Consider the following 72089-nt stretch of genomic DNA (forward strand, 5'->3'; position numbering starts at 1 on the left):
TTAAAGCTGAGATAAAAAACAAATAAAATTTTGACAAAATTTTTTTTAGAAATAAAATTTGGACAAAATTTTCTATAGAAATAAAATTTTGACAAAATTTTCTATTTTTTGCAAAATTTTCTATAGAAATAAAATATTGACAAAATTTTCTATAGAAATAAAATTTTAACAATATTTTCTATAGAAATAAAATTTTTACAAATTTTTCTCTAGAAATAAAATTTTGACAAAACTTTGTATAGAAATAAACTTTGACAAAACTTTCTATAAAAATAAAATTTTGACAAAATTTTCTATAGAAATAACATTTTGACAAAATTTACTACAGAAATAAAATTTTAACAATATTTTCTATAGAAATAAAATTTTTACAAAATTTTCTCTAGAAATAAAATTTTCACAAAAATGTTAACAAATCTTTCTATAGAAAAAAATTACAAAATTTTCTATAGAAATAATTTTTTTTTATTTAGTAAGTTTTTCTCGAAATTTTGGCTCGAATGCTAGGGCCTTAGGTGGAACTCTATCAATTTGATGATAAACAAAATGAAACACAGCTATGGCCATCTCTTTACTATATTCTCACCATTTTCGTTATTAAATTTCGAATTTTTTAGATGTCATAATACACCTTTCAACTGACATCTCCTCACCAATCTAAAGTAAAACACTCGTGCACTACTTAGGGAAAAATTAAAATCTTTTAACTATGGAGTTCTTTCGGAATAAAATTTTCCTAAGGGAGCACTATAAAGGTTTATAACATTGTAGCATATTTAAAAATTAAATATCCTTTATTGAAACCATTTGTACAGATGGTGGTGATAGTATTACCTTTTGGGGACCCCAAAACCCATACTCAGCACACAGCCCATCACACAGTTTAAAAGGATAAACGACGTATAATTACTGGCATGTGTGGCAGGATGACATTACAAATGAATTTCATGTTTCCATCTTCCGATTATAATTGAATAGAAGGCACACATCGTCTAAGATAACGCCCTCGGTAACCCCATTAGAGAAGGGGTTATGCTACTAAGACCGTGTCGAAAGGCTTCATTGATTTTCAAAAGATGGCCATAATATTGAATACTCAATTTTCTAAAGTCATTTGGAGTGGTCTTTGGGAGTCATAACACATTGTGCAGCAACAACTTAAATGGCTCCATAAGATTTGAATGGCAAAGGTGCGTGTTGTTAGACATGTCCCATATGGAGTATAAACATTTATAGGTTAAAACCCCAATACCATCCCATCATATGCATATTCGATATTATGTTACTTCTAGGGTGGACTTTTTTTTACCAAAAACAAAAAATGAGGAATATTTAATTTCTTTTCAGATGATGCTGTAAGATAATTAAGGGCATCTCGAACTGATGAAAACCCCTGCCAAATATGAACATTCAGTTGATTCAGTTATTTAATGGGTGAGAGGAAACTAAGAAGCTAGAATCGGACGAATCCAATTACAGATTCGATGGTGGTCCGTAAGTAAGTAAGTATTGCATGATCAATTTACTACCCTGGATTATGTTCTCGACAATACCTACTTAAAACTTTCAACCAGCAAACATACCCCAGCAAAAACATTTGGAAGTTCTTCTCAAGGTACAACTTTAAAAGAACATCCAAAGTGCCCTACCAAAGATGTTCTTTAGTTTAACTGCACAGGAACTTCATTTGAGTCAATTATTTTATAGCTCACTTTTTTCATATTTTTAATAGGATTTTTTTTTGGTTTCAAATAGATTAAAAACAGATTAAGAATTAATAAAATGGAACAAATTATTTAAATTTAGCCGAAAAATAAATTAATTGTAAATCCTTTCTAGAAAAATTGCGAATTTTTGAAAATATTCGATGACAAAAATTATTTATTTGTCCAAATATCACAAAATTTCTTAATTCACATCCAAAACACTGAATTTGCCTCATACCATAAGAAGTGATGCAAATCCAGTGCAGCGGCTGTTGAAATGATGGACATCCGTCCTTTGACAAGCCCATGTTAAATTCATGGCTTCTGCGTAAATTTGGCACCACTTCCGGATCCAAAAAGAACATTTTCACTATTTTTATACCCTTCACCACTACTGTGTTACAGGGTATAATAAGTTTGTGCATTTGTATGTAACGCCAAGAAGGAGTAATCATAGACCAACCTTTTAGTATACGGATCGGCTTAGAATTAATTTCTGAGTCGATTTAGCGATGTCCGTCTGTCTGTCTGTTGATGTATTTTTGTGTGCAAAGTACAGCTCGCAGTTTTAGTCCGATTGTCCTAAAATTTGGTATAGTGTCCTGTTTCGGCTCAAAGACGATCCCTATTGATTTTGGAAAAAAATCGGTTCATATTTAGATATAGCTGCAATATATATTTTTCACCGATCTGGTAATAATTGGCGTGTATATCAACCGATCTTCCTCAAATTCCGTACATCCAAATATTTTATGAGTCTCGAAAAACTTGCAGCCAAATCGGTTCAGATTTAGATATAGCTCCCATATATAGCTTTTGCCCGATTTACACTCAATTGCCCACAGAGGCCAATTTTTTGCTCCGATTTAGTTGAAATTTAGCATAGGGAGTAGAATTAGCATTGTAACTATGCGTGCCAAATTTGGTTGAAATCGGTTCAGATTTGGATATATCTCCCATATATAGCTTTCGCACGATTTACACTCATATGACCACAGAGGCCAATTTTTAACTCCGATTTAGTTGAAATTTTGCACAGGGAGTAGAATTAGCATTGTAGCTATGCGTGCCAAATTTGGTTGACATCGGTTCAGATTTAGATATAGCTCCCATATATATGTTTTTCTGATTTCGACAAAAATGGTCAAAATACCAACATTTTCCTTGTAAAATCGCCACTGCTTAGTCGAAAAGTTGTAAAAATGACTCTAATTTTCCTAAACTTCTAATACATATATATCGAGCGATAAATCATAAATAAACTTTTGCGATTTAAATGTTTCCCATATTTTTTTACTAACATTGTGTTCCACCCTAGTGCATTAGCCGACATAAATTTTGAGTCTATAGATTTTGTAGAAGTCTATCAAATTCTATCCAGATCGAGTGATATTTAAATGTATGTATTTGGGACAAACCTTTATATGTAGCCCCCAACACGTTTGACGAATATGATAAGGTATCGAACATTTAGATCTACTAAGTGGTGCAGGGTATAATGTAGTCGGCCCCGCCCGACTTTAGACTTTCCTTACTTGTTTTTGGTGACACTTTTTTTGCTGGCACGTTTTTTACGAGCATAGAAGAGTAATATCGATGATTTAACTCTTGCAAAAGTCTTATGTCGTCTTTCCGTCCAACCTAATTTTTATCGTCGAATAGTCGAAGAACGTTTTAATTAGATCTTCAAGTTTGAAGAATTTACATTTCATGATTAATGTTTGTGTTTCGCACCATAAAAATATTACAATATAATACTGGTAGCATTGTTCAGCGCCATGGTTTAGCGTGTGCACCCTCAGAACAATAATCGCCTCTGTAACATATACTACCAAACATATTCTGCACAGCACAAACAAACAATTGTTTGTGCTGTGTAAATATCTTATCCTACATTTTCACTCTAAGCATTTCTTTGTTTTAAGCCCAAATAGTTGATTCCAGTTTTTAAACATATGTAACATATGCTTGCAGCAAAATGTTATGAATACATTGTATATTTGCATTTATATAGCACGAACATAGTTAATTTTCGGTCATTGTGTTTTCTAACAAGATAGCTTTTACTAACCGAACACACACACACAAAAATTTCACGAAAATTTTTCCAATTAAAATCTTAATTGAGTTTTAAAAATATTCAATTAAAAATTTAATTGATTCAACAATTTTTTTAATTGAAACAAAAATCAATCACAAAAATAGTAGTATCAATTTTGATATGAAAATCTTAGATCCGCTTGATATGAAAATCTTAGATCCATTAAAAATTTTAAATCAAAAATTTTCATATTTAGTGAAATAAAATTATCAGAATAACCTTTTGTTCGACATATTTCAAAAGTTTTTTTTTTCATTTCGGGTTCGATTGGGATGCCTAAATCGAAACAGATTTCTAAGAGTTTGTCCAAGAGTGATTCCAGAGGACCTATCTATGGGGTGCTCCTGCTAAATTCTCCCAGGACGTGTCCTTTGGGATGAGTTCAAGACGCGTTCTAAAATGTATATTTACCCCGTCAATGACAAACCCATGTTAAAGTGACCAGTCCTTTCCATACGTTTTGACCCGAACTGGGACTGGTCCATACACACCAGGGACTAGCCCTGTACCGGTTCTGTGGTTAATCCATTTCCCGTAGGGAAATTATATGGTTTTGCCTGCTTTTTAAATTGATATACATGTTGTATTATTGCTCCAAAAGAAAAAAATACTTTACTCAGGGACGAAATTTTAGACAAACGAAATTCCCTTTTGTTCTAAAATATTTTCTTAAAGAGCAAATATTATTTTTTTTTATTTACTTTAAAAGAAATTTTTTTTAGCATTTTTAGCAATTTTTTAGTTTGTCTAAAATTTAATTTTCCAGAAAATAAAACTCTTCTTTCAGTATTCAAATTAAATTTCTTTTTATACCCTCCACCATAGGATGGGGGTATATTAACTTTGTCATTCCGTTTGTAACACATCGAAATATTGCTCTAAGACCCCATAAAGTATATATATTCTGGGTCGTGGTGAAATTCTGAGTCGATCTAAGCATGTCCGTCCGTCCGTCCGTCCGTCTGTCCGTCTGTCCGGCTGTCCGTCCGTCTGTGGAAATCACGCTAACTTCCGAACGAAACAAGCTATCGACTTGAAACTTGGCACAAGTAGTTGTTATTGATGTAGGTCGGATGGTATTGAAAATCGGCCATATCGGACCACGTTTACGTATAGCCCCCATATAAACCGATCCCCAAATTTGGCTTGGGGAGCCTCCCGGAGCAGCAAAATTCATCCGATCCGGTTGAAATTTGGTACCTGATGTTAGTATACGGCCTCTAACAACCATGCAAAAATTGGTCCATATCGGTCCATAATTATATATAGCTCCCATATAAACCGATCCCCAGATTTGACCTCCGGAGCCTCTTGGGGGGGAAAAATTCATCCGATCCGGTTGAAATGTGGTACCTGATGTTAGTATACGGTCTATAACAAACATGCAAAAATTGGTCCATATCGGTCCATAATTATATATAGCCCCCATATAAACCGATCCCCAGATTTGACCTCCGGAGCCTCTTGGAGGGGCAAAATTCATCCGATCCAATTGAAATTTAGTACGTGGTGTTAGTATATAGTCTCTAACAACCATGCAAAAATTGGTCCATATCGGTTCATAATTATATATAGCTCCCATATAAACCGATCCCCAGATTTGACCTCAGGAGCCTCTTGGAGGAGCGAAATTCATCCGATCCAGTTGAAATTTGGTACATGGTGTTAGTATATGGTATCTAACAACCATGCAAAAATTGGTCCATATCGGTCCATAATTATATATAGCAAAATTCATCCGATGCGGTTGAAATTTGGTACATTTTGTCAATATATGGCCTCTAACAGCCATGTAAAAATTGGTCAATATCGGTCTTTAGTTATATATAGCCGATGGCTTATTACACAAAAATTGGTCCATATCGCCAAAAATAATCTACTAAAACTTTATTTCCATAGAAAATTTTGTCAAATTTTATTACTATAGAAAGTTGTGTCAAAATTTCATTTCTATAGAAAGTTTTGTCAAACGTTTATTTCTATAGAAATGTTTGTCAAAATTTTATTTCCATAGAAAGTTTTGTCAAAATTTTATTTTTATAGAAAATTTTGTAAAAAATTTATTTCTGTAGAAAATTTTGTCAACATTTTATTTCTATACAAAATTTTGTCAACATTTTACTTCCATAGAAAATTTTGTCAACATTTTATTTCTATAGAAAATTTTGTCAAGTTTTTATTTCTATAGAAAATTTTGTCAAAATTTTATTTCTATAGAAAATTTTGTCAAGTTTTCATTTCTATAGAAAATTTTGTCAAACTATATTATATACGTATTTAATCGGCCTTTTTTTGTTTAATATATACCCCGTATGGGCTAACTTACAATTTAGAAGACAGTGTTAAAAAGTTTTACGATACCTTGCTATCGGCAAGTGTTATCGCAACCCAAGTAATTCGATTGTGGATGACAGCCTTTAGTAGAAGTTCCTACGCAATCCATGGTGGAGGGTACATAAGATTTGGCCTGGCCGAACTTACGGCCGTATATACTTGTTCAAGTTCAATTAGTATAAAATTCAGGAAAAATATTCAGTTAGGCTTTCGCTTTTCCAAATCCTAATTGCCGGGCCTCACGCTTGACACCTGCCATCAGATTTTGTACAGCCACCTCGTCCACCTTCTTCGCCGCAGAAAGCCAGTTTGCCTTGAACTGCTGCTCGTCCTTAGCAGTTTTTTTGGTCTTCTTTAGGTTCCGCTTGACAATAGCCCAGTACTTCTCAATTGGGCGGAGCTCTGGCATGTTGGGAGGGTTCTTGTCCTTGGGAACCACCTGCACGTTGTTGGCGGCGTACCACTCCATGGCCTTTTTACCGGAATGGCAAGATGCCAAATCCGGCCAAAACAGTACGGAACAACCGTGTTTCTTCAGGAAAGGCAGCAGGCGTTTATTCAAACACTCTTTCACGTAAATTTCTTGGTTGACAGTCCCGGAAGCTATGAAAATGCTGCTTTTCAAGCCACAGGTACAGATGGCTTGCCAAACCAGATATTTCTTTGCGAACTTTGACAGTTTTATGTGCTTGAAAATATCTGCTACCTTTCCCCTTCCTTTTGCCGTATAAAACTCCTGTCCCGGAAGCTGCTTGTACTCGGCTTTGACGTAGGTTTTCGTCGTCCATTACCACGCAGTCAAACTTCGTCAGCATCGTCGTGTACAGCCTCCGGGATCGCGCTTTGGCCGTCGTATTTTGTTTATCATCGCGATTTGGAGTCACTACCTTCTTGTAAGTCGATAGTCCGGCTCGTTTTTTGGCTCGATGCACGGTTGTAGACGATACACCCAGCTTATTTGCGGCATCTCGGAGAGAGAGGTTAGGGTTTCGCTTGAAACTACCGTCAACTCTCTTTGTCGTCTCAGCGGCTTCCGGTTTTTGATTTCCCCCCGATCCAGACTTCCTGGCTGTCGACAAACGTTCCCCAAACACTTTAATTACATTTGTAACGGTTGATTGGGCTACTTTTAGCGATTTTGCCAGCTTTGCGTGCGAGTAGCTCGGATTTTCGTGATGCGCAAGCAAAATTTTGATACGCTGCTCTTCTTGCTTGGACGGCATTTTGACAACTGAAGAGTGAATTCCAAAATCAAAATAGGAGCAACATTCTACACACACACACCTTCAAAATGAGGGGTGTTCAGGTTTTTTAAATGCAAAATTGAAAGAAATACGTCAAGTTTATATTGACCAGATTTTGACCGTATCACCCTTTATTATATGTTTGGAAGCATTTTGAGTCCAAAAATATTATATGCTTGGAAGAATTTTCCCCAAAGAAGATTGTGCTCATTCCCTAACATAATTTTCACTTCCACGAAATTTTTAGTTCTTGGTACCTTTTTATGTAATACAAATAATGTTGAAAAATTATTCAATTTTATAAATTTTACCTTTCGCCTAGACGGAGAATCGAACCAGGGACCATACAGTTTGTAAGGCAACACACTATCCACTGGGCTACGTAGCAGTTATAGTCACCAGTAGACAATTATCGTTATAAGTTACATTTATATAGCATAGTTTGCAGCGTCCACGAGCCCATGCAAATATAACATTATTTAAAAGAAACATACATTTGTTGGCCACGTGGAGCAGTGGTTAGCATGTCTGCCTTGCATGCAAAGGGTCGTGGGTTCAATTCCTGTTGCGACCGAACCAATTTTTTTTTTTGTAATTTAGACATTTATACTATATTAAATTTTTATAATGAAACTTCGAAATGTGGGTTATTAAAGATTTACAGTCAGAAACAGTGCTTGATATAAACGAAATAGCTTTTGAATAAAATATTAATATTTTTTTTTGCAAAAATAACAATTTTATAACAAAAAACAGTTTTTGGTATAAAAGTTTGAAATTTTGGAAGAAAATCAAAAACTCTAACAAAAGAAGAGTATAAACATAAATAATTATATAATGTACACATAAATTTATTTAGGCGTGAACCGTTTTTTACTAACATTTAACACCATTTTAAATGCCTTTAAAACTTATTGTGTTTTGAACTTAATTTCATTTTTGCCTTTAAGGTCGTTAAAAAATGTGTATCCACAGTGCCAAAATGATAAACAAAACACTTGTCCACACATACATACATAAAATTCTCCTCTCAAGGCGAAAACACATGCTGTTTTTTTCAAATCTCTATGCTCTTGGTTCCGAATGTCTATTCTCTTTACTCCGAATACTCATTCTAATATTCAAATTAAATAATATTTAGACTTAAGCATTTCAAATTTTTGGCCTTATCATAAAGCAGTTTTCCGAAACAACATACAACCGTTTCACAGAAATTGTAAACATATATATGTTTACTCGAAATTTGTAAATTTACATATGTTTACATTCACACATATTATTTTTATGAAACATTCATGCCCCAAACATAATATATTTTAACATATTAACATATGTGTCCCAAACATTTAGTGTTAGTTTAGGAACATTACATGTTGGCACTTAAATATATTGTGTTTAAAAATTGTGCCCGAAACACATTTTGTTTATATCGGAACATATGAAAAACATATTTTTCTAACAGTGTACATTCTTACATTTGGAGGTTTTTGAAAAAAGTCTAGACCAATTTAATGGTTTTTTCGTAAGTTTTGGGGTAGAATCAAAAATCACTTGACAGCTCTGTAGTAGAGGGAATAAAAATGTGCCAGCGCAGTGGTTCCAAATCGCGTTTTTTGGAAAAATTCTGCAATTCCTTCTAGATCCGAAATACTAATCCCACTTTGTTAAAATTTTTGAAATAAATAAATAAATTGTAAGGCCCATATCTCGCGAATTGTTAAATATATTTCTACACGCAAGCGACTCATTTGTAGTGGTTTACAAGTTCTTTCTAGCAAAGAAAAAAAAACGTGAAAATCGGTGACCAATTTTAACCCATATAGGGACACAAAAACTTGTAAACTGAGAGGAAACCACCTCACCTTTGACACAAAGAAATAAAATAGTTTGATATCTATATCCATTCAAAATTTACAGAATTTTTTTTCCAAAAAAAAGCGTTTTGGAACCACTTAGATAAGATGAAAACAAACTTCTATAAAAATAAAATGTTGACAAGATTTTCTATAAAACTAAAATTTTGAAAAAATGTCTATACGAATAAAATATCGACATTCTATAGGAATAAAATTCCTACAAAATCTTCTTTAGAAATAAAATTGCGACAATTTTCACAAAAATTACTATAGACATAACATTTTGACAAAGTTTTCTGTAGAAATAAAATTTTTAAAAAATTTTCTAAAGAAATAAAATATTGACAAAATATTCTACAGAAATAAAATTTTGACAAAAAATTCTAAAGAAAAAAAATTTTGACAAAATTTTCTGAAGAAATAATATTTTGACAAAATATTCTATAGAAATAAAATTTTGACAAAATTTTCTAAAGAAATAATATTTTGACAAAATCTTCTATAAAAAATAAAATTTTGGCAAAAAATATTAAAGAAAAAAGATTTTTTGACAAAATTTTCAAAAAAAAAATGTTGACAAAATTTTCTATATGAATAACATTTTGACAATATTTTCTTTAGATATAACATTTCGACAAAATTTTCTAAAGAAATAATATTTCTAGAGAAACAATATTTTGACAAAATTTTTGGTAAAAATAAAATTTTGACAAATTTTTCTATAGAAATATCATTTTGACAAAGTTTTCTGTAGAAATAAAATTTTTACAAAATTTTCTGAAGAAATAATATTTTGACAAAATATTCTATAGAAATAAAATTTTGACAAAATTTTCTAAAGAAATAATATTTTGACAAAATTTTCTAAAAAAAAATAAAATTTTGAAATAAAACAATAAACAATATTAAACAATAATATAAAACAATATTTTGACAAAATTTTTTGTGAAAAAAAAATTTTGGCAAAAAAAAAAGAAAAAAGATTTTTTGACAAAATTTTCTAAGAAATAAAATTTTCAAAAAAAATTAAATGTTGACAAAATTTTCTATATGAATAACATTTTGACAAAATTTTCTATAGATATAAAATTTCGACAAAATTTTCTAAAGAAATAAAATTTTGAAAAAAAAAATTCCATAGAAACAAAATTTTGACAAAACTTTCTATACATTCAATATTTTTAAAACTTTTAATTTTCATGTTAGGTCCTACTTTCAAAGTCCATCATGAGTAAGTTCTACATTTTTGTATAAGTAGTAACTGAAATAACTAAAATAAAATAATAAAACATTTCTCTCGAAGTAAAAATATTTTTTCATACAAACCCCACAATTTTGATCGAAAACTTCAAAATATGATTTTTTAATTTGGTAGATTTTTGGTAATTTTTTTTAAATATTGGTGGCAACTGTGCTTATAGTCCCATTCTAAAGATATTACCAATTCCTAATACTGTGTGATATGGTAAATCCAAAAGCTTTGGAAAAGTGGTGTGTTGCATTTTTATTCGAATCAAAATTTACTTTCGATTACCTCCAAACACCATCTGAATCAATGCAATGAACAATGATCACTGCAGCATCTCTCAATTTCAATAAAATTTCACATATTGTTAAGGTATCAATATCTCAATATGCATAAAGTTCAAGGGTCTATTTCTCAGCTGCTTTCCGGCATATGCGGTTATTCGAACATATTGATATGGCCGGATATGTAAAATTCCCCATTGGATACAAAGGTTCGTGTAAATTTATGGAAAATGTTTGCAATACAAATTGATCCCATGTGAATATCGAAGCAATGCACATAAATACGAATATGGTGACATGGAGACACAGCCATACGTGAATCTGAAAGGACAATATTTCAAAGAATATAGACATTGAAAAAGGGAATTAATACAATTGCACAGTTCTTATCCTGCATATACATTTGAGCGAACAAAAGAGGAAAATATTGCGTTTTACACTTGAATGAAATGTTAATTCGTTGAACATCTGACTGATAACCACATACTTTTCATAATAAATTCGCCCTGAATAAATGGTCAAAAAATTTAAATGAATATTCATAAGTTTGTGAAATTGTAATAAATATGTGAGGGTCGTTCCATAAGTTCTTAACTACAAAACAAAACCTGTATGACCTCCCTATCGGCTATGAACTCTTTAGTCTACTGATATTTATGCCCATTCAGTTACTTTTTTATGTTTGGAAACAAAAAGAAGTCCACAAAGCCAAATTACAATTGGACTATGATCGGGAGCGACTTAAAAAATTGGGCGGTTACACTGCAAAAAATATTGATCTAATATGAAAGATTATGCAATCTAAATTTTAGTATGTATTGGACATACACAATATTAAGGATATTTTTTTCAAAATTAATAAATTTTAATTGAACAAAAGTTAACAATCTTTGCTGTAAGAATTGTTTTCTTAAAATTTAAGACACGAATCTTTGAAATTTAAATTTGCGTCCCTCCGTTAAAGTAAAGTATGTCTTTGAAGTAAGGGAAATTGACCTTAAAGTAAAGAAAAACATTTTTGATTTAAAGAAATAATTATCACATTAAATAAAACAAGTATATACGGCCGTAAGTTCGGCCAGGCCGAATCTTATGTACCCTCCACCATGGATTGCGTAGGAACTTCTACTAAAGGCTGTCATCCACAATCGAATTACTTGAGTTGCGATAACACTTGCCGATAGCAAGGTATCGTAAAACTTTTTAACACTGTCTTCTAAATTGTAAGTTAGCCCATACGGGGTATATATTAAACAAAAAAAGGCCGATTAAATACGTATATAATATAGTTTGACAAAATTTTCTATAGAAATGAAAACTTGACAAAATTTTCTATAGAAATAAAATTTTGACAAAATTTTCTATAGAAATAAAAACTTGACAAAATTTTCTATAGAAATAAAATGTTGACAAAATTTTCTATGGAAGTAAAATGTTGACAAAATTTTGTATAGAAATAAAATGTTGACAAAATTTTCTACAGAAATAAATTTTTTACAAAATTTTCTATAAAAGTAAAATTTTGACAAAACTTTCTATGGAAATAAAATTTTGACAAACATTTCTATAGAAATAAACGTTTGACAAAACTTTCTATAGAAATGAAATTTTGACACAACTTTCTATAGTAATAAAATTTGACAAAATTTTCTATGGAAATAAAGTTTTGGTAGATTATTTTTGGCGATATGGACCAATTTTTGTGTAATAAGTCATCGGCTATATATAACTAAAGACCGATATTGACCAATTTTTACATGGCTGTTAGAGGCCATATATTGACAAAATGTACCAAATTTCAACCGCATCGGATGACTTTTGCTATATATAATTATGGACCGATATGGACCAATTTTTGCATGGTTGTTAGATACCATATACTAACACCATGTACCAAATTTCAACTGGATCGGATGAATTTCGCTCCTCCAAGAGGCTCCTGAGGTCAAATCTGGGGATCGGTTTATATGGGAGCTATATATAATTATGAACCGATATGGACCAATTTTTGCATGGTTGTTAGAGACTATATACTAACACCACGTACTAAATTTCAATTGGATCGGATGAATTTTGCCCCTCCAAGAGGCTCCGGAGGTCAAATCTGGGGATCGGTTTATATGGGGGCTATATATAATTATGGACCGATATGGACCAATTTTTGCATGGTTGTTAGAGACCGTATACTAACATCAGGTACCACATTTCAACCGGATCGGATGAATTTTTCCCCTCCAAGAGGCTCCGGAGGTCAAATCTGGGGATCGGTTATATGGGAGCTATATATAATTATGGACCGATATGGACCAATTTTTGCATGGTTGTTAGAGGCCGTATACTAACATCAGGTACCAAATTTCAACCGGATCGGATGAATTTTGCTGCTCCGGGAGGCTCCCCAAGCCAAATTTGGGGATCGGTTTATATGGGGGCTATACGTAAACGTGGTCCGATATGGCCGATTTTCAATACCATCCGACCTACATCAATAACAACTACTTGTGCCAAGTTTCAAGTCGATAGCTTGTTTCGTTCGGAAGTTAGCGTGATTTCCACAGACGGACGGACAGCCGGACAGACGGACGGACGGACGGACATGCTTAGATCGACTCAGAATTTCACCACGACCCAGAATATATATACTTTATGGGGTCTTAGAGCAATATTTCGATGTGTTACAAACGGAATGACAAAGTTAATATACCCCCATCCTATGGTGGAGGGTATAAAAAGGCTTCCGAGCCAAAGATGTGGTATTGATTTCGAGCCAAAGATATTGTTTCTTTAAAATTGTGGAGTTTTTAGGCCGAGATATCTCATTTATTGCATTTACGTTATCTTTTTTTCAATGTAAAAAAAAATGCTTCCTAAGTTCAATAAAAATTTTAAATAAAAAGCTTATTATTGAATTTAATTCAAAGATTCAATATCTGAATTAATTAACAAATTATTTCTTTAAACCAAAAATATTTTTTATACTTTGGGGAAGATTTTCCTTCATTTCAAACACATACAACTTTAACGAAGACATTAAATTTAAAATTAGGACACGACCAAATTTATTGAAAACAATTTTTAATGCTTAGATTATGAACTTTCTTTCAATTAAAATTTCATTAATTTAAAGAAATTTTTTACTTACTTATTTTTTACAATCTTTTATTTAGATGAACATTTTGTTCAACGTATCTTGAAACCCGAGAATTCATTTGCTTTTAATCTCTTGACGAAATACAAAATATTTTCAATAAAAGAAACGTTTACAATGTTTAGGAAGTTCGCATCTCATAACGAGTTATTACGAATTTGAAAAGAGCTATCTATACCTAAGATTTTATATTTATATTAAATATTTTGGTATTGATTCCGATCTAAAAAACTCAAAAAACTACCAAATAGAAAAATCTTATTTCGCAGTGTTTTATTACATTTTTTTTGTGGGTAAAAGTTTCATAGAAAATTTTGTCAAAATTTTATTTCTAATGAAAACTTTATCAACATTTTATTTCTATAGAAAATGTTATCAACATTTTATTTCTATCGAAAATTTTGTCAAAAATTTATTTCTATAGAAATTTTGTCAAATTTTATTTCTAAAGAAAAATTTCTCAAAATTTTATTACTATAGAAAATTTCCCCAAATTTTATTTTTATCGAAAGAAAAATCTTATTTCGCAGTGTTTTATTAAATTTTTTGTGGTTAAAAGTTTCGTCAAAATTTTATTTCTATAGAAAATTTTGTCAAAATAGTATTTCTATAGAAAATTTTGTCAACATTTTATTTCTATAGAAAACTTTGTTAACATTTTATTTCTATAGAAAATTTTGTCAAAATTTTATTTCTATTGAAAATTTTGCCAAAATTTTATTTCTATAGAAAATTTTATCAACATTTTATTCCTATAGAAAATTTTGTCAAACTTTTGTTTCTATAGAAAATTTTGTCAAATTTTATTTCTATAGAAAATTTTGTCAATATTTTATTTCTAAAGAAAATTTTCTCAAAATTTTATTTTTATTGAAAGTTTTCTCAAAATTTTATTTCTATAGAAAATTTTGTCACAATTTTATTTCTATAGAAAATTTTGTCTAAATTTTATTTTTCCATTCGTTTTGTTTTGTTATTTTTGATTTTGTTCTTTAAGCATTATTTATTTCAGCCATACATTGACTAAACTACAAGTGTAGCTTAACCAACAGAGGAAAAGAATCTTTGTCAAATTTATTTGGGCAAAGCCCTATAGACTGCAAGATGGTTGGATGGACGCACGTTTCGGAATTACCGCATTCCTCATCAGCATCCTCTACTTGCAGCAAAACTATCAACCAATTATCAGAATAAATTCAGGCAGTTCATTAAACCCAACAATGAACCACACTTGAACCTTCCGAAAAAAGGTTTTGTATGATAGCTGGCTTATGCCGAAATAAATTCGAAACAAACATATCTCTTTTCCTATGCCACTGTCAAATCACCGATTTAAGTGCAGTTGGCTGGGTTTATTTTGAGCGTGCTTCCTCTTCTTTTTTTTAGTCAGAATTTTATTTCTAGAGAAAATTTTATTTTTAACGAAAGTTTTCTCAAAATTTTATTTCTATAGAAAATTTTATCAACATTTTATTTTTATAGAAAATGTCAAAATTTTATTTCTATAGAAAATTTTGTAAATATTTTATTTCTATAGAAAATTTTGTCAAAATTTTATTTCTATAAAAAATTTTGTCGAAATTTTATTTCTATAGAAATTTTTTTCAAAATTTTGTTTCTATAGAAAAATTCGTCAAAATTTTATTTCTATAGAAAATTTGTCTAAATTTTATTTCTAAAGAAAATTTTCTCAAAATTTTATTTCTATAGAAAATTTTTAAAAAATTTTATTTCTATAGAAAATTTTATTTTTAACGAAAGTTTTCCAAAATTTTGTTTTTATAGAAAATTTTGTCAAAATTTTATTTCTGTAGAAAATTTTGTCAAGATTTTATTTCTATAGAAAATTTTGTCAAAATTTTATTTCTATAGAAAATTTTGTTAAAATTTTATTTCTATAGAAAGTTTTGTCAAAATATTATTTGTATAGAAAATTTTGTCAAGATTTTATTTCTATAGAAAAATCTATTTCTATAAAAAATTTTGTCAAAATTTTATTTCTATATAAAATTTTGTTAAAATTTCATTTCTATAGAAAATTTTTTTTTTAAAGAAAGTTTTCCCAAAATTTTATTTCTATAAAAAACTTTGTTAACATTCTATTCTATAGAAAATTTTGTCAAAATTTTATTTCTATAGAAAATTTTGTAAACATTTTATTTCTATAGAAAATTCTATTTCTATAGAAAATTTTGTTAAAATTTCATTTCTATAGAAAATTTTGTTAACATTCTATTCTATAGAAAATTTTGTCAAAATTTTATTTCTATAAAAAAATTTGTCAAAATTGTATTTCTATAGAAAATTTTGTCAACATTTTATTTCTATAGAAAATTTTGTCAACATTTTATTTCTATAGAAAATTTTGTCAACATTTTATTTCTATAGAAAATTCTATTTCTATAGAACTTTTGTCAAAATTTCATTTCTATAGAAAATTTTGTTAAAATTTCATTTCTATAGAAAATTTTGTTAACATTCTATTCTATAGAAAATTTTGTCAAAATTTTATTTCTATAAAAAAATTTGTCAAAATTTTATTTCTATGCCAAATATTGTCAACATTTTATTTCTATAGAAAATTTTGTCAATATTTTATTTCTATAGAAAATTTTGTCAAAATTTTATTTCTTTAGCAAATTTTCTAAAAATTTTATTTCTATAGAAAATGTTGTCAAAATTTTATTTCTATAGAAAATTTTGTCAACATTTTATTTCTGTTAACTCTTTTTTATACAAGGTTAATATTTTTTTCAGTGAACATATACTGTGGCCTATTTTAAATAAACGTACTCATTGTTACACCGTTGTTATCCACCATCGACAAGTTTATTATAACAATGCAAGTATATATGGCTAAATAAATCTGTCATATCCTGACTTGATAGCTTGGAACTTTGCCTTTGCAAGCGTTGATGGTGCTTTGGCAATTTCATCCACCATATGACATTCAATGTGGATTTTATATCAACAACCATGTTCCTGTAATGCCTGTATAACGGATGCCAGCTTGCGACTCAGTAAATGAAAGAATATTCCACATGGAAGCAAGGTGTCCAATGTTCGCCGGACCCTTGCAAAGTCACGAAAAAATACCCGAAAGGATTTGGCACGAAAATCAAATATAAAAAAAAACCAAAATCCAAAAGGCCGGATATGAAACGCAGGTTGAGTTTATAGGCGTCCGTATGTGCATGGCTTTTTGGACACATTGTCCACACGTCCGTTATATATTCGTGTTACAAGCAGAATATTTTCCTTGTTTCCGCTTGTATTCGCAATGACTTCGTTCGTGTTTTCCTGGTATTCTTGGTTAATCTTTTTTCTGGAGCACACGTAGTCGTTGGCCCAGTCGCAATGCATGAGTGTTTTTCGTTTTGAAGAAGGCTGGAATCATTGATGAAATTCGTACGCCTGCTGTTGGTGACATGTAATTGTGTCGTCGCTCAAAGTGCAATTTAATGACAAGTTAACAACTTTACTTGCTTGTTTTCGGTTGATGGCTGATGGATATGTTCTCCCCAACACCAAGCATATTAACCTACCAACGCCTACAAATATCCCAGTACTACATTTCCGTAACTTCTTTGGTAGCCTCAAGTGTTAATAAACATGTATATGTAATGGACATGTGGACACGCGGAGTTAGTATATGGCCTCTGCGTTATGTTTACATTATAGGATGAGCTACTGTATTGGTCAGGTCGTGGAAAACAAATAATTCCAAAATTAATGCCTTCATATGAAGGAATGTGTGTAGATAAGAAACGATAAAAATAAACGAATTAACGTCCTTTTTGCTGTAGGACCCATTTTTAAGGAGATATGGCCAAAATATTTTTTTCATATAAAAATTTTAAAATTTTGGGATTTCCATTGAAATTTTTATGGTCACGAATTGACGTCTTTTTCGCTCTAGGGCGTATATTTAGAGATATGGGCAAAATAAGTTTTTCATATAAAAAATTGATTTTTCGGTGGATTTCCATTAAATTTTTTAATTTTTTGGACGCATATTTAAGGAAAATGGTCAAAAATAACACATATTTAAGGAGGTATGGCCAAAATAAATCTTTCATATACAAATTTGGATTTTTTGAGCATTTCAATCGGGTTTTTAATTTTTTGGCGGTGGTCGTGAATTAACGTCCTTTTCGCTGTAGGATGCATATTTAAGGAGAATATTTTTTTCCTTATAAAAATTTGAAATATTTGGGATTTCCATTTAAATTTTTATGGTCACGAATTAACGTTTTTTTTTTTTGCTCTGGACGCATATCTAAGTATTATGGTCACAAATAACCCTCCTTTTCGTTCTAGGACGCATATTTAAGGAGGTATGGCCAAAATAAATCGTTCATAAAAAATCTTGGATTTTTTCATTTTGGTGGTGGTCGTGAATTAATGTCCTTTTCGCTCTAGGACGCATATTTAAGGAAATATGGCCAACATAAGTTTTGCATATAAAAATTTGATTTTTTCGAGGATTTCCACAGGAATTTCGATAGTATATGGCCTCTGCGTTATGTTTACATTATAGGATGAGCTACTGTATTGGTCAGGTCATGGAAAACAAATAATACCACAAAAAAATTAATGCCTTCATATGAAGGAATGTGTGTAGATAAGAAACGATAAAAATAAACGAATTAACGTCCTTTTTGCTGTAGGACGCATTTTTAAGGAGATATGACCAAAATATTTTTTTCATATAAAAATTTTAAAATTTTGGGATTTCCATTGAAATTTTTATGGTCACGAATTGACGTCTTTTTCGCTCTAGGGCGTATATTTAGAGATATGGCCAAAATAAGTTTTTCATATAAAAATTTGATTTTTCGGTGGATTTCCATTAATTTTTTTAATTTTTTTGGGTGGTCACGAATTAACGTCTTTTTTGCTCTGGACGCATATTTAAGGAAAATGGTCAAAAATAACACATATTTAAGGAGGTATGGCCAAAATAAATCTTTCATATAAAAATTTGGATTTTTTGAGCATTTCAATCGGATTTTTAATTTTTTTGGCGGTGGTCGTGAATTAACGTCCTTTTCGCTGTAGGACGCATATTTAAGGAGGTATGGTCAAAATATTTTTTTCCTTATAAAAATTTGAAATTTTTGGGATTTCCATTTAAATTTTTATGGTCACGAATTAACGTCTTTTTTGCTCTGGACGCATATCTAAGCATTATGGTCACAAATAACCGTCCTTTTCGTTCTAGGACGCATATTTAAGGAGGTATGGATGTATTGGATTTTTTAAGCATTTCAATCGGATTTTTCATTTTTTGGCAGAGGTTGTGAATTAACGTCCTTTTCGCTCTAGGACGCATATTTAAGGAGATATGGCCAATATAAGTTTTGCATATAAAAATTAGTTTTTTTCGAGGATTTCCATACGAATTTCGAATTTTTGGGAATGGTCACGAATTAACGTTCTTTTCGCTCTATGACGCGTTAAGGAGATATGGTTAAAAATAAGTTTTTCATATAAAAAAACGAATTAAAGAAAATTGATTTTTTTTAATTTTTGAGGATTTCCATAGGATTTTTATTTGTTTGGGGGTGATCACGAATTAACATCCTTTTCGCTCCAGGACGCATATTTAAGGATATATGGCCAAAATAAATATTCCGTACAAAAATTTGATTTTTCCGAGGATTTCCATAGGATTTTTGATTTTTGGGGGTGGTAAGGAATTATCGTCCTTTTCGCTCTAGGATGCATATTTAAGAAAATGTCGCCAAAATAAGTTTTCCATATAAAAATTTGAATTTTTCGAGGATTTGGGAATGGATTGTGAATTTTTGGGTATGGTCACGAAGTAACGTCCTTTTCTCTCTACACTGAAAAAAAGCATACCCGGTTCCAAAGATTTTGTCTTTACTTTAAAAAATTTGGTATTGATTCCGAGCCAAAGAAGCGGAGAATACAAGTAAGGATACTTTTAAGACACAATTCTCTTTTAAAATCGGGTTTTGTGTACTTACTTCTAGGAAGCAAATTTTAATTTTTCGCTTTTTCAGCTTTTTTTCTTCATATGCTGTCAAAGTCCTTTAAAAACAAGTTAACGGCGACTTTATTTTCCAAATTAAGACTCGACTTCTAGTAGAACTTATGCTGTGTTTCAAATAAAAAATGTCTTTAAAATAAAGTGTTGAAAAACATGTCCTATATTTGAACGATCTTGTGCTTTGTAGTCAAGATGCAAAAAGACAACAAATTTAAAGACAATTTCATTAAATTTAAAGATTTTTTCTAAATTATTAAAGTCAACTTGACTTATCCCAAACATTTTTTCTTTCATGTTATGATATCCATTTTTAAATCAAATCACTTAATTATAAGGACAATACGACTTCATTGAAAAGTTTATCGACCTTTGATCAAGGAAAAAAACTTTATACTAGAGAAATGCGTCTTCTATGCTAAGCAAAATTTGCATTCGTATTTTAAAGACATGAAATCTTTGACCTCACGACAATATTTTTTTCAGTGTAGTACGATTTCCATAGAATTTTTGATTTTTTGGGGGTGGTATCGAATTAACGTCCTTTTCACTCTAGGACGCATATTTAAGGAGATAAGACCAAAATAAGTTTTCTGTATAAAAATTTGATTTTTTCGAAGATTTCCAAAGAATTTTTGATTTTTTGAGGGTTCCCAGCAAAAACTCTCATTACCTGGTAATCTTGTAGGTACCCAGCAAAAACTAGGTAACCACATCTCATTACAATTGGCATTACCAGGAGTAAAGCTGTAATTACACGTTGCATTACATTGCGGCGAGTTATAATGACTAACTTGTAATGACAAAAATAAATACTTCTCGGTAATTTTCGAATTGTTATTCTCAAATTTTTAGGCAGTTGTAGTTAACGAATTAATAAAATAGAATAAATGATGGTACCATTAGGTATAATTATTCACATAATCGAGCACTTACATAAAAAATCAAAAAGAATATGTAATGTAACGGTAATTCTGAGAATTTTTCCCTTAAGAAATTTTTATCACAAACATTTCATAATAATTGTGTTTAATGACATTATCATATTATGTTTTAAATAAATGCTTTTTTATACCTCATTCACATTACACTTCCAAAATGCGCTTAAACTACATTTCAAATAAAAAAGAGACTTAAAATCCACATTTAGTAGATTTCGAACCTTATGTGAATTGGCTATTGCTTATATTATAACGTAATTCACGAATCCATCTCCCTTAAACAACCTACATTTATTTCTATTTTAAGTGTGGAATTAATTTGCATCTTATTTAGATTATTTATTAGATTTTTTGTTTATACAATATACTTTTCTAGTCAAGTAGTTCTTCTATTACAGCATCACTCGCCATATTTTGATCCATTGTAATCGGCCATAGAAATCAATATTTTCGAGATTTGGTTGCCTGAGACAATAAGTGGCTATTTTGCTAGCTTTGGTGTATCTACGAATAAGTCATTACATATTAGGTGATTATATGCTTTAAATGCACTACTTATTTTATGGCCTAAAGTATGCCTGGGGAGAAGTACTTTCCTTCTAGGACGTGCGTATGTAAATGTAATCTGAAGCGATGCCAATTAATAAGTGGTTATTAATTTTTAAATAGGCTTACCTACAAGATTACCAGGTAATGAGAGTTTTTGCTGGGAAAGCCTATTTAAAAATTAATAACCACTTATTAATTGGCATCGCTTCAGATTACATTTACATACGCACGTCCTAGAAGGAAAGTACTTCTCCCCAGGCATACTTTAGGCCATAAAATAAGTAGTGCATTTAAAGCATATAATCACCTAATATGTAATGACTTATTCGTAGATACGCCAAAGCTAGCAAAATAGCCACTTATTGTCTCAGGCAACCAAATCTCGAAAATATTGATTTCTATGGCCGATTACAATGGATCAAAATATGGCGAGTGATGCTGTAATAGAAGAACTACTTGACTAGAAAAGTATATTGTATAAACAAAAAATCTAATAAATAATCTAAATAAGATGCAAATTAATTCCACACTTAAAATAGAAATAAATGTAGGTTGTTTAAGGGAGATGGATTCGTGAATTACGTTATAATATAAGCAATAGCCAATTCACATAAGGTTCGAAATCTACTAAATGTGGATTTTAAGTCTCTTTTTTATTTGAAATGTAGTTTAAGCGCATTTTGGAAGTGTAATGTGAATGAGGTATAAAAAAGCATTTATTTAAAACATAATATGATAATGTCATTAAACACAATTATTATGAAATGTTTGTGATAAAAATTTCTTAAGGGAAAAATTCTCAGAATTACCGTTACATTACATATTCTTTTTGATTTTTTATGTAAGTGCTCGATTATGTGAATAATTATACCTAATGGTACCATCATTTATTCTATTTTATTAACTCGTTAACTACAACTGCCTAAAAATTTGAGAATAACAATTCGAAAATTACCGAGAAGTATTTATTTTTGTCATTACAAGTTAGTCATTATAACTCGCCGCAATGTAATGCAACGTGTAATTACAGCTTTACTCCTGGTAATGTCAATTGTAATGAGATGTGGTTACCTAGTTTTTGCTGGGTTGTCATGAATTAAGGTCATTGTCACTCTAGGACGCATATTTAAGGAGATATGGCCTAAATATGTTTTTCATACAAAATCTTGATTTTTTCGAGGATTTCCATAGGATTTTTTATTTTTTGGGGGTGGTCACGAATTAAGGCCATTGTCGCTCTAGGACGCATATTTAAGGAGATTTGGCCAAAATATGTTTTTCATATAAACATTTGGGTTTTTGTGAATTTCCAATGAAGTTTTTAAAGTCTTTTTTGCTATAGGGTGGTTAAATTGTAAGGGCCGATGTTGAATGTGAACCACACCTAAACGCCAAGTTGTTTTTCCGAATTTTATTTGACATTTCTCTATTTCAGACTTACTCAATTTGAACCATGGAGAGATACACAATCGTGAATGGGCAGAATGGTTCCAAGAAATGGCAACAGTGGATGATTAATTTTCGAAGAAAATCATCTTCAGTGATGAGGCACATTTTCACCTCAGTGGATTCGTCAATAAACAGAATTGCCGCATTTGGGCGAATGAGAATCCAAGAGTGATTGTCGAAAAACCACTGCACCCACAAAGAGTGACTGTTTGGTGCGGTGTATGGGCTGGCGGCATCATCGGGCCGTATTTTTTCCAAAATGAGGCCGGTCAGGCAGTTACTGCGAATGGTGTTCGCTATCGTGAGATGATAACGAACTTTTTATGGCCCGAATTGGAAGATATGGATGTGGACGATATGTGGTTTCAGCAGGACGATGCCACTTGCCACACAGCTAACGAAACAATGGCTCTTTTGCGCAACAAATTCAATGGCCGTGTTATCTCACGTAATGGCGATGTCAATTGGCCGCCAAGATTATGTGATTTGACATCGTTGGACTTTTTTCTTTGGGGTTATTTGAAAGAAAAGGTGTACGTCGATAAGCCAGCAACAATTCAAGAGCTAAAGGATGAGATAATTCGGCACATTAACGGCATAGAACCTCCATTATGGCTCAACGTCATCGAAAATTTGGACCATCGGATGGAGGTGTGCCACCGAGGTCGCGGTGCTCATTTCGTCGATATTTTGTTCCATACATAATTGAGTAATACCAATATATCATAATAAAATAAAATTACAATAATTTCCTAAATAGTTTGTGTTTTATTCAAAATCAACATCGGTCCTTGAAATTTTAACGACCCTTTATTAAAGGAGATATTTTTGAGGATTTTCATAAGAATATATTCGCTCCATGACAAATATTTAAGGAGATATGACCAAATTTTATTTTTTTCAGAATTTTAAGGTATTCAGAATTTTCGTCCAAATTTTTATTTTTTAGGGGGGGTGGTCACGAATTAACGTCCTTTTTGCTCTAAGGAGATCTGGCCAAATGAAGTGTTTCGTATAAAATTTGAAATTTTTTAGTATCTTCATTGAATTTTTGATTTTTGGGGTCATGGTCACGAATTAACGTCGCATATTTAAGGAGATATTGCCAAAATGAGGATTTCTGTCGACATTTTGAATATTTGGAAATGGTCACGAATTAATGTCATTTTTGCTCTAGGACGCATATTTAAGAAAATAAGTTATTAAAAAAATGGAAATTTTTGAGGATGTCCATCGAAAATTTTTATTTTTTAGGGAGTGGTCACGAGTTAACGTCCCTTTCGCTCTAGGACGCAAAATAAGTTTTTCGTATCAAATTTTGAAATGTTTACATTTTCATCCTTAATTGTAAGATATAAATTTTATTGCGTTATAAAAGGCGAACACATTACAGATTAGAGTACAATGAAATAAGTATCACAATTAGCTACACCAAGCGTTGTTTGCAGAATTCCCACATAAATAAGGCTCCGGTTACATGTACATTTAGCGATCTGACATGACCAAATTGAGGAATTTCTACTGCGTGATCCAATAATCCTAGCAAATTCGGTGGTATGCCATCTTTTTCGTGCCTAAAAGAAGGAACATGAAATATTTATGAGCTTACAATATCAAATTCATGGGGTTAAAATTCTACAGAATTTAGATTTAACCTGATTTTCTTGCACACTTGGTCGAGAATTTTAGGGGAACCTTGAAATCTCAAAAAAAAAAAAAAAAAATAAAAAAAAAAGAATTGAAATTTAAATTAATAAGTCTTTCTATTTTTTGACCGCTGTAGTAGGTTTTCAAAAACTTACATAGGCCAAGACGAATCAAGTTGACTTCACAAATAATAACAAACGGTTTTGTATCAATAAGAGAGTCTACATATATTTATATATAGAGTCGAAACATTGAAAACTTAATAGAAAATCAAAATCCCTATTTATCCTTGTCCCATAAAGCTCAATTTTAATTAAAATTATTTCACTTACCCTAATAGCAATATGCATTTTTCTGGAAATTTAAAGTTAACAAAATTTTCACTGTTGCTAGTTTGCTCTGCACCCACTAATGCAAATCCCTCTTTTTGTTTATCCATTATAAAATCTCTTAAATCTCTGGGCTTAACCTCGATTATATTAAGGGTTTTCTCGGCAGTCATACTGAAAAAAAAACAGAACAACATGGATTAGTATCACATTAAACCTCGTTTTTTAAATATATCTTTCTTTACCTTAGATTTTTAAAATCATTCTTCTCTATATCTTTTTTTGAATCCATGACTAAATTTTTAATACCTAAAACTTCGCAAGTTCTTGCAATACCACCTAGATTAGGCAATTTATCGATAAGGCTAGCAATTACAAACATCTGAAAGTAGAAAGAGTAAAATAATTTTAAATAGACTCATATATAAAAAGTTTGCTAATAATAAAGGGTGATTCTTTTGAGGTTAGGATTTTCATGCATTAGTATTTGACAGATCACGTGGGATTTCAGACATGGTGTCAAAGAGAAAGATGCTCAGTATGCTTTGACATTTCATCATGAATAGCCGAACGATCTGCCACAACGTCGAATTTTCAGTGAATGGGCCCTAGAAAAGTTGGCAGAAAATCCGCTTTTTTATCGACAAATTTTGTTCAGCGATGAGGCTCATTTCTGGTTGAATGGCTACGTAAATAAGCAAAATTGCCGCATTTGGAGTGAAGAGCAACCAGAAGCCGTTCAAGAACTGCCCATGCATCCCGAAAAATGCACTGTTTGGTGTGGTTTGTACGCTGGTGGAATCATTGGACCGTATTTTTTCAAAGATGCTGTTGGACGCAACGTTACGGTGAATGGCGATCGCTATCGTTCGATGCTAACAAACTTTTTGTTGCCAAAAATGGAAGAACTGAACTTGGTTGACATGTGGTTTCAACAAGATGGCGCTACATGCCACACAGCTCGCGATTCTATGGCCATTTTGAGGGAAAACTTCGGAGAACAATTCATCTCAAGAAATGGACCGGTAAGTTGGCCACCAAGATCATGCGATTTGACGCCTTTAGACTATTTTTTGTGGGGCTACGTCAAGTCTAAAGTCTACAGAAATAAGCCAGCAACTATTCCAGCTTTGGAAGACAACATTTCCGAAGAAATTCGGGCTATTCCGGCCGAAATGCTCGAAAAAGTTGCCCAAAATTGGACTTTCCGAATGGACCACCTAAGACGCAGCCGCGGTCAACATTTAAATGAAATTATCTTCAAAAAGTAAATGTCATGGACCAATCTAACGTTTCAAATAAAGAACCGATGAGATTTTGCAAATTTTAGGCGTTTTTTTTTTAAAAAAAGTTATCAAGCTCTTAACAAATCACCCTTTATATCAGTCGGTGTCTTTTGTTAAAATTTTGTATTTCAGAGTCTAGCGAACAACAAATTGTAAAATTTTTAGATGTTATTTTGTAACCCAAAGCAAATAAAAAAAAACAAAATTTACTGTACTTTTTAGCACTCTAATAACCTTGAAAGCTCCTAAATGCGATTAGCAGAGATTTTTCTTTATTGCTGTTATGCCTTTCTTAGACTAATATTTAACTTTTGTTTGTATTATGTTCGGTTGTCACAGTTGGTAGAATTCTACCAAAATTGGTAGATTTTTTAGTGTGTGGTAGATTGGAAGCATTCTTGACGTTTTGGTAAATTTTGCAAAATATTCATCTTCAACTAAGATGTACTTCACAAATTACCCCTAGAAATAAAATTTTGACAAAACTTTCTATAGATATAAAATTTTGCACAAATGTTCTATAGATTTTTTTTTGTTTTGAAAAAACTTTCCATAGAATTTTTTTTAATTTTCTATAGAAATAAAATTTTCTATAGAAATAAAATTTGGACAAAATTTTCTAAAGAAATAAAATTTTGACAAAATTTTCTACAGAAATAAAATTTTGACAAAATTTTACATAAAAATAAAATTTTGACAAAATTTTCTATAGAAATACAAGTTGGCAGAATTTTTCTATAGAAATAAAATATTTACAAAATTGTCTACAGAAATAAAATTTTGACAACATTTTCTATAGAAATAAAATTTTGACAAAATTTTCCATACAAATAAAATTTTGCCAACATTTTCTATGGAAATAAAATTTTGAAAAAATTTTCTATAGAAATAAAATGTTGACAAAATTTTCTATAGAAATAAAATTTTGACAAAATTTTCCATAGAAATAAAATTTTGACAAAATTTTCTATAGAAATAAAATTTTGACAAAATTTTCTATAGAAATAAAATTTGGACAAAATTTTCTATAGAAATAAAATTTTGACAAAATTTTCCATAGAAATAAAATTTTGACAAAATTTTCTATAGAAATAAAATTTTGACAAAATTTTCTATAGAAATATTTTGACAAAATTTTCTATAGAAATACTTTGAAATAAAAAAAAAAGAAATAAAATAAAAAAGAAATAAAATTTTGACAAAATTTTCTATAGAAATAAAATTTTGACAAAATTTTCTATAGAAATAAAATTTTGACAAAATTTTCTATAGAAATAAAATTTTGACAAAATTTTCTATAGAAATAAAATTTTGACAAAATTTTCTATAGAAATAAAATGTTGAGAAAATTTCCATAGAAATAAAATTTTGACAAAATTTTCTATAGAAATAAAATGTAGACAAAATTTTCTATAGAAATAAAATTTAGACAAAATTTTCTATAGAAATAAAATTTTGACAAAATTTTCTATAGAAATAATATTTTGAAAAAAATTTTCTATAGAAATAAAATGTTGACAAAATTTTCTATAGAAATAAAATGTTGACAAAATTTTCTATAGAAATAAAATTGTGACAAAATTTGCTATAGAAATATTTTGGCAAAATTTTCTATAGAAATAAAATTTTAACAAAATTTTCTATAGAAATAAAATTTTAACAAAATTTTCTATAGAAATAAAATTTTTTTGACAAAATTTTCTTTAGAAATATTTTGACAAAATTTTCTATAGAAATAAAATTTTTTTGACAAAATTTTCTTTAGAAATAAAATTTTGACAAAATTTTCTATAGAAATATAATTTTGACAAAATTTTCTATAGAAATAAAATTTTGACAAAATTTTCTATAGAAATAAAATTTTGACAAAATTTTCTATAGAAATAAAATTTTGACAAAATTTTCTATAGAAATAAAATTTTGACAAAATTTTCTATAGAAATAAAATGTTGAGAAAATTTCCATAGAAATAAAATTTGGACAAAATTTTCTATAGAAATAAAATGTAGACAAAATTTTCTATAGAAATAAAATTTAGACAAAATTTTCTATAGAAATAAAATTTTGACAAAATTTTCTATAGAAATAATATTTTGAAAAAAATTTTCTATAGAAATAAAATGTTGACAAAATATTCTATAGAAATAAAATGTTGACAAAATTTTCTATAGAAATAAAATTTTGACAAAATTTGCTATAGAAATATTTTGGCAAAATTTTCTATAGAAATAAAATTTTGACAAAATTTTCTATAGAAATAAAATTTTGACAAAATTTTCTACAGAAATAAAATTTTGACAAAATTTTGTCAACATTTTCTATAGAAATAAAATGTTGACAAAATTTTCTATAGAAATATTTTGACAAAATTTTCCATAGAAATATTTTGACAAAATTTTCTATAGAAAAAAAATTTTGACAAAATTTTCTATAGAAATATTTTGACAAAATTTTCTATAGAAATAAAATTTTGAGAAAATTTCCATAGAAATAAAATTTTGACAAAATTTTCTATAGAAATAAAATGTAGACAAAATTTTCTATAGAAATAAAATGTAGACAAAATTTTCTATAGAAATATTTTGACAAAATTTTCCATAGAAATATTTTGACAAAATTTTCTATAGAAATAAAATTTTGACAAAATTTTCTATAGAAATATTTTGACAAAATTTTCTATAGAAATATTTTGACAAAATTTTCTATAGAAATAAAATTTTGACAAAATTTTCTATAGAAATATAATTTTGACAAAATTTTCTATAGAAATAAAATTTTGACAAAATTTTCTATAGAAATAAAATTTTGACAAAATTTTCTATAGAAATAAAATTTTGACAAAATTTTCTATAGAAATAAAATGTTGAGAAAATTTCCATAGAAATAAAATTTTGACAAAATTTTCTATAGAAATAAAATGTAGACAAAATTTTCTATAGAAATAAAATTTAGACAAAATTTTCTATAGAAATAAAATTTTGACAAAATTTTCTATAGAAATAATATTTTGAAAAAAATTTTCTATAGAAATAAAATGTTGACAAAATTTTCTATAGAAATAAAATGTTGACAAAATTTTCTATAGAAATAAAATTTTGACAAAATTTGCTATAGAAATATTTTGGCAAAATTTTCTATAGAAATATAATTTTGACAAAATTTTCTATAGAAATAAAATTTTGACAAAATTTTCTATAGAAATAAAATTTTGACAAAATTTTCTATAGAAATAAAATTTTGACAAAATTTTCTATAGAAATAAAATTTTGACAAAATTTTCTATAGAAATAAAATTTTGACAAAATTTTCTATAGAAATAAAATGTAGACAAAATTTTCTATAGAAATAAAATTTAGACAAAATTTTCTATAGAAATAAAATTTTGACAAAATTTTCTATAGAAATAAAATTTTGACAAAATTTTCTATAGAAATAAAATGTAGACAAAATTTTCTATAGAAATAAAATTTAGACAAAATTTTCTATAGAAATAAAATTTTGACAAAATTTTCTATAGAAATAATATTTTGAAAAAAATTTTCTATAGCAATAAAATGTTGAGAAAATTTCCATAGAAATAAAATGTTGACAAAATTTTCTATAGAAATAAAATGTTGACAAAATTTTCTATAGAAATAAAATTTTGACAAAATTTGCTATAGAAATATTTTGGCAAAATTTTCTATAGAAATAAAATTTTAACAAAATTTTCTATAGAAATAAAATTTTGACAAAATTTTCTACAGAAATAAAATTTTGACAAAATTTTCCATAGAAATAAAATTTTATCAACATTTTCTATAGAAATAAAATGTTGACAAAATTTTCTATAGAAATATTTTGACAAAATTTTCCATAGAAATATTTTGACAACATTTTCTATAGAAATAAAATTTTGACAAAATTTTCTATAGAAATATTTTGACAAAATTTTCTATAGAAATATTTTGACAAAATTTTCTATAGAAATAAAATTTTGACAAAATTTTCTACAGAAATAAAATTTGGACAAAATTTTCTATAGAAATATAATTTTGAGAAAATAAATATAAATATTCATCTTCAACTACGATGTACTTCACAAATTACCACTAGAAATAAAATTTTGACAAAATTTTCTATCGAATTAAAATTTTGACAAAATTTTCCATAGAAATAAAATTTTGACAAAATTATCTATAGAAATATTTTGACAAAATTTTCTATAGAAATACAATTTTGACAAAATTTTCTATAGAAATAAAATTTTGACAAAATTTTCTATAGAAATAAAATTTTGACAAAATTTTCTACATAAATAAAATTTTGACAAAATTTTCCATAGAAATAAAATTTTGTCAAAATTTTCGCACTTCTGGTAAACAATGAAACGTTTCGTACTTTTAACGCAAGTTTTCATTGTCGAAATGAACATTTTTCGTTGTATCAATGAAAAATTTTGGTTGGTTCAATTTTAATGAAATTTTCTTTTGTGTGTAGTATCGTCAGATAAGTCAAATTGGGATGAACTCGGTTCAGATTTAGGTATATAAGTGTAGAAATGCACTATATCACCAGAGTTAGTGAGGTTTATTGTCTATGTCTTTGGCGTATTTTAAGCAACGGTCTAAATATAATAAAATTACGAAAATTGATAGCTTTTGTAAAAAAATACATTTTTTTGAATTAAAAATAAGAATTAAAACCTTTATAACTTTTAATCTAATTATGATATCGTTACGTTTTTCACAGACTTTTACAGGGAAAATTGTTTTAAGAAATATTGTTAATGTGTCATTCCCAAAATCCCTATCAAAAATACCGAAAATCCCCAATAGGGACATATGTTAAAAAATCATCATATTAAGATGTTTGCAGGTGGGCTGTTGAAACCTGTTACAGTTAGTTGATAGACATGTGAGTTTTTTAATGGAGATCGGCTTAGCAGTCGGTGCTTTGCCATTTGGGAATTTTGTGAAATAAAAAAAGTTTCTTTTAAAAATTAGTTTGTTATGAATTGACAAAAATGGTTGATATAAAGCATAACACGTATCCTTATTTAGTGTTCTATAAGAAACAAGCAAACAAATTTCGGAGAAATGAAAGTTTAGACAGCAAGAAAGCAGATAGCTTTCTTGAAAAAATTGGTGAAAATTCGGTATTTTTTGTAATTCTAAAATGTGAAGTACAACACTTTTAATATAAACACAATTTGTGAAGACACAATTTTTTGTTTTGCTTATAAAATACGTAGTTTTGTAAATAAATACGTCTAATATACTGACTCCACTTTGTTAAAATTTTGGAAAAATGTATATTGTAAGGCCTATATCACGCAGACTATTACACCACAAAAAAAGAATATTACCTACCTGGTTATGATTTTCTTTCTCGGGGTAGACAATTAAATTGTTCGTCTCTAAAACATCAGTTATTGGATTCATTTTTCTTTGTACTTGGTCGATTGAGTTCTGTTCTAATACATCTTCTGGTGTATTTTCAATCTTTTTCAAAAAAGACAATCTCAAATTGTCTATACGTTTTTGCAATTCAGTTGGATGTTTATGAGAATTCGATGGATCAATAATTTCATCATATGGAGCATGAGTAACATACAGTATTACACTCCATGCTGTAGTAGCATGTGCAAATTTATACAAGAGCAAACGCATGTCATCTAATTGTTCTTCAAGTTTTCCTTGAGTGGCTATTGAAATTGACTGCATAATTTGTCTACCACAAGGTAACCTATATAAGAAACGAGCAAAAGTGATAATACTTCAAAATTTAAATAAAAAATTAATTTTTATTAATTACCTACCCATTGAATTCATCAGTTTCTAAGAGATTTTGCAATACCATCTGAGCAAAAAGTCTTGTATGAAAGTTAGCACCCATAGTTAAAGCCATTAGGTTCATGACAATTAATCCTCTATCATCAGATGTTAGTAAATCATGTTGGCTCATGCAGAACGTATAAAAGGCAGATAAAATTGATACCTGTTGGCTGGAAGTTAGGGAATGACACTGAAATTATACATACATTTTACACAATGTACACGTTTGAGATTTATTTAGAAATATGGTCTTACCTCTTGCAACTTTTTCAGAAAGACCTCTTTTCGCATATCTCTTATCCCTATAATATATTCATAAATGTAGTTGACATTTAGTTGATTATTTTCTTTCAATAAAATATCCCATAACTCATCGAATATTTCATGGCTTATGTGTACACGGCCTGATGAAATACAAGCGGCAATACCCAATGCTATTCTCATCTTTATTCGATGTTCATATGAATTAGCAAAATATCTTGTCTTTTTTCTGCTAATATCTTTATGCCTCTTTATTAAGGAAAAAAGATAATGTACATCGCTATGCAGCGATATTTGCAAGAGCCAAATTTTTCGAAGACTTGTGTCAATCTGACCAATGTGTTTAACCCGATAGGATTCTTCAATTCTGAAAGACAAAAAAGTTTTATTTATTTATTTATTTGGACAATATTAGACATATGGGATATTTCGACGCTTTCAAAGAACTATACCAAATGGTAGTTCTTTTTCATCATTTTGGAATGATGAAGGCCCCGAGAAGAGGTTTCGGAAAAACCTTTGAACATGGTTTTCTTTCGTCTACAAGTCGTTTGGTTCACGAGTGTTCGGTATTGGGAAGATGTGGTTACTCCACACTTGGAATGCTTTGAATTACAATGTGGCTGGATGTTATGGTCTTTGCCGAGCAGGGGGTCGAAAGAATTGTATTGTAACTTGTTGCGAAAGGTTCATTTATATGAAATTTTATTGCAACGTAATCAACACATTCCATTGGTTATGAGCTGTGTTTCAGGTTATAACGCGCATAGAGTGGCTGTTGTGCGGGCAAACTTTAACGTCATCTGCGAGCTTTGGCATACTCTCATAGATAACGACAAGAGGGCAATATGCATGGTAGAGGGAATTGACGCTGACATCAGCCATTCCAGAATTACAATTTTCAATCGCCGTAAGAACTCAGTTGTTGCAGATGAAGTTAATAATGTCACCCAAAGCGATAAAACCCACAAGGCTTTGGTGATCCGATCGTGATGCGATGTTGAAGCATCTGGTCATACCGGAATTTCAATAGCTACACCAGATGCACAGGTTATCTTTGGATAGAGTTAGAGTAATTTCGCCAAATATTCGAGTAATAGTGAATCGTATACAGAAAAATATCATCAAAATATTTCCAATTAAAATTTGATTGAAGTTGAATTTTTTTTCAATTAATAAATTAATTCATACAATTGACTTTTAAATCAAGATAGTAATATCAAGTTAATTAAGTCAATGATTCAAAATTTTTAATTTTTTAATTAAAATATTAATTGATGCAATTAACTTTTTAATCAAACTCGGAAGATTTGTTGTTCGATTTTTAATTAATAAATTTATTTCCAACAATTAATTTTTTAAACAAATTAAAAACACAAAGTAATAGAAAATAGTTTTGCAATCAACATTATTTAAATGCTTAATAAAATCAATTAAAAAATTAATAGAAATTTTCAAAGATCAATTTATTTTTTAATCAAGTATTTTTTTGTTAACCCAATTAAAACCCTGATTGATATTATCATTTTTGTGATTGAAGGCATTTCAATTAAAAAATTAATTGGATCAATTAATTTCGTTATTGAATCAGAAAAACAATTTTTTGTGTGTACAGACCGATCTTCATTCTTTCATCAGTAGCCAAGACACTTGAGACATTACTCTTCCCGATGCTATCGTACAGACCGATCTACATTCTACAATAGTCAAGGCAGAAGTATTAGTCTCCTCAAGTATATTGGGGAGTTTGTCAGCTGTCAGCCATCGTGGTTCAATGGTTAGCATACCCACCTTGCATGTGTATTGAACTCAGTTTTGACCAACACTAAACAGACTTGCAGCTGTTGCCCATCCTCTCAGTAATGCTGGTGAGATTTCTCTGTGATTCAAAGCTTCTCTAAGTGGTAGAGGTGTGCACGTGAGTAATATTTACTCACGCACACCCACGACGGAAAAATCTTACTCACGCAAGATATTGTTTGGTAGGACTCACGCACGAAATGTCGTGATTCACGAAAAATACCGTGACTCACAAAAAAATATCGTGACTCACGAAAAATGTTATGACTAATTTACCTTAGAGACGTGTTTGAAAACATGAGTATGATTAAAATCGAGAGCGTTATTAAACTCTTAACATTCCAGGTGTCACTAAAATTGTAAATGAATTCATCTCGTAAGCGTTTCATGTCCGTGGCGGGATTTTTTTCGTGAACGTATTTTTCTGAATTCCGTTTCTCACGCACACTCACGATGAAATTATTTTCGTGACTAACGCTCACGCTCGACTTTTGGTTTGATAATCACGCTCACGCACACTCACGCCGTTGCCATCAGCGTGACTCACAACTCACGCGTGTCACGAAATTTTTTGTGATTCACGACAATTTCGTGTCACGTGCACACCTCTACTAAGTGGTTTCACCGTAATGTGAAACGCCGGCCTGGCTAACAAAAGGAGGTTTTTTTGTAACTGCGAAGGGAGCTACCGGGGTGCAATAGTTAGCATGCCCGCCTTGCATACAAAGGGTCATGGGTTCAATCCTAGTTTAGATCGAACACCAAAACTTTTTCAATGGTCGTTTACCCCCCTCAGTAATGCTGGTGACATTTAAAAAAGAGGTCCCTTGTTATTGAGCGAAACTTGGAATTGGGTAGCACTCTGTGATAAGAGAGAAGTTCACAACTGTGGTATCACAATGGACTGGATAGTCTAAATGATTCTGAAAATCACAGTCTAAGTGAGCCTGAAAATAACTATACCTGGCATTGACCTTGTCATTAAACTAAATATAGATCGGCCATTGACAAAGAAAATTGTCACAGGACGTTTCTCGTAACTCTTTACCTAACTGAATACTTTTTGAAATTAAGGGCGATAAAAAATACACAATGTTACAACAACAACTGAATAGAATACGACAATAGTGACCTAGTGGTTAGAAATGTAAGTTAATGCGCACAATACAAATGCTTCTGTTGATTGTTAGTTTCTGTAATCATATTTTCCTCTTTGGTTTTTATACAGACCCAATTGCCAATATATTTTTCAACCGATGGAAATTGCAGTGGCAGTAGTGTCACCACTAATTCAGCAATTCACTTTTGTGGTTTCAATTGTCTTTCGGAAGCTTTTAATTTTGAAATACATACCTTGATTCTCCCTTTTTCACGTTGCTACAATAAAAATCTGTGCTATTCAGATGCTTCAAAATATTTGATTTACATTTCGTAACGAATCTTGGGCATTTCTCTAGCATATTAGAAATATATTCATTGCACAATTCATTTCTTTCTAAATATGAGCACAAACTGTAACAGCTAAAAAACAGAGAAATTAAATAAAAAAAATAATTTAATTCTTTTCTTAAACAACATACCCCTCATTTTCATTGCGTACACTGGCAACTAGATCTATAAGATTCTCAATAATCCATTTATCTAAACATTTATTCGTTGTCTCCAAGCACATACACAGTTTTTCAATCATTTTTTCAGTCAGTTTATAATTGAAGAGTACTTTCAATGTATTTTCATCGACATGATCAAGTGTTTGTAATTGGTGGATGTAAAATGCAATGGCTGATATTCGACGTTGCTCAATTTCATTTTTATCATCTGGATTACAGCTCAAATGGAAATCGAAATATTCAAAAATCTGCTTTAAAGAACTAGAAATGCAATCATTTAGATTTATTCCATACAACGCAGTGAATTGGAGATCATTTCCTGATTTTAAATCAAAGTGAAAAGGTAAAAATTTAAGCCATCCATGTTTTGAGAGGGGTATTTTTTTGAGAGCGTCTGCTAACTCCATGGGAGAAGTGTCTTCTATGTTGGCCACCAAAATTTCATAAAATCTACCTTTAAATATATTTCCATTAGCTTGTTGTAAGTTTTCTATGTGACCTGGTATCTTTTTATAGAACTGTTCATATATATTGTGTCTATCAGAGGTGTTGTACAATGTTTCCACATACATAATATATTCCATCAAAGTCATTTTTTCAACGATATCTCTGAATAATCGATTTACTATAATCACACTTGCTTGTCGTATATGACAGTCTTGTAAAGCTCGTACTCTGGATACAATTTTCAATACTTGATCATAGGTGATTGATGGCGGTAGATCGTTGTTTTCCAAAATGCTTAGTAAATTGTGTAATGGTACCGATTTCCAGTTTATATCACCCAATAACACATACAGATGTGATAAATCCCCTTTCAAAAATGACAAGAAATATTTCTTATCCAGGAAATATCCCTCACAGTTATACAAAATATTCGAATTACAAGCCTCTAATAACTCCTTGAGCACGTTCATGTGTAAATCATTGGAAGTAAAAGTTGTCAGAAAGAATTCCAATGACCATCGTAATGCCAGATTGTTTTTATGGTTTATTATTCTACTGAACAATATATCCATCCACGATGATTCCATTTGTTTTCCCACAATCAAATCTTGTAAATTCTTCAAGGAGGGTAATATTAAATGTGATTGATTTTCTTCTAGATTTTCTAAAATTGTTATATAAGTTAACCAAGATTTTTCGATTTGTTGAGAGTTTGCCTTCTTCGAGGAAATCATGAAACTCTGTAGAATTTTTTTGAACAAATAATAACCACATTTACGATCGTCTCTTTGACTGGACTTTAGCAATGATTGAATTGTTGTAATGACAGCCATATCAGAGCACAAGTCTGCTTGTATTTGTGAAAATTCATCAAACAATTGGATAAAGATATCTATATGCGTTTTTCCTGATATCGAATTAGCCTTTAAACTTGACCAAATTTGATGAAACAAGTTGTTGTTTTCCGTATTTGTATTCGCATATAATTGAATGCATGCTATAATATTTGATACTAGCTGTCTGTCACTGGCGCTCAGCAGTCTCTTCGCCAGTTCTATGAAGACCTGAAAAATAAAACTCAAATTTATATTATGACTAGTAAAGGTACATTTCTAATCAGCTGTTGTATGCTAAAAGTAAAGTCCTAAATAAGCTGCGATGGGATTATCACATTTCTCATCTGCATCCTCTACTTGTAGCAAAACTATCAAACAATTATCCGAGTAAATTCGTATAATTCATTACACTCAGAATCTCCCTAAAAGAAGGTTTTTGATAGCCGAGTTTGCCTTAATAATTTTTTGAACAAACATCTCACTTTTTGTAATACTTTTTCATAAAATAATTCTTTTTATACATTAACATTTGTTAAAGATTTGAATACCACATGCGGTTAGTATAAGGGATGTGACGGTGTTTTAACATAAAATCGCGCCTGAAAGTATGCAAAGAAAATGTTATATAGTGGATAAATCAGAAACTGTCAAATCCAAGGAGTGATTTTTCGATTAAGTGGATAGAAAAAATAATTTTAATATTCTGCTATATTTTTTATATTAAACATTATTAGTATTATAGGTTAGTGCATATGTTTGCAACACCCAGAAAGAGACGAGATAGACACATGGTGTCTTTGGCAAAAATTCTCAGGGTGGGCTCCTGAGTCGATATAACCATGTCCGTCTGTCCGTCCGTCCGTCTGTCTGTGAACACGTTTTTGTAATCAAAGTTTTAGTCCAATCGACTTCAAATTTGGCACAAGTATGTGTTTTGGCTCAGAATAGAACCTTATTGATTTTGGAAGAAATTGGTCCAGATTTAGATATAGCGCCCATATATATATTTCGCCCGATATGGACTTATATGGCCCCAGAAGCCAGAGGTTTACCTAATTTGCTTAAAATTTTGAACAAGAAGAACAATTAGTACTATAGTCAAGTGTGCCAAATTTTATTGAAATCAGTTCAGATTTAGATATAGCTCCCATATATATTTTTCGCCCGATATGGACTAATACGGTCCCAGAAGCCAGAATTTTACCACAATTTGGTTGAAATTTTGCACTAGGAGTACAATTAGAAGTGTAGTCAAGTGTGCCCAATTTTATTGAAATCGGTTCAGATTTAGATATAGCTCCCATATATATCGTTCGCAGGATTTACACTCATATGACCACAGTGGCCAATCTTTTACTCCAATTTATTTGAAATTTTGCACAGGGAGTAGTATTAGCATTGTAGCTATGTGTGCCAAATTTGGTTGAAATCGGTTCAGATTTAGATATAGCTCCCATATATAGCTTTCGCCCGATTTACACTATTATGACCACAGAAGCCAATTTTTTTGCTCCGATTTAGTTGAAATTTTGCACAGGGAGTAGAATCAGCATTGTAGCTATGCGTGCCAAATTTGGTTGAAATCGTTTCAGATTTAGATATAGCTGCCATATATTTTACCACAATTTGGTTGAAATTTTGCACTAGGAGTACAATTAGAAGTGTATTCAAGTGTGCCCAATTTTATTGAAATCGGTTCAGATTTAGATATAGCTCCCATATATATCGTTCGCAGGATTTACACTCATATGACCACGGTGGCCAATCTCTTACTCCAATTTAGTTGAAATTTTGCACAGGGAGTAGTATTAGTATTGTAGCTATGTGTGCCAAATTTGGTTGAAATCGGTTCAGATTTAGATTTAGCTCCCATATATAGCTTTCGCCCGATTTACACTCATATGACCACAGAAGCCAATTTTTTTGCTCCGATTTAGTTGAAATTTTGCCCAGGGAGTAGAATTAGCATTGTAGCTATGCGTGCCAAATTTGTTTGAAATCGGTTCAGATTTAGATATAGCTGCCATATATATGTTTTTCTGATTTCGACAAAAATGGTCAAAATACCAACATTTTCTTTGTAAAAACGGCACTGCTTAGTCGAGAAGTTGTAAAAATGACTCTAATTTTCCTAACCTTCTAATACATATAAAGGGTGATTCTTTTGAGGTTAGGATTTTCATGCATTAGTATTTGACAGATCACGTGGGATTTCAGACATGGTGTCAAAGAGAAAGATGCTCAGTATGCTTTGACATTTCATCATGAATAGCCGAACGATCTGCCACAACGTCGAATTTTCAGTGAATGGGCCCTAGAAAAGTTGGCAGAAAATCCGCTTTTTTATCGACAAATTTTGTTCAGCGATGAGGCTCATTTCTGGTTGAATGGCTACGTAAATAAGCAAAATTGCCGCATTTGGAGTGAAGAGCAACCAGAAGCCGTTCAAGAACTGCCCATGCATCCCGAAAAATGCACTGTTTGGTGTGGTTTGTACGCTGGTGGAATCATTGGACCGTATTTTTTCAAAGATGCTGTTGGACGCAACGTTACGGTGAATGGCGATCGCTATCGTTCGATGCTAACAAACTTTTTGTTGCCAAAAATGGAAGAACTGAACTTGGTTGACATGTGGTTTCAACAAGATGGCGCTACATGCCACACAGCTCGCGATTCTATGGCCATTTTGAGGGAAAACTTCGGAGAACAATTCATCTCAAGAAATGGACCGGTAAGTTGGCCACCAAGATCATGCGATTTGACGCCTTTAGACTATTTTTTGTGGGGCTACGTCAAGTCTAAAGTCTACAGAAATAAGCCAGCAACTATTCCAGCTTTGGAAGACAACATTTCCGAAGAAATTCGGGCTATTCCGGCCGAAATGCTCGAAAAAGTTGCCCAAAATTGGACTTTCCGAATGGACCACCTAAGACGCAGCCGCGGTCAACATTTAAATGAAATTATCTTCAAAAAGTAAATGTCATGGACCAATCTAACGTTTCAAATAAAGAACCGATGAGATTTTGCAAATTTTAGGCGTTTTTTTTTTAAAAAAAGTTATCAAGCTCTTAACAAATCACCCTTTATATCGAGCAATAAATCATAAATAAACTTTTGCGAAGTTTCCTTAAAATTGCTTCAGATTTAAATGTTTCCCATGTTTTTTTACTAACATTGTGTTCCACCCTAGTGCATTAGCCGACTTAAATTTTGAGTCTATAGATTTTGTAGAAGTCTATCAAATGCTATCCAGATCGAGTGATATTTAAATGTATGTATTTGGGACAAACCTTTATATATAGCCCCCAACACATTTGACGGATGTGATATGGTATCGAAAATTAAGATCTACAAAGTGGTGCAGGGTATAATATAGTCGGCCCCGCCCGACTTTAGACTTTCCTTACTTGTTTGCATCTATATTAACTTTTTTTAAAATTAATGTATATCGTCTTATATTGCGTATGCCACTTTTTTGAAATTCCCAAGGTCAAATGTGTTCACCAATAGAATTCGTTTTAAAGGGTTTTTAGAGAAAATGACTAATTTTCCGAAGAAATACGAGGCTGGCCCGATAGACAACCTTATCGGACCAAGTGCTAATAGTTTTGGAAAAGAATCTGTTTGGGCTCAAAATAGTGTCGCACGGAAGCAAAACAGGCCAATTTGAGAGTTTCGAGTCCAGACGTGTACGCTGGTGCTTTCTTCCAAAATTTCGTACTTTTGGAGTTATCTCGGTCATTTTTTGACGCTAGCCATCGAAGAGAAGGAGACAGCATCCAAACCCTCCTTCTTTTCACTGTGCTATTTACCTTAAAAAAAAGAAGATTAGTCAAAAATCCCGCGTGAGGCCAAGTATTTATCGAACCACCTACGTACATTGGAATTACGACAAGTCTGTGTAATAATGCTGTGATATAAAATGTCGCAAGACCAATTAATTCTCGGGATTATAATCAGAATCAAAGATTTTCGAGTTCTTTAAAACTTTCGACTGGTCAGATTTGAAACGTTGCTATTATTAAAATGGAACAAATCTAATGTAGCACAAGTTGTTAATAATAAACAAAATTTTTTTGAGTGTAGGAGAAGGGATTTCAAATCGAAAGAAATCGAGACCGACCCTTAAAAATTGGGTATAGGTGGCCGACCTTCGGCCGGGATTTGAGACTTTCTCCTATGGACAGTGTCCAAAGTGGGCTAACGCGAACCCAAAGCCGGCCTTCGGCCTGGGTTTGAGACTTTCTCCTATGAACAGAGTCTAAAGTGGGCTAACGCGAACCCAGGACCTCTCCGGTCCATGTTATTCTAAATATATTACTTTTAGGATGATTACGTGCGATGGATACTAAATCCATTATACGTGACAATGAAAACTTTAGGGGCCCGTAACTCCGAAAATAGGTCTTTCCGCCAAAAAGTGGTATATTACATTTTGTGTTTAGAATTGAATATTCTAGGTTAGGTTAGGTGGCAGCCCGATGTATCAGGCTCACTTAGACTATTCAGTCTATTGTGATACCACATTGGTGAACTTCTCTCTTATCACTGAGTGCTGCCCGATTCCATGTTAAGCTCAATGACAAGGGACCTCCTTTTTTATAGCCGAGTCCGAACGGCGCTCCACATTGCAGTGAAACCACTTAGAGAAGCTTTGAAACCCTCAGAAATATCACCAGCATTACTGAGGTGGGATAATCCACCGCTGAAAAAATTTTTTGATGTTCGGTCGAAGCAGGAATCGAACCCACGACCTTGTGCATGCAAGGCGGGCATGCTAACCATTGCACCACGATGGTCTACATACTGGCCAAAATTGGACCGCTTGTACTAAAGTAGATTTAAGCCACAAAATTTCGTCGTAATCGAAAAAGACACTGTTATTTTGACTGATGAACCAGATAGGTACACCTTCAAAATTCTCGCACAGTAGCTGGCAAAATGCCGAACCCTGAATCAGCTGTTTCTCACATGGCTTTATTTATTTACATTTTTATTTGGCGATATTCAATACACGTACCTTTCCCGAAACCTTTATGTTGTCCTTATTTTCCTTGTACATATGGATTGAATTTAATACTTGATATACTATTTGAACAACAATCATTATATCCTCCTCATCTTCCTTATGCATTTTATAAAACTCATATAGCACATTTCCAATGTCATATTTGTCGTAATCTCGTATTAAGAATAGATGAATGTTTTTGTGTATTAGAGGCAGAATACATCGCAGCTTCTCTCTATTGTGGTAGTCATCAAATGTCCTCTCAAGCATTTGGAATAGTTCTTCAATTGTTAACGTGGTTTCAGCATCAAATATTAAGTGCTTATGATGATTGAAGCTTTCTAAACCATTGTCTTTGAAATATGGCTCGTTTGCACTTTTTTCAGCACACATTTTCTTTTAATTTTTCTATCTAGAATAACTGAATAAGTGAAACTTTCAATTTATTTATTTTGGTTTTGATATCCGGCGGATTTCAGTTAAACAACGTCGAGCAAAACAAAACTAATGACATCTGGACTAGTGTTGCCAGATGAGTCCATACTCGACTTAGGACTTAAGAAATTTTCGTGGTTACTTTATTAAAACAGTTCAATATAAAGCAGACAAATTAACTCAATTGATGCGTAGTCTCTTGTTCCTCTAGATTTCGGCAAGACTTTACAGGAATAAGTTTGTTTTCATTTATAATTTTGGTTATTTAAGGAAAAGTAATCGCGAAAATAAAGTTGTTTTCAACTCGAAAACCGAACATAGTACCTACCCTAACACCATATCAATTTGATAGTGAATCCGATATTCAACATTAATTCAAATGGCCTTGCAAAGTGCTTGCCTTCAACAAATTTTCTAATAGGTTTGAAGCATTAAAATGAAAATTAGTTTGAAAAGTTGTTGCTAATATGTTGAGAAATTGTTGCTAACGTGTTGAATTCTACTTGTGAGGGTAATGTCTGTTTTTTGTTGAGAACGCGATTTTCTCAACAATTTCCCAAATTGAATTTTAAGGTAATTCTTTGAAAAAATGTTTGAAAGCGTATTGAATATAAGCATTTCTCCAATGCTTGTGTTTATTGGGTTGGGATCTGGTTTAAAACTGGGAAAAATTAAAGGAAATATCTAATCGCCAGGCAGTATGGCCTGAGGAGTAACATAGGATAAACTGAGAGAACAGAACAAATCTACTTTAGCAAAAGTTGGTAAAGAAAGGGGGTAGGAAAATGCATTTTAACGAGAAAATTTAAGTAAAAAATTTGTCTGAAAAGCCTACTCTGATGTGACGTTATTCCCTGCCAACATTTCAAAGTTCCATTTCATCCTCATCGCTACCACAGACTCGTAAATGTCACCACAACCATCGCGAACTGTGATGGGGGAAGCATATCAAAAAGTACAAAATGTACATGAAAGTATTTTGCCATCACTACTGTCAGAAGATCCATTTTATTTTTTTGTGAAACGCCAAGCGCAACCAGCTTGTTATATTTTATATTGGGATTATACTATCATGTAATCTACATATCCTATTATATCCCTATTTGTATATATTTATGTATTATGACATTTATTGTATTCCTTATGTTATTGACATTTAGTAATAAAGAGTTCTACTTCCGCTGTAACCGTGCGCTCTACTATAGGTTATGTTCCCAGCTTAGAAATAAAATTATAATTCATCCTAAATTATCAATCTAATCTCGACATGTCGAAGCCGGAAAGTAATACAGGAGGATTGTCTATCGAAAGACTTTTTGGGAGAGAAAATTATCCCACCTGGAAAATTGCTGCGCAGGCTTATTTGGATTTAGATAATCTTTGGACTACCACGATCGATTATGAAGTCGATGAACAGGGAAATCCAAAAAAAGATGTGAATCCAGATCAAGACAGGAGAGCGAAAAGTAAGCTGACGTTGATAATCGACCCGGTATGTTATGTTCACATACAAAATGTAAAAACAGCAAAAGACCTTTGGAACCAGCTAGCAAAAGCATACGAAGATTCTGGACTGACTCGACGCGTAGCATTATTGCGAAAGCTGATCACAACGTCTCTTGCAAGCTGTGGATCGATGGAAGTATATGTAAAAGAAATTGTTACGACTGCACAATCTTTGAACGGTATTGGTTTCACGATAAGTGAAGAATGGGTTGGCTCATTGTTACTTGCTGGACTACCCGATGAATACCGACCAATGATTATGGCTTTGGAAAACTCAGGAATTAGCATCACTGGAGATAGCATAAAGGTAAAACTTCTGCAAGAAATACCAAGTGCATGCGAAACATCTGCATTTAAAGCTTCACAAAGAAAGTTCCAACAAGTAAACAACAAAAAAGGCCCGAAATGTCGGAAATGCCAGAAATATGGTCATATAGCAAAATATTGTCACACGAAAGTCCCAACATCTGACAGCAGTGATAGAAAATATGATGCGTACTCAGCTGTTGCTCTTTCGACGCTAAACACAACCAACAACAACGATTGGTACTTTGACTCTGGTGCTACATCACATATGACGTTCAATTCGGATTTGTTGACAAACATTAATTCAAAAACTGGAACAGTTTCAACAGCAAATAAAGGGATAATGCAAATAAAAGCGTCTGGTACATCAACAATACGTCCTGATTGTCATGACACAGACATAGAAATAAATAATGTATTGCACATTCCTGATTTGTCAACTAATTTACTCTCGGTAAGTCAAATTGTGAAGAGAGGTCATTGTGTTATATTTAGCAAAAACGGTGTTGAGGTGTTGAACCCGGAAAACAAAGTAATTTCTACAGGAAAACATATAAACGGTCTGTTTAAATTGGAGTGTAAAACCACTAATAAAGCATTTGCATGTGGGGCAACTGCAAGTTACAATTTATGGCACAGACGTATGGGTCATCTTAACCTCAAAAGTTTACAAAAACTAAAAAATGGTTTAGCAACTGGCATAGAATTTTCGAATGACAACGCGAATGATTGTAAAATTTGTCCAATGGGTAAGCAAATTAGATTGCCATTCAACAAAAATGCACATAGAGCTTCGGAGATACTCGAGGTGGTACATTGTGACGTTTGCGGCCCAATGGAAGAACATTCTCTTGGAGGAAGTCGATATTTTTTAACATTTATCGACGACAAAACACGAAAAATTTTTATTTATTTTCTTCCAACGAAAAGTGAAAGTGAAGTTGCTGCCAAATTTAAAGAATTTTTGTGTTTTGCGGAGAGGCAAAGTGGTAAACAACTAAAAACCATACGCACCGATAATGGAACGGAGTTTGTAAACAAAACCTTTCGGCGCATAGTAAAAGAGAATGGGATAAATCACCAAACAACAAATGTACATACACCTGAGCAAAATGGAGTTGCCGAACGCAACAACAGATCAATTGTTGAAAAAGCGAGATGTATGTTAGCAGATGCAAATTTGCCAAAAATATTTTGGGCAGAAGCTGCAGCATATTCGGTTTATTTACTTAACCGGTCACCATCGAAAGGCACTGGCATCACTCCTGAAGAGGCGTGGAATGGCAGGAAACCTGATCTGTCACATATAAAAGTTTTTGGAACAAATGCTATGGTCCATATACCCAATGCAAATCGTAAAAAGTGGGATGTAAAAGCAAAAGAATGTGTTTTAGTAGGCTTCGATGAGCACACAAAAGGTTACCGTTTTTATGATCCGGATAAAAACATGGTGTTCAAAAGCCGTAATGTATCATTCATTGATGAAAACATATCTACAGATACTCCTGCGAAGTTTGCGATCAAGACAAAACATAGCAAAGTCGGTCTAGATTTAAGAGAAAATGCACTAGAAGAACAAAGTCAAACTGAAATTATAAACAGAAATGAAGTGGCAGAACAACAACAAACTGAAATTACCCCAACTGATTCAACGGACGACGTAAACAAAACAAATCAACAAGTTTCTCAGCAGCAGCATACTGCAACACAGTCATTAAGACGGAGTGGAAGAAACCGAAAGAAACCCGTTAGATTATATGAATACGTCACTGGCAATGAAAGTACATCATCAGATGAGTATGAAACAGCTGTTTTGCGAAATGATGAACAACAAAATATTTTACGAAATGATGAACAAGGAGATGGTAACTCAACATGTAGTTCTGAAGTCAACTTTATTGGATTTTCTGGATTGGCGGCGCCTCCATTGCAACCAAATAGCCGAAAATTGTTTCCCCAACAAAAGGTTAAGCACGGCGATGAGGGGCGCATATTTAAAGGCAAGTATTTTGAAATTAATTTTAAAAATAAACAAAATACTGCATCACAATTGTTTCAGACATACATGGATGATCCGGCGACGCTAGAAGAAGCATTGGCACGGCCAGATGCGAATCACTGGAAGCTGGCAATGGAAGAGGAATATCAATCTCTGATGCAAAACAATACTTGGTCAATGTCAGAATTGCCACCAAACCGCAAGGCAATCAAATGTAAATGGATTTTTCGAACCAAACGTGACGTCACTGGTAGCATTGATCGTTATAAAGCGCGATTGGTCATAAAAGGATACTCGCAGCGAAAGGGGGTGGATTATGATGAAACGTACTCGCCAGTTATACGTCATAGTTCCCTACGATACCTTTTTGCAATCGCGGCGAAACTAAATCTACAAGTTGAACAAATGGATGCCATCACAGCATTTCTACAAGGCAATATTGAAGAGGAGATCTACATGGAACAGCCACCGCTATACACGGATCATTATAATGCGTCAAAAGTATGTCGTCTAAATAAAGCATTGTATGGGCTAAAACAGTCAAGCAGAGTTTGGAACAAAGAATTAAACAAGGTACTAGAAGCTAGTGGACTACAAAAGTCAAAATATGATCCATGTGTATTTTACAAACTCGAAGACAACAAACTACTTATAGTAGCTGTATATGTGGATGACATCTTACTGTTCTGTAACAATGATAAATGGCTCAAGAATATAAAAGGTCACCTTAACCGTAAATTTCACATGAAAGACCTTGGAGCCGCGAAACAAATTCTTGGAATGAGAATCACTCGTGAAGAAGGTAAAATTTCTCTTGATCAAGAACACTATATTGAGAGCATTCTTGAAAAATTTGGAATGAAGAATGCAAAACCAGTCAGCACACCTATGAATGCAAGTGAAAAATATTCAAAAGATGACTGTCCCACCACATCCGAGGAAATGAAGAAAATGGAAAATATTCCGTACCAGGAAGCTATCGGATGTCTTATGTATTTGTCTCAATGTACTAGACCAGACATTACATTCGCTGTAAATAAATTGAGTTGCTTCAACGCAAATCCTGGAACCCATCATTGGTTAGCAGTAAAACATATTTTAAGGTATTTGCGTGGCACCTCAAAATTAAAATTGAATTTCTTGAAAGATGAGAGAAGTGATATCATCGGATACACTGACGCAGACTGGGCTGGTAGTGTTGATGATAGGAAATCTACGACAGGCTATGTCTTTATCGCTCAAGGGGGAGCCATATCCTGGTGCTCAAAACGGCAACAAACCGTAGCCCTCTCATCGTGTGAAGCTGAATACATTGCTCTTTCAGCAACTGTTCAAGAAGCAATATGGTGGAGTGGTATAGAATCACATTTTTACCCGAGTCCAAAATCGATGCAAATAGCTTGCGATAATCAAAGTGCCATATCGATTGCATCAGCAAGTGGAGACCATTCCAGAACTAAACACATTGATGTTCGTCATCACTTTGTGCAAGATCAATTACAAAATGGAAAGTTTAAAGTGAACTACATAAGCACAAACGAACAGGTTGCTGATATCCTAACAAAACCGCTTGAAAAGAATAAATTGGAATTATTCAGAAAGGCAATGGGGCTTCAATAGAATATCCAGATTAAGGAGGAGTATTGGGATTATACTATCATGTAATCTACATATCCTATTATATCCCTATTTGTATATATTTATGTATTATGACATTTATTGTATTCCTTATGTTATTGACATTTAGTAATAAAGAGTTCTACTTCCGCTGTAACCGTGCGCTCTACTATATTTTATTTAAATAAAAACGAAAATAAAGTTCTGAAAACATAGATATTACGCTTAAAATTGTGAAAGGTATATGGTGAACAATTTTCGACTTTCCAAATAGAATAAAGTGATCGTTTTTCAAATTTGTTTCCAGGCACGCTGTCTCCATCGAAAATCGAAACAAACTGGCTGATAGACGCTGCAATATGTAACTTGCTACTTAAAACTCAACATCATTCCTTTATTAATGCGAAAAATTATGTTAAATGTGATGAGATAAACCGAAAAATGTTATATTTATAAGAAATTATAAATGTTTAATCAAATCAATAAACATCTACACAATCGTGTTTTACTTGACCACAATGATTCTTCTACAATTACCTTAAAATGCACTTTTTCTGATAGTTTGCAGGGGTTCTTATTGGCGTCCTTCGAAATTGATATAAATAGGCACCTAATAATTGCACTGATTTGGATATCGTATACGACTGTTTTCGACGTAGGGGGGATATATTTGTTGTTTTGTATCTACCCTGCCAGCATTTCAAAGTTCCATTTTATCCTCATCGCAACCACAGACTCGTAAGTGACACTGCAACAAATGCCAACTGTGGTAGTATTTTGCAATCACTATTCGCATGAAAGTATTTTGCCATCACTATTGGTACAAGAGCCATTTTATATTTTGTGAAACACCAAGCACAACTAGCTTCTTATAATTTATTTAAATAAAAATGATAATGAAGTGCTGAAAACATAGTTATTTCGCTTAAAATAGTGAAAGGTATATTGGTGAAAATTTTTTGACTTTCTAAATGGAATAAAGTGATAGGTTTTCAAATATTTTTCCAGACACGCTGCCTCCATTGGGAATACAAGCACTGGCTGATAGACACTACAACATATAACTTGCAACTTGTAACTCAACATCAATCTTTTATTAATGCATAAAAATATGTTAAATGTAATGTGATAGACGTATAAATGTTATATTTATGAGAAATTATAAATGTTTAATAAAATAATAAACATCTAAAAAATCGTGTTTTACTTGACCACAATGATTCTTTTACAACTATCTTAAAATGCACTTTGTCTGATTGTTTGAAGGGGCTCTTATTGGCGTCCTTCTAAATGTATCCAGAACGGCAACTAATAATTGCACTCATGCGATACTTTTTTGTAGTAACTTGGCGTGGTACAACTTCTCAATAGTGACGGCGCTTTTCCGAGAAGTTTTGGATATCCTATACGACTGTTTTCGACGTAGTGGGGATTCTCAGAAGCGCCCCCAAATTCAAAAAATGTTGGCAGAGTTCTTTCTTTCAAACAAAGTAAGAGAAATCAAACGTATTTTTGCGGCATATATATATATATATATATATAAAACGAATTACTACAACATAAACGCAACAACTGACAGGAATGGTCTGACAAAATAAAACAGAATTGCAATCAGCTGGCTACCAATTTTACCTTTTTGGTATACCCTGCTATATGAAAAATGCTCAACCCTGTGTTTATTGGAAGTTTTTCGTCGCAGGAATGACAGGAATGGTCTGTCAAAATAAAACAGAATTGCAATCAGCTGGCTACCAATTTTACCTTTTTGGTATACCCTGCCATATGAAAAATGCTCAACCCTGTGTTTATTTGAAGTTTTTCGTCGCCGTTGCCGAAAATACACCGACTACAATGTTTGATTGTGATGTTTGTATACATTTGCTTTGTTTTGACATTCTACTGGAATTTAGTGTCACTTAACAACACTGAAAAAACCAGTGGTGTACTTCAAGCTGCGAGCATCTTTCATAGTCACTACCATTTAATTGAAAAGTTTGTTGTTACTTATCATTGCAAAAACTAAAAAAACTATTAAATACGTGGAAGAGCAACATAATACATTGAGAACATTGAATTTTCGATTTGCAAATGTTTGTTTTATTAACTTTGATTGATGTGGTCGACGTAGAAAAGAAACAATGACGTAAAACAAAGCAAGAAGAAGAAGAAGCTGAAAAAAATTAAACAAAACAGACCATCACCCTTTTCGAGTCAACCAGATGCTTTTTGTTATTTATTTGCAAATTTCAAGTGTAAACGAAACAAAAATATGAGTAAACAAGGAACCGATTCCGACAGCTCCGAAGAATTTTTCGATGCGGAAGATTCTACACCCAATAGGGTGTCAACACTAAGGTAAGAATGATATATGTGCAAATCACCAATCATACAATGAATGTATTCATCCATTCATGCGTGTGTTTGGATATGTCTGTCTGTCCTTTCATTAAAAGAACATACATGCGTACATATACACTTGCATATTCCATATACGATGTTTAGCAATTATTTATTTCTTTACATATGCATACTGTCTATGGAAAGTTAACTCACTTCTGTTACACCATATTTATAATTTCAGCCGCAAATCTATCATTGACAACTCTCAAGCACCTCAGGAATTTATATACCCCGATCCTGCGGTTAGAGTCGCTTCTTCGGACAGTGACGCCACACCCATTGGCACTGTCACTCCGGCCACAAGTAGTCCCAGCAGTAGTTTGAGTGCACGATGCACAAAGCAAGATGTTTTCGTTGAACCAAAACCAGTGCAGGCCACTGTAAGTATTTGATGTCATTTTCGAAAATAGACAATAGCGTTGACATGTAGGCCCCGATTACAATGTAAAAAAGCCTTTGTGATTTCGTTCCTAACACAATCAAGAGAGGGGGGAATGATTTGAATGGAGTCTTTGTGTGGTGTTTATGGACACAGCAGGTATTTCAGTGAAAGTTCACAATGCTTCGCCAAATGAATTTGACCAAAACTATTGCTATTAAAAAAAAAACAAACAAACTATACAACACTATCGTTTCTAAACGTACGAAAATAATTGGCAAGACCAACATACACATTTTTAATGAGTGTAATTAGTGTGGTTAATTCGGTTCTTAGAAATCTTCTACAATCAGTTCTAAAAAGCAAGAACTAATACAATGGTTGTCGCCAACACTGATAACATTTGTGAAAATTTCAATAATCCTCTGCCCTTGTTGTGCTTTAACAATACTGTTTCACGTTGGATATTTTTACCTGTTCTCAGAATGATTTTGTCACGACACTTACGTTGCTATTAATCATGCTACGTAGGAGATTGGACGGCTGTACCAAGGGAGCAAAACAGAATATATCTCACCGCTTGGTTCAGTATTCTCGTGACTCATTACTGAAAAGTGGATATCTATCCGCTATATGGACGGAAATTTCCGATGGATTTCCGTCAATTGTCAAGATAGTACAGGGAAGGTATATCACCTCAAGCAATCATAGAAATATTTCCGAAAGTTTAAGCGTGTCTAAAAGCTGTAGTTCTCATAGTGCACGACGTTGTCGTTCATTCAGTGAGGATGAGCTAAACTTAGAGGTAAAGTCCAATAGGGAGGAATGGGAACTGAGAGCACAAGAAGAGCGAGAAGAAAACCCTGTAGATGACCCGAATGAGTATAGGACCATGAGAATTCTAAAGATTCTAGAAACAGGTATGCCGAATAAGAGTGACGATCATGTCGAAACATTCACCCTTATTCCTGAAGTCACCCTCGCTCTCGCCGTCGCTTTTTGTCGTCTGTCGCTTTTAAGTCGTCTCGTCATTCATTTGGTATTCCTGCGAAGTGGTGATGGCGACGGCGAAGACGACGATTACTTTTTGTACCAATTACAATACTGAGTAATAAAAGGCCGATATCACTAGAAAACAATCAGATGATTTTTTCGGTTTAAAACATTTTTATTTCTGACGCAATTCTAAATCGGAAAATCAAGAAAATATATTTAATTTGACGCGGAAAATTGTGGATATATATTCGAGGACAGTTAAAGCTTCCAAAACTACAAAAATGGCGACGACGCTGAGATCAATGACACAAGGATCATCGTGAAAGAAAACAATCAGCTGATGTGCAAACCTGAATTTTAGTTATTTGCGTTTAAAATGCTGTTTGTTGTAATCCAATGTTGACTTGGAAAATCAAAATACATGATAAATTTGAATCGGGAAATGATTTAGACATCTACATTAGGGCAATAACAACATCCGGGATATACAATTGGAACAACGTTGACATTATGTGTCCAAAGATCATTCAAATTTCGACACAACTGTTACCTAAGTTTGGTGCTAAATAAAATACATTGGCCTTGAAGGATTTCTATTAAAAATAAATGGAATTGAAAATCAACACGTTTACTTTAATTGTATTTAATTACTGTGGAGACATCCTATCACTCTACTGAGTGTAGAGTTCTGACAGGTATTTTAAGCACACAATTTACAGTCAACTTGCAACTCTTGTTGTTGTTGTTGTAACAGTTTATTGTGATTTCATCCATTTTTTTGTTATACGCTTTGGTACTTCAGCTTGTGGCCAGATCGAGGAACTCTTGTAGTAATCATTGCTTTTCACAAGCCAATAATCCTCTAAGAGTACAATATTTTGAATTAATGTCTGTTGAGTGGGTTTCTTACTATTATAATTTATAATTAAAAATTAAATAGATGATTCGTTATTGAAAAATATTATTTTCTGATAGTATAAGAGATTTGAAAATCAAATGGATGAATTTGTATGTGACTGCTAATTATGGATACAATTTTTTAATTATTTACCAATTTGGACCATTTTTTGTATGTATTGCATACAAAAACAAAAAAAGTCTGAGGATGGATCATGTGGGGGCTATGTATAGTAATGGACTAAAATGGACTAGAGGGTGTAATTGAGTAATATTTTACTCACGAATACACTGACTACGGAAACTTTTTCGTTTGAGCCTTCAGGCACGACAATTTCACGTCAGGTGCACACCTCTAATATGGAACAATATCTCCGTGTTAATTAGATCACGTCTACTGACATCACGTGTCGAATTTCAACAGGATGAGCCAGGTGGCTCAAAAAGTCAAATCTGGAAATCTTTTCATAGGAGGGCTATACGTAAATATGTTCCATTCGACCTACATCAGTACCAACTATTTGCGCCTTGTTTGAAGCCGATAGATTGCTTCGTTCGAAAGCTACCATAATGTCAACACACGGACGGACGGACATGACTACATCGACTCTGATTTTCACCATGATCAAGAATGTATATAATATATGGGATCTAAGAGCAATATTGCTATTCGAATGACAAAGTTATACTCGATGGTGTAGGGCATAATAATCGGAAAGGTCGAAAGTCTACTTCTCCAAAATTAAAGTTAAAAGTCGACTTTTTAAAAGGTTTCAAACTTCAACCTTTACATAATCCGGAAATTGTCTTTATGAAAAGTTGACTTGTCCTAAGGGTTAAATTTAGAATTCTGATTACTGCCCCCTAGGGTAGATAACTAAAATAGAGTTTTAGACTTTAAAGTCAAATTTTTGATTTTAATGGCATTGAAAATTGGTGTGTAGATTTTGACCAACATGTTATACGTGAAACTTTTTAGACTATATCAAATGTTGACTAACCGACTTTAACCAACGTCTAAGAAGATTAATTTATAATTGAGTTAAAAAAACAACTACGTTTATTTAAAGAATTTTTGTTGAATTTTCTTTCTATTCATAATCACAAACTTTTCAACTCTTTCTAAAAATTCTACCTCCATTTGCAAAATGTCGACTTTCGATCATATTTCAATTCCTGTTGGAATATTTCAATGGTAATAAGCGATAAAAATATTGCTTAAGTGAAGTACATCTGTCATGTGACATATCCATATTAAGTTGGAATTGGAATTCATCTTTTTGTTACTTCCGAAAATATTGACAAGTTTTTCATTACCTATGGGGTGGTATATTTATTATACATACACTGTCTCAAGCAATTGTCCGTACACCAAACCGTTGAAAATATATTTCATCGTATATTAGAAAATAGATAAATTGATTTTATTCGATCTTTGTTTTTTTTGGTATGAAATAGAAAATAATTATTCAAGCTTGATATTTAATATAAAATTTACTTGAAACGAATGAGCCCTATAGTTTCTGAGATACAATGGAATATAGCTTTAATCGTTTGGTGTACGGACAATTGTTTGAGATAGTATATATATGTGTGTAGATAACTTTTACGTTTATTCTATTTTCTCATTTCTTTTGTTCTTATAGTTTTCCTTTGTATTTCATATTATTTTGTTAGAGCATATTTCCGTATGTATTTATGTGTAAACTTTTTGCTTTCCTTATTTTTTTTCATGTAAACCATTCACCTTGACCACCTTGTGATTGTCTTCTTATATATGATTTGTCCATTGACATTTCACTCGTATTACAATCATAATCGACCGGTCCGACAGTATGGTAGACAGCGTTTTGATGAATTACGTCAATACATGCAAAACGATGAAGATGATAATCCTGGAAATACATTAACGCCTGATTCTCAGGTATACTCAATGTTTGACTACATCGAATTTAATTCTGTATTTTCTTTTAACTTTCTTCTTTTCTTTCTTTTTCCTAAACCTATAACTCTTTCTTCTATGGTATATTTTTTGGCGGAGCAGAATAGTTCAACAGATGGGGTATTTGCGAATCGCCCCACTCATCCATTTAAGGTGGTGGAAAATGATGCCATGAGTGTACAAAGTATGACATCTTTAGGTCGGGTTGGGCGAATATTAGCGGGGAGCATTGATCCATCTTCGATGAGCATTGATCGTGAATATTTCGCTAATAGTAGCCAGCAACAGCAACGCCTTCAGCAGAACCAATTGGTGAATAGTGGGTCTTCGTCGACTCTTAGCAGCCTAAAGTCTGCAAGCATTCCACCTAGTCAAAATGAAACAAGCAGTAGTCGTGCATTTGCAACACCACCAGCGACAACTTCTAGTTTTGGGGGTGCCACTGATGCCGCCCCCGTAACATTGCAAGAACCTGACGTAATAGCAAGTACGAAATTGGCCCATTCTAAAACTACGGATTCTATTACATCTAGTGGACCCGTTGCGCCACCTAGACGAAAAAAGAAGTCGAAAAAAGGATCTTCAAGTTCGTCGGATCATTTTAATATGAATGATGGCATGCGTTTGCCAACAGTAGATACAGATACGGATAGTGATACACGGTCTGTTAAAAGTGTTCGCGATGTCCAACAAAGATTAAGAGACGATTTGGTGAAGGAAATCGAAAAAAGTTGGAATGAAACGAGTTCCTTACAAAATAGCATCGCTGGAAGTGGTACAACAAGCATAACAACTGGAGTTGGAAATGCTGCCATTTGCGCTGGCGGTAGTAGCGGTGGTATAACAACATCGGCTACTATGCCCATGACACTGGGTGGCGCGGGAGGTGTCCTTACTAGTATTAGTGCCTTAGGCGGTAATGTTTCCTCAGCCTGTTCGTCTGTTAATGTTTCCAGTAATACCGTAGTATCCGCATCAGGCACTTCTTTGAGTCAAATGTCAATATGTAATGCACGTCCAGTAACTACCGCAGCCATAGGAGGTTCTATAAATCGTATATCACATTCTCTTGGTAATAGTTCCACATCTGTCTACTCTAAGCCTAGTCCATCGAATTCTGCTAAAAGTAATTCTGCACCTGGTCGCGTAAGGTAGGTTGCAAAATAATGAAAGTAACGAAGCTCAGATTTTTTACTAATTTTTTTAAATATCTTCTTTGTATAGCTCCATTGATCCTTCACAGAGTTTAAATCTATATAAAGCCACCCAAGGTGGGTATGTGGTCAAACCACGAGATGAGCAATCCAATAAGGCTGAAGGCCCAACCTTGGAAGAAATGGAACGCATTGAACGTATATTTAGTGATAATAATAGTCCAAGACCGAAATTAGGCACCGGATCGAACAGTTTGGGAAGCGGTACAAGGTAAGACATATCATTTATTTAAACGAAATATTTGTCATAATTTAAAACCAATGGCATGGGTATGAATATGCATTCGATTTGTTGTTGTTTTTTTGAGTTTCACATCCGTTCACATTTTCTTTATTTCATAAGAAAGTGATTCGATATCAAACAAGTGGAAGTTTTAATTGTTTCCAAAGGTTTTACGATTTAAATCAAATTTTTTACAACTTTTCAACACTTCCAGATTGGGAAAATCGATTTTTCGAATCTTTTTAAAAATTCGTGTCGACTTTCGATTTTTACAATTATTAAAAATCCTTCCTTTGGCATCGCGGCATTTTAGTGACATTTTAGAAAAAAAGAGCTTTTCTGTTAGCCTGATATCGAAACATGCTATTTACGTCAGAATACATATTCCAGCTCTTTTTTGGCAAAGTAGATTAAGAATCTTTATTAATTGTTTCATTGAAAAGAAAATGCTAGATTCAAATCTATACAAGCCTAATTCTAAATTTGTCAGCCAATTCTAGTGGCCATTTCATAATCTTTAGTATAGACCGATTTTCAAAAATTCCATAGCCAGTTGGTCGTCTTCGGGGTTTTTGGTCGAAAAATTGATTTTCATCTTTATATTATTCCAGAAATTAACCCCTTTCGTAGGAACCACCCTTTTTAATTTTCCAAGAATTTAGAAATCTACTTTATGTTTTTTTTCTCCAAAATCCGATCTATTCGATGATTGTCTATATGTGTAATTATTTCAGGATCAGAATATTTCGCTGCCAGTTGAACTTTTTTGATATTCTTTAGTACGAGAACGTGTTTTCGACAAAGTTTTCCTTTGTTCTAAGGATTGCAATAAAAATCAAAAATTTTTTTTTTTAATTTTGGAAAAGAGTTGTTGTTGTAACAGTTATTTGTGATTTCATACATTTTTTATTTTATGCTTTGGTACATCAGTTTGTATCCAGAGTGATCCAATGGTGAGTCGATTAGGTTTAGCTGGGCAAGCGAAATTATGACGCGTGTCATGTAACCTTGGTTGCAGATGGGACACACGTCAACTAATCTGATAGGTAGGAATTGAGGCGGCTGCCCTTGGTCGAGCTCTTGGTGGTACCTGATCTAGAGGCTCTCTTTTATAAAGCTGGATCTCACGCTCTAGATAATGTAGGTCCACCATTACATTATTTGTGGTTGTCTATCCATAAGGATGATTATTGTGGTAACAACCCAGCCACGTGGGGAACTTGTTTATACGTCCGAGCTTATCACAAATTGTAGAAACAAGGACCTCATGTCGCTTGCCTGCAGCACTTGGGGTGAGGACAAAAAAACCTTTTTGACTACTTATAAGGCAATTGGCTATGAAGCGCCAGTGTGGACACCTCAAACAAGCGACATGCAGTGGAATAACATCCAAACCTGTCAGAACGCTGCCCTTAGATCTGCAACAGGATGTCTCCGCAGTACACCCCCCCCCTGGATTACCTTTATGCGGAGACCAAGATCATCCCGGTGCGTCGGCACAATTACATGTTGTCAAAGCAGTACCTCTTGGGTTTCTATCGAAGTTGTCATCCAAATCCACATTTTGTGTATAGGCAACCTCCTCGCGGGAATGTAAGGGTTGATCTTCACCTTCTAGAGTGCGAGATCCAGCGTTACAAAAGTGAGCCTCTAGATCAGGCAGCATATCAGACAGCTCTGAACAGGATTCATGAGGATACTGTAGCTGAAGCGGTGAGAAGCTACAAGGTTAATCCTGTTATCGGAGTCCGACCACCGCCCATAGCACCGGAGGGAAGAGACCTCTCACGGCAGACAAGGGTGGTTTTAGCACAATTAAGATCAGGCAAGTGCAGCCTCCTCAATTCCTACTTATCAGTGATTGATAGCAGCGTTGCTGATGTGTGTCCCACATGACACTCGTCACCTTTTCGCTTACCCAGCTAAACCTACCCGACTCACCACCAGATCACTCTGGACGCACCCCACCCTTGTCGTAGAGTCGTTAGATCTGGACACCAGTTGAAGTACCAAAGTACGTAACTCGGTTTGACTCAGAGTTACAACAATTTTGTTCATAACATACATTTTTAAGGACAAAATAACCTATCGTTTGTGATATCGTGCGTGTTTTTTATTATTTATCGTTCTCGAGTTATGGCTCAATACGTCAACTTTTTGTCCAAAACATTAGTTTGTTCAAATTTTGAGCGACGAGAGGCACGTGTTAACGTCGTTAAATCGGGCTCAAAATTGGCTATACCAATATCTGGAAAGGGGATTCGTTTTGTGGGGTTAAGGCGAACAAGATTCCGACATTTTTTTGCCCCATTAAGTTGCGGTCACTCTAGTGAATAGTGTTTCTGGGGATTTTGTGGCGGATATTCTCAAATTTCTAGCAGTGAAATAACTGGATTCGATTTTGTTTTTTAATAAGTTTCGTAGTCGCTGTCGGTTTTTGATGAGTACCAGTTAATGCCATAGAGATCCATGATCTTTTATAGGCAGGCATCCGATTGAAAGTGCGCGCGAGTTAGCTTAGACAGTAAGCATTCCAAAATATGCTCATTCCATAGAACAAACGCAATGGTGAGACTTTTTCACAACCGTTCAATGGACTACACCTGACGAAAGTTTTTCGAAGAATGGGAAGAGTGTCCCGTCGGACAGGTGATGTCTACCATTTTCTAAGATCGATAAGGCCGAATTATCAGGCTGATTCCCTATATCGAATTATTGTGTCGATTCAATTGAAAGAATAGGCTTAACTTTGCCTAAAAACATGCCTTTTCGTGATAACGCAGAGCATCACACCTCCCGTTTCGCAACGATTGAACTTCATGGGTTATGCTATTCAACTCCGACAATACACTAAAAACATTAGTCAAAAGCGATTAAATCCCTTAGAAGGCGAATTTTCTTAACATTTGACCTTACTATAATTCCGCTATTCGCGCCATTTGTATACGGCTAGAGAGAGGATGGCCAAATCATTCGAACTAAGCTATACAAGATCCTTTTTAATTTTAATGAAAATAGAAACGGGATATACTAATTGATATGAGAATGTTGGCAATACATAAAATGAAATGCATGATTTTAGAACGATAAAAAAATAAATCAGTTGTGGATTTTATCTTAAATTTTGTCTTTTTAAGAACCACAATGAAAATAATACTAAGAGAAAACTATAAAAAATAACAATATATCGAATACATATATAAATGAACTTTAGCCACAATAAATGTATGTCTATTACTTATCTTTTGTTTGCAGCAATCTATTCGATATTTTCATTGTTTATAGATTGACAACCTTAGTAAATAAGCCGTGGTGTTTGCAAATCAAGTTTGTGTTGTCTTTTTGTTTTATAATATCCATGTTAGAGCTTTAAGTATTGCTGGTTCATCATAATCGCATCAAAATTCAATTATTTACCTTCTTGTGGACGTTTTCAAATCAGTTCTCGAAATGGTTTTACCAACAATTGTCTTTTTTCAAATACTTATTAATTATTTAATTCTATTAATAGAGACTACAAAAAAATCTGCTAAAATAATTTGGTTGTTTGTTAACTAATCTACTTTTTTCCGAAACTGCCGAAGAAAATCTAATAACAATAAAATAAATATGTTACAACATAATCTTGGCCAAATATACGCCGTTCACTCTATTAAATGCTGTAGTTAATTAATTGATCCAATTAAATTGAGGTCCCATTAAAAAGACAGCTAATACGGGAGCTGATTTTTAAATAGAAGGTAATACTTAACTCTATTGGAACACATATTGCAATGTTTAGTGATTGTTTCCAACTAAAGTTCATTTAGAAAATAGTTAAACATCAATTAAATGTATCTCGAATTCAAACTGAAAATTAAATGCTACAATTTGCAGAGTGAATTCGGCTATGTATGTAACTATATACGAATTCTCACTATATAACTAAATTGTTCTTTTTGTTTGTCTTTTTTTCTTCTCACATTTAGGTATCCCTCATTAATTTATCGTTCCAGTAGTGATAAGGAACGCCGCAAATCTGCCGGCGATGAAGACGTTTTAAAACAAATGAATATTGATGTTCGTATAAGAACGAATTCTGGTAAACAATTATCCGATATAGAAATACTCGAACAAGTGCCAGTAACAAATCTTGAAACTGGCGAAACAATGCCATTGTCCGAAGTTCGGTCTCCTCCTGTGCCAGAGGGTTGGAATCCTTTATCGTTGCATATTCATAAGCTAACATCACATTTAGAGGTGACACAAAAGGAATCTGATGATGAGAGTGTCATTGGTATACCACCAAGTAGTGAGGGACAGCCACAAGAGGAGGACGAGGGTGAGACTGAAGATGGTAGCCGTTTGAAGAAGAAAACTGCAAAAATTAAGCGATTTTTCGGTTCAACTATGCGAAAGACGGTGGACAAAGCAAAATCCTTGGCCTCAGAGGTTAGCCATGCTCGTCATAAAGAAGATGTGGCCGATATTGTTGATGTCATGAATCCTGAGCAAAATATTAAAATAAAAGCATCATCGACGAACAAAGGACCGTATGAATTCACCAAGTTACAACATGTGCAGGTGAGTTTTAATGAGTTGGAAGTTGTAATTTTCTCCAGGAATTTGATTTTCTATAAAAATAAAATTCTGACAAAATTTTCTATAGAAATTAAATTTTGACAAAATATTCTATAGAAATTAAATTTTGACAGAATTTTCTATAGAAATAAAATTTTTGACAAAATTTTCTATAGAAATAAAATTTTGCAAAAATTGTCTATAGAAATAAAATTTTGCAAAAATTGTCTATAGAAATAAAATTTTGCAAAAATTTTCTATACAAAAAAAATTTTGGAAAAAAAATCTATAGAAATAAAATTTTGCAAACAAATTATATAGAAATAAATTTTTGCAAAACAATTTCTATAGAAATAAAATTATGGCAAAATTTTATATCTATAGAAAATTTTGTCATAAAGTTTTCTATAGAAAAAAAAAATTTTTGGAAAAATTTTCTATAGAAATAAAATTTTGACAAAATTTTCTATAGAAATAAAAGTTTGACAAAACTTTCTATAGAAATAAAATTTTGACAAAATTTTCTATAGAAATAAAACTTTCGATAGAAATAACATTTTGACAAAATTTTCTCTAGAAATAACATTTTGACAACATTTTCTATAGAAATAAAATTTTGCAAAAATTTTCTATAGAAATAAAATTTTGCAAAACTTTTCTATACAAATAAAATTTTGCAAAAAAAAAATCTATAGAAATAAAATGTTGCAAAAAAAATATATAGAAATAACATTTTGACAACATTTTCTATAGAAATAAAATTTTGCAAAAATTTTCTATAGAAATAAAATTTTGCAAAAATTTTCTATACAAAAAAAATTTTAGAAAAAAAATCTATAGAAATAAAATTTTGCAAACAAATTAAATAGAAATAAATTTTTGCAAAACAATTTCTATAGAAATAAAATTATGACAAAATTTTCTATAGATATAAAATTTTGCAAAAGTTTTCTATAGAAAAAAAAAATTTTTGGAAAAATTTTCTATAGAAATAAAATTTTGACAAAATTTTCTATAGAAATAAAAGTTTGACAACATTTTCTATAGAAATAAAATTTTGACAAAATTTTCTATAGAAATAAAATTTTCGATAGAAATAACATTTTGGCAAAATTTTCTCTAGAAATAACATTTTGACAACATTTTCTATAGAAATAAAATTTTGCAAAAATTTTCTATAGAAATAAAATTTTGCAAAAATTTTCTATACAAATAAAATTTTGCAAAAAAAAATCTATAGAAATAAAATGTTGCAAAAAAAATATATAGAAATAACATTTTGACAACATTTTCTATAGAAATAAAATTTTGCAAAAATTTTCTATACAAATAAAATTTTGCAAAAAAAAATCTATAGAAATAAAATGTTGCAAAAAAATTATATAGAAATAAATTTTTGCAAAAAAATTCTATAGAAATAAAATTTTGACTAAATTTTCTATAGAAATAAAATTTTGACAAAATTTTCTATAGAAATAAAATTTTGAACAAATTTTCTGACAAATAAAATTTTGCAAACATTTTCTATACAAATAAAATTTTGCAAAAAATTTCTATAGAAATAATATTTTGCCAAATTTTCTATAGAAACAAAATATTGACAAAATTTTCTATAGAAATAAAATTTTGACAAAATTTTCAATAGAAATAACATTATGTCAAAATTTTCTATAGAAATAAAATTCTGGCAAAATTTTCTATAGAAAAAAAATTTTGACAAAATTTTCTATAGAAAAAAAATTTTGACAAAATTTTCTATAGAAATAAAATTTTCAATAGAAATAACATTTTGACAAAATTTTCTATAGAAATAAAATTCTGGAAAAATTTTCTATGGAAAAAAAAAATTTGACAAAATTTTCTATAGAAATAAAATTTTGACAAAATTTTCTACAGAAATAAAATTTTGCAAAAATTTTTTATAGAAAAAAAAATTTGCAAAAATTTTCTATGGAAATAAAATTTTGCAAAAATTTTCTATAGAAATAAAATTTTTCAAAAATTTTCTATAGAAATAAAATTTTTCAAAAATTTTCTATAGAAATAAAATTTTGACAAAATTTTCTATAGAAATAAAATTTTGACAAAATTTTCTATAGAAATAAAATTTTGACAAAATTTTCTATAGACATAAAATTTTGACAAAATTTTCTATAGAAATAAAATGTTGTAAGAAATTTCTATAAAAAAATTTGCAAAAATTTTCTATAGAAATAAAATTTTCTATAGCAATAAAATTTTGACAAAATTTTCTATAGAAATAAAATTTTGACAAAATTTTCCATAGAAACACTTTTCTAAACAAATAAAAATTTGCAAAATACAATTTTTTGGTTTAGTTGTTTTTTTTTTTGGTAAAATTTTCTTCAAAATTTGGTAGATTCTTTTGGGTGGCAACCGTGGTTTGGATTTGTGTGAAATACAAGGTTTCTTGTGATACCGCAAAATAATGGGACGAAGATAGGTTATAGCTATATTGTTCGAAATGCCAATTGTGCTTGAATTTTATTTTATTTGAAATAGACATTAATATCTCTGACTAAGAAGAAAAATTTGCAAGAAAATTTTGTAAATTGATTTGGACACGTTTTTAAGCCTGCAAGTAAATATCTTTTAAGTTCCTTGTTTCCGATCTTTAAATTATTAAGTTTTTACAGCAAAGTTGAGGTCATGTTTAGTTTTATAGTAAAAACGTTTGCAGAGAAAAAAAATAGTTCATTTAACCATATCTTATATTGCTGCCTATTTTACTTTTAGGACTTGTCTGGGGAACATACTGGAGCTGTTTGGTGTATGAAATTTAGTTCCTGTGGACGTTTATTAGCCACTGCTGGTCAAGATAAAGTGTTACGCATTTGGGTTCTTAAAGATGCCTATCCTTTCTTCCAGGTAATTAATCAAATTTACTAAATTTCTTTGAAAAAAAATAAACTGGCGCATATTTCCACATTTTAAGGATATGCGAACTAAATATAATGCTGATCAAAAATCTTCACCCACTCCATCCCAAGAATCGTTGGTCTCACAGCATTCGGCTGAAGATGCTATTGCCATGGCTACGGCCGCTGAAAAATGTACTGGTCCGTTTATGCCAAAATCTTTTTGTACCTATATAGGCCATACCTCCGACTTACTTGATGTTTCCTGGTCTAAGAATTATTTCATATTATCTAGTTCCATGGACAAAACCGTACGCTTGTGGCATATATCACGAAAAGAGTGTCTTTGTTGCTTTCAGCACATTGATTTTGTTACGGCCATAGCATTTCATCCACGTGATGATCGGTATTTTCTTAGTGGCAGTTTAGATGGTAAATTACGTTTGTGGAATATTCCCGATAAGAAGGTAGCCTTGTGGAATGAAGTGGATGGCCAAACGAAACTAATCACAGCTGCCAACTTTTGTCAAAATGGACAATTTGCTGTTGTAGGTTCCTATGATGGTCGTTGTATTTTCTACAATACCGATCAATTGAAATATCACACACAAATTCATGTACGTTCGACACGGGGAAAAAATCGTATTGGTCGTAAGATAAGTGGTATAGAACCAATGCCTGGCGAGGATAAAATTGTGGTGACATCGAATGATAGTCGAGTGCGTTTGTATGACTTGAGAGATTTGAACTTGTCGTGTAAATATAAGGGCTATTTAAATGCCTCGTCGCAAATAAAGGCCTCCTTCAGTCATGATGGCAAATATATAATAGCTGGTTCGGAAAATCAGTGTATTTATATATGGAAAACTAATCATGATTATTCGAAATTAAGTTCGGTAAGTGTGTATGTGGGTAGATGATCAATTGAGTGGAGCTTACGGTTTACCCCTTTTTATTCACCAATATAGGTCCGTCGTGATCGCAGCGATTTTTGGGAAGGCATTAAAGCTCACAATGCTACCGTTACTTGTGCAATATTTGCTCCACATCCAGAGGCCATTATTAAACCAGAACCTGACGAGATTTCTAAAGAAAAGGTAACGAAAAGATGTCATGCTTTATTTTTATCAAATATTTTTAATTTTATTTTGGTTTTATTTCCATAGCAAACTAATAATCAACCAGATCCTTTGGTTGAACAGCATAAAAAAGGTTGTGGCTATGTTATGGTTAGTGCAGATTTCAATGGAGCCATTAAGGTCTTTATTAATAAGACCAAACCCAAACACAGTAGCTTGCCCTACACAGCGATAGCCGATTGAAATGGTACGAATGATGATGAAGAAGAAGTGATAGTGGATTAAATGATAACATCTTTATTTCGTTATTCTAAATTGTATGCTATATACACATTCACATATACATATACTATATATTTTGTTATTTATTATTAAAACGTCTCATTGAATGATTATGTATGGGAAAAAAATCGTTACAAAAAAACAATTGATTGATATTAAAGTAAATGATGATGCGACGATAAATTCATAAATTTTGCTAATCGAATTTATGGCCAAACTAGATTTTCTATACCACAAATAAATTTGATATTTTTTAATGTATAATATTTAGGCCTCACTTTAAACATATATTTTTATATATATTATATTTTTTTGTTGAAGTTTATGTTCTAATATTTATGTATGTACGTTCGTTTGTGGCTTTCGCTTTGATTTTGCTTCTTTTTTTAATTTCCAGAAATGTTGTCTTTATTTTTTTTGTAGATATGACGATGATTTTGATATGATGGAGAAAAAAAAAACAAAAATAATGTAATCATTTGTTTGTCACAGTATTTCCTGATCAATGTGTAATATATTAATTATTTAACTAATTGTATGAAAATAAATTAAAAAGTTTTTAATTTTAGTAGCACTATAATTTTGGGTTTTATTTCCATTTGCATTTATATTAAGTATGTTTCGGTTTAAGAGCCGCTACAAAGTAAGTGTTTCACAAATGGAAAGCAAAATTGAAAGATTCAATTAAGAATTTTATGGAACTGATGTGTCGATACCAAAGTTGGTGTGTTCAGTCTCTGGCCAGTGTAGCATTGACAAAAGTAATTTATATACACGAAGTGTATAAATATACAAAAGTCAAAAATTCACTTTTTATATCCATCATTCTATGGTGATGGGGGTGTATAAAAAATTTTCCATTCCGTTTATTGATCACGAAGAAACTCTAAAACGATATAACCATGGTCGTCCATCAGTCAGTTGTAATCACGTTTAAGCCTTCAGTAACGGCGCTACCGTCCTGATATTTGGCGAAGATTCGTTTTTGTCTGCAAGTAGGGTAAATTCGACGACGGGCTATATCGGTTCATATATTGATATAGTCCACATATAAACCGACCAACGATTTGGTTTCATGCCAATTTGTTTGAAATTGGAAATTTTTGTACGGAAATCGCGATTTATATCAATTCAGTAAATCGTGAACAAAAAGTGCACCGATTGTAATGAAATAAAGCTCATTTTATTCGAAATACATTTAGGTAACTGTTTCTGGACCTATTTTTATACCCTCCACCATAGGATGGGGGGTATATTAACTTTGTCATTCCGTTTGTAACACATCAAAATATTGCTCTAAGACCCCATAAAGTATATATATTCTGGGTCGTGGTGAAATTCTGAGTCAATCTGAGCATGTCCGTCCGTCCGTCTGTTGAAATCACACTAACTTCCCAACGAAACAAGCTATCGACTTGAAACTTGGCACAAGTAGTTGTTATTGATGTAGGTCGGATGGTATTGCAAATGGGCCATATCGGTCCACTTTTACGTATAGCCCCCATATAAACGGACCCCCAAATTTGGCTTTCGAGGCCTCTAAGAGAAGCAAATTTCATCCGATCCGGCTGAAATTTGGTACATGGTGTCAGCATATGATCTATAACAAGCATGCAAAAATTGGTCCACATCGGTTCATAATTATATATAGCCCCCATATAAACCGATGCCCCGGTTTGGCTTGAGGAGCCTCTAAGAGAAGCAAATTTCATCCGATTCGGTTGAAATTTGGTACGTGATGTTAGTATATGGTATCGAACAACCATGCAGGAATTGGTTCATATCAGTCCATAATTATATATAGCCCCCATATAAACCGATCCCCAGATTTGACCTCCGGTGCCTTTTGGAGAAGCAAAATTCATCCGATCCGATCCGAAATTTGGTACGTGGGGGTAGTATATAATATTTAATAACCATGCCAAAAGTGGTCCATATCAGTCCATAATCATATATAGCCCCCATATAAACCGATCCCGAGATTTGGTTTTGGAGCCTCTTGGAGGAGCAAATTTCATCCGAGTGAGTTGAAATTTGGTACATTGTGCTAGTATTATATGGCCGTTAAATACGGTCGTAAGTTCGGCCAGGCCGAAGCTTATGTACCCTCCACCATGGATTGCGTAGAAGCTTCATCTAAACACTGCCATCCACAATCGAATTACTTGAGTTGCGGCAACGCTTGCCGATCGAGAGGTATCTTAAAACCTCCTAACACCGTCTTCTAAATTGTAAGTAAGTCCATACGTGGTATATATTAAATCAAACTAGCAATTTAGACTATCGGCTTGTTATCCATACACTAATAGAAAACAAGTATATACCGCCGTAAGTTCGGCCAGGCCGAATCTTATGTACCCTCCACCATGGTTTGCGTAGAAACTTCTACGAAAGACTGTCATTCACAATCGAATTACTTGGGTTGTGGTATCTTAAAACTTCTTAACATCGTTTTCTAAATTGTGAGTTAGTCCATACGTGGTATATATTAGACAAAAAAGTTGTGTATAGTTAAGTCTACAAATAATTACGAATCAATATGGGCTTTTTGCTCGGTACGTAGAGAGCCAGAATTGAAATACGGGGGTCGCTTATATGGAGGCTATATAGAATTATGTACTTGATATGGACCAATTTTTGTGTGATTGGGGCTCGATTTATCTGAGGGCTATATATAACTATAGACCGATATGGACCTAGTTAGGCATGGTTGTTAACGGCCATATAATACTAGCACAATGTAAATTTGCTCCTCCAAGAGGCTCCAAAACCACATCTCGAGATCGGTTTATATGGGGGCTATATATGATTATGGACTGATATGGACCACTTTTGGCATGGTTATTAAATATCATATACTACCCCCTCGTACCAAATTTCAGCCAGATCGGATGAATTTTGCTTCTCCAAAAGGCACCGGAGGTCAAATCTGGGGATGGGTTTATATGGGGGCTATATATAATTATGGACTGATATGAACCAATTCCTGCATGGTTGTTGGATACCATATACTAACATCACGTACCAAATTTCAACCGAATCGGATGAATTTTGCTCTTCCAAAGGGCTCTGGAGGTCAAATCTGGTGATCGGTTTATATGGGGGCTATATATAATTACGGACCGATGTGGACCAATTTTTGCATGGTTGTTAGAGACCATATACTAACACCATGTACCAAATTTCAGCAGGATCGGATGAAATTTGCTTCTCTTAGAGTCTCCACAAGCCAAATCGGGGGATCGGTTTATATGGGGGCTATATATAATTATGGACCGATGGTGACCAATTTTTGCATGGTTGTTAGAGACTCACACCATGTACCAAATTTCAGCCGGATCGGATGATAATAATAAATAAATAAAATTTTGATAAAATTTTGACAAAATTTTCTATAGAAATAAAATGCTGACAAAATTTTCTATAGAAATAAAATGTTGACAGTATTTTCTAAAGAAACAAATTTTGACAAAATTTTCTATAGAAATAAAATTTTGACAAAATTTTCTATAGAAATAAAATTTTGACAAATTTTCTATAGAAATAAAATTTTACCAAATTTTCTATATGATAGAAATAAAATTTTGACAAAATTTTCTATAGAAATAAAATGTTGACAACATTTTCTATGGAAATAAAATTTTGACAACATTTTCTATAGAAATAAAATTTTGACAAAATTTTCTATGGAAATAAAATTTTGACAGAAGTTTATATAGAAATACAATTTTGGCAAAATGTTCTATAGAAATAAAATTTTGACAAAATTTTCTATGGAAATAAAATTTTGACAAAATTTTCTATAGAAATAAAATGTTGACAAAATTTTCTATAGAAATAAAATTTTGAGAACTTTTTTATAGAAATAAAATTTTGACAAAATTTTCTAATGAAATAAAATTTTGACAACATTTTGTAATGAAATAAAATTTTGACAAAATTTTGTAATGAAATAAAATTTTGACAAAATTGTCTATAGAAATAAAATTTTGACATAATTTTCTATAGAAATAAAATTTTGACAAAATTTTCTATAGAAATAAAATTTTGACAAATGTTTGTTTTTATAGAAATAATATTTTTACAAAATTTTAATAGAAAAGCGTTACAAAATTTTCTATAAAAATAGCGTTTTGGCAACATTTTCTGTCAAATCCAATATTTGTGTTGTTTCATAGCCAAACAATTTTCGCTGATGGGATGGGTAATTCATTGATTCGAAGAAAAAATATATTTTTCATACTAACCACAAAAATTTGATCAAAGATACGTTAAAAATACGTTTTTTTATTTGGTAGATTTGTGGTTTTCTTCAAAATTTGGTATTATTATTTTTGACACGAGTGGCAATCGTGGTATCGGTCCATGCTTATCCATGAATATCGGACCATGGGGGTATGTATATTAGTGTAGTACCTGAGATTTACTTTGAGTATTTGTCTTTTTATTCCAAATAAAACTCAGTGCCTTCAGTTATTCAAATTCTAATTTTTATTATTAATTGAATCACTAGTTTCCAATTCAATTTCTGGTGGCTTTTCGGTATTAGAATTGACTATATCGTGATTCGGTTCTACCGTTTGTATTCCTCCCGTTCCTATATCCATGCAGCCAAGGGACCAATTGAATATATTAAAAGTGATAAAATTCATTGTTACATTTCCGCATGCATGCAGGGTATTAAATTCATGCTGACTGATACTGTGCACCTGGAAACAGCTACTCAAGGCTAGTGCTGGCCAAATGGGAAAACAGAATGGTGGAATGTTGAAGGCGGAAAAAACGTTTGTGTATAGAACGCGTTCGTTGAGACGGACATTAGCGCGTATATCCCATGTTCTGGAGAAAATAAACCAATCAGCACATACTGAAAGAATGCAAGAAAAAAGAAAACGTAAAATAAATTTGACATTTAACTTGTAGCACATTGAAGTAGATGATATTGATTTGTTGATGAATTGCAAACACAAACTATTTTGCCCATATCTCCAAAAATATGCGTCATAGAGCGAAAAGAAGCTTAGTTTGTGGTCAGCCCAACTGGCAAAATTTACCAAAATCTAAAATTTTTTTTTATATCACACATAAAACTTAAAAAGAACTTAATTGTGATCACGTCCAAAAAAGTCAAATTCTGAAAAGATGGTTAGGTTAGGTGGCAGCCCGATGTATCAGGCTCACTTAGACTTTCAGTCCATTGTGATTCCACATTGGTGAACTTCTCTCTTATCACTGAGTGCTGCCCGATTCCATGTTAAGCTCAATGACAAGGGATCTCCTTTTTATAGCCGAGTCGGAACGGCGTTCCACATTGCAGTGAAACCACTTATAGAAGCTTTGAAACCCTCAGAAATGTCACCAGCATTACTGAGGTGGCATAATCCGCAGCTGAATTTTTTTTTGGTGTTCGGTCGAAGCAGGAATCGAATCCACGACCTTGTGTATGCAAGGCGGGCATGCTAACCATTGTAATTGGTATATGAAAATCAGACTTTACTCAAATTTCCTAAACTTTGCCCAAGAGCCCTAAAGTGAAAAGAAGCGATAGCCTCAAAAAACTCGTGAATTCCATCCTAATCCCGAAAAATGTAAATTTTTATTTGAAAAATTTATTTTGGTCATATCTCTTAAACTCTGCCCCCTAGTGAGAAAAGTAGCTCCTCAAAAGCTCCTTATTTTGTTCACATCTCCTAAACTGTGCGCCCTAAAGTGAAAAGGATTACCAAAAAAAGTCTATCTAAATCCCGCAAAAATCGAAATTATTATATGAAAAAATGATTTTGCTTATACCTTCCAAACTACATATGTTTATGAGAACAAGTATATACGGCCGTAAGTTCGGCCAGGCCGAAGCTTATGTACCCTCCACCATGGATTGCGTAGAAACTTCTACTGAAGACTGTCATCCACAATCGAATTACTTGGGTCGCGGTAACACTTGCCGATGGCAAGGTATCTTAAAACTTCCTAACACCGTCTTCTAAATTACAAGGTAGTCCATACGTAGTATATATTAAACTAAAAAAGGCCGATTAAATACGTATATAATTAAGTTTAAAGTTTCTATAGAAATAAAATTTTGACATTTTCTATAGAAGTAAAATTTGGAAAAAATTTTCTATAGAAATAAAATTTGGAAAAATATTTCTATAGAAATAAAATTTTTTACAAAATTCTCTATAGAAATAAAATTTTTGACAAAATTTTCTATAGAAATAAAATTTTTACAAAATTTTCTATAGAAATAAAATTTTTACAAAATTTTCTATAGAAATAAAATTTTGACAAAATGTTCTATAGAAATAACATTTTGACAATGTTTTCCATAAAACTAAAATTTTGGTAGATTATTTTTGGCTCGAGTGGCAACCATAAATATGAACCGATATGGACCAATTTTTGTGTGATTGGGGATCGGCTATATATAACTATAGACCGTTATGGACCAATTTTGGCATGGATATTAGCGGCCTTATACTAACACCACGTTGCAAATTTCAACCGGATCGGATGAATTTTGCTCCTCCAAGAGGCTCCGGAGATCAAATCTGGGGAACTGTTTATATGGGGCTATATATAATTATGGACCGATATGGACCAATTCTTGCGTGTTTGTTAGAGACCACATTCTAACACCATGTTCCAAATTTCAACCGTATCGGATGAATTTTGCTCCTCCAAGAGGCTCCGGAGGACAAATCTGGGAATCGATTTATATGGGGGCTATATATAATTATGGACCGATATGGACCAATTTTTACATGGTCATTAGAGAACATATACCAACACCATGTATCAAATTTCAGCCGGATCGGATGAAATTTTCGTTTCTTAGAGGCTCCGCAAGCCAAATCGGGGGATCGGTTTATATGGGGGCTATATATAATTATAGACCGATGTGGACCAATTTTTGCATGGTTGTTAGTGACCATATACTAACACCATGTACCAAATTTCAGCCGGATCGGATGGTTCTCTTAGAGGCTCCGCAAGCCAAATCGGGGGATCGGTTTATATGGGGGCTATATGTAATTATGGACCCATGTGGACCAATTTTTGCATGGTTGTTAGAGACCATATACTAACACTATGTACCAAATTTCAGCCGGATCGGATGAAATTTACTTCTCTTAGAGCGATCGCAAGCCAAATTTGGGGGTCCGTTTATATGGGGGCTATACGAAAAAGTGGACCGATATGGACCAATTTTTGCATGGTTGTTAGAGACCATATACTAAGACCATGTACCAAATATCAGTCGGATCGGATGAAATTTGCTTCTCTTAGAGCAATCGCAAGCCAAATTTGGGGGTCCGTTTATATGGGGGCTATACGTAAAAGTGGACCGATATGGCCCATTTGCAATACCATCCGACCTACATCAATAACAACTACTTGTGCCAAGTTTCAAGTCGATAGCTTATTTCGTTCGGAAGTTAGCGTGATTTCAACAGACGGCTTAAT

At 32.2% G+C, this 72089-nt stretch overlaps 3 protein-coding genes across 4 annotated transcripts in view; 1 reads left to right on the forward strand and 2 right to left on the reverse strand.

Annotated features, from left to right (window-relative positions):
- Nucleotides 1-24203: 24203 nt before the first annotated feature.
- LOC142222166 (uncharacterized) lies at nt 24204-42399 on the reverse strand. Its single transcript, XM_075292165.1, has 9 exons — nt 41924-42399; nt 35591-37131; nt 35364-35531; nt 32205-32577; nt 31934-32139; nt 31485-31860; nt 25093-25229; nt 24851-25021; nt 24204-24445 (listed from the first exon to the last, which is right to left on the reverse strand). Exons 1-9 carry the CDS (start codon nt 42302-42304, stop codon nt 24298-24300), a joined length of 3501 nt encoding a protein of 1166 aa, XP_075148280.1. The 5' UTR covers nt 42305-42399; the 3' UTR covers nt 24204-24297.
- A 7294-nt stretch (nt 42400-49693) lies between these two features.
- On the forward strand, nt 49694-65205 carry LOC142222167 (uncharacterized). 2 transcript variants are annotated; one of them, XM_075292166.1, is made up of 10 exons: nt 49694-50129; nt 50356-50554; nt 54281-54370; nt 54491-55539; nt 55613-55813; nt 59794-60388; nt 63143-63274; nt 63342-64160; nt 64233-64361; nt 64431-65205. In XM_075292166.1, the coding sequence occupies exons 1-10, from the start codon at nt 50044-50046 to the stop codon at nt 64584-64586; spliced, it is 3456 nt and encodes a 1151-aa protein (XP_075148281.1). In that variant the 5' UTR covers nt 49694-50043; the 3' UTR covers nt 64587-65205. The 2 variants fall into 2 exon arrangements, with proteins under 2 accessions (XP_075148281.1, XP_075148282.1); XM_075292167.1 differs by lacking the exon at nt 54281-54370.
- Nucleotides 65206-69093: 3888 nt separating this feature from the next.
- LOC142242921 (uncharacterized) overlaps nt 69094-72089 on the reverse strand; it is a 7255-nt gene continuing 4259 nt past the window's right edge. The window contains exon 2 of the mRNA XM_075314403.1: nt 69094-69492. Coding sequence (XP_075170518.1) covers nt 69110-69492 — 383 coding nt within the window. The 3' untranslated portion in view covers nt 69094-69109. The remainder of the gene's footprint in view (nt 69493-72089) is intronic.

The sequence above is a fragment of the Haematobia irritans genome, chromosome 1 (assembly GCF_050003625.1).
Source record: "Haematobia irritans isolate KBUSLIRL chromosome 1, ASM5000362v1, whole genome shotgun sequence".
Lineage (NCBI taxonomy): Eukaryota > Metazoa > Arthropoda > Insecta > Diptera > Muscidae > Haematobia > Haematobia irritans.

Coding starts and splice junctions, on each gene's coding strand:
- LOC142222166 (XM_075292165.1), bottom strand. CDS start 42,304: ATGTGTGCTGAAAAAAGTGCAAACGAGCCATATTTCAAAGACAATGGT. Junction 35,532..35,590: donor GTACGCAATGAAAATGAGGG/GTATGTTGTTTA, acceptor TCTGTTTTTTAG/CTGTTACAGTTTGTGCTCAT. Junction 32,578..35,363: donor GTGAAAAAGGGAGAATCAAG/GTATGTATTTCA, acceptor TTTGTCTTTCAG/AATTGAAGAATCCTATCGGG.
- LOC142222167 (XM_075292166.1), top strand. CDS start 50,044: ATGAGTAAACAAGGAACCGATTCCGACAGCTCCGAAGAATTTTTCGAT. Junction 54,371..54,490: donor CATTAACGCCTGATTCTCAG/GTATACTCAATG, acceptor TTGGCGGAGCAG/AATAGTTCAACAGATGGGGT. Junction 64,161..64,232: donor ATTATTCGAAATTAAGTTCG/GTAAGTGTGTAT, acceptor TCACCAATATAG/GTCCGTCGTGATCGCAGCGA.